Source organism: Mobula birostris, chromosome 25, assembly GCF_030028105.1.
Source record: "Mobula birostris isolate sMobBir1 chromosome 25, sMobBir1.hap1, whole genome shotgun sequence".
Classification (NCBI taxonomy): Eukaryota; Metazoa; Chordata; class Chondrichthyes; order Myliobatiformes; family Myliobatidae; genus Mobula; species Mobula birostris.
In genome coordinates, this window is record NC_092394.1 from 2,227,084 (window position 1) to 2,293,967 (window position 66,884).

Consider the following 66,884-nt stretch of genomic DNA (forward strand, 5'->3'; position numbering starts at 1 on the left):
CCCCATCTCTTTTGGCTTCACACATGAATTCTTATTCTGATCTTCTAGTGGACAGTCAACATTTCCGGCCAAGACCCTTCACCACAACTGGAGAAAAAAGAATCCTAATGAAAGGCCTCTGCCCGAAACGTTGACGTACTTTTTTCCATAGATGCCACCTGGCCTGCTGAGTTCCTCCAGCACGTTGTGTGTGTTGCTTCCTTCTTAAGTGTTCTCTTGCATTTCTTGTACTCCATAAGGACCTCACTTGTTCCCACCTGCCTTTACCTGCCATGCACCTCCTTATTTTCTTAACCAGGCTTCAGTATCTCTCGAAAACCAAGGTTCCCTAGACTTGTATTCTTGCCTTTTATTCTGACAGGCACGAAATTTACCCTTTTCAGAGTCTCCCACTTACCAAGTGCACCTTTGCCAGAAAACAGCCTGTCCCAATCCACACTTGCCAGATCTTTTCTGATACCATCAAAAATGGCCTTTCTCAAATTTAGAATCTCAACCCATGGACCAGACCGATCCTTTTCCATACTTACTTTGAAACTAATGGCATGGGATCACTGGATGCAAAGTGTTCCCTGTTACAAATTTCTGTCACTTGCCCTCATGAAGGAAACTTTCCTGAACATATTTCTGTCCCATCTAGTCATTTTACAGTTTGGAAGCCACAGTCCCAGCCAATATGTGGAAAGTTAAAATCACCTACTATCACAACCTTATGCTTCTTGCAACAATCTGTGAGCTCTTTACAAATCTGTTCCTCTTTGTCCCCAGTACTGTTGCGTGATCTGTAATACAGCCCCACTGATGTGGTCATACCTTTCTTGTTCCTCAGTTCCACCCATAATCCTCACTAGACGAGTTCTCCAGACTGTCCTGACGAAGCAATGCTGTGACATTTTCCCCAACCAGTAATGCCACCCCTCCCCCTTTAATCCCTCCCACTCTGTCATGTCTAAAACAACGGAATCCCGGAATACTGAGCTGCCAGTCCAGTCCCTCCTGCAACCAAGTCTCACTAATGGCTACAGTATCATGCTTCCATGCATTGGTCCATGCCCTGAGCTCAACTGCCTTCCCTACGATATTTCTTGCATTGAAATATATGCAACTCGGAACATTCGGCCCACCAGACTCAACCCTCTGATTCCTGACTTTGCCTGAGGTCTTACCGACATCTGTCTCCACAGCCTCTCCGCTAACTCTTTTGGCACTCTGGTTCCCATCCCACTGCGACTCTATTTTAAACCCCACTGTGCAGCACTAGCAAACCTTCCCACGAGGATATTAAGCCCCTCCAGTTCAGGTGCAAACCTTCCCTTCTGTACAGGTCCCAACTTCCCTGGAAGAGAGCCCAATGATCCAAAATCTTGTGCCCTCCCTCCCTCCTACGCCAACTCCTCAGCCACATGTTAAACTGTATAATCGTCCTAGTTCTGAACGCACTAGCATGTGGCACAGGTAGCAATGCTGAGATCAAATCCCTGAAGGTCCAGTCCTCTAACTTAGCACCCAACTCCCTGAACCCCCTATGCAGAACCTCATCACTCATCCTACCCATGGCATTGGTACCTCTATGGACCACGACCTTTGGCTATTCACTCTTCCACTTCAGAATGCTGAGGACTCGATCTGACACGTCCCAGATCCTGGCACCTGGGAGGCAACCTACCTTCCAGGAATCTCATTCTCCTTATGTTTCCCTAACTAATAAATCCCCTCTCACTACAGCTCGCGTCTGTCTCCCCCCTCCCCTCCTGAGCCACAGAGCTGAAGCAATGTAACCATGGTTGAGGATGATGGCCACAGGGGTTCTGATAGAGGTCTTCTGATAGAGGTCTGCGTGATGGGCTGCCTCGGAAGATTAGATTGCATATCATGAGGAGAGCTAGCAAACAAGGCACAGAATTGACCAGGAGGTGGAATACTGAGGGTGAAGATATAAGGTTATTTCTCAGTCTGAAGGCTTGCGACTGGTAGTGCCCCTGGGATCAGTGCTGGGCTCGTTGTTAACTGTTCAGTAAACCCATGAGAAATGTCCAGCCCAGGTGGGGCACCTGGCCAAGTACCAAAGGCCTGTGCTGATCAACTGGCTGGAGTGTTCACTGAGATCTTTAACCTCGCACTTCGGCAGTCTGAGGTACCCACCTGCTTCAACCAGGATTCAGTTATATTGGTGTCTAAGAGGAATGCGGTAACCTGCCTCGATGACTATCGTTCAGTAGCACCTACGTACACAGTGAGGAAGTGTTCTGAGAGGTTAGTGATGAAACATATCAACTCCTGCCTGAGAAGCAACTTGGATCTGCTCCAATTTTCCTACCGGAATAACAGGTCGACAGCAGATTACCATCTCATTGACTCTTCACTGACACATCTGGACAGCAAAGGTGCATAAATCAGGATGCTCTTTATCGACAACATTCAATACCATCATCCCTTAAAAACTAATCAATAAGTTCCAATACCCGGGGCTCAATGCCTCCTTGTGCAATTGGATCCTTGATTTCCTCACATACAGATGCCAGTCAGTTTGGATTGGCAACAACACCTCCTCCACAATCTCCATCAGCACAGGTGCTCCACAAGGCTGTGCTTAGTCCCCACTCCACTCGCTTTACACCTATGACTAAGCACAGCTTCAATGCCGTGTTCAAGTTTGCTGACGACACCACTGTTGTAGACTGAATCAAAGGTGGTGAATCAGCACATTGGAGGGAGATTGGAAATCTGCCCAAGTGGTGCCACAACAACCTCTCACCCCGTGTCAGCAAGACCAAGCAGCTGGTTATTGACCTTGGTAGAGAAACTGGAGTCCTGACCAGGTGATCAGAGGTGGAGAGGGTCAGTACTTTAAATTCTTGGGTGTTACTATTTCAGAGGATCTGTCCTAGCCCGGCATGTAAGCATAATTATGAAAGCAGCATGGTAGTTCCTCTACTGTCTTAAGAGTTTACATAGATTTAACATCTAAAACTTTGACAAACTTCTATAGATGTGGGAACATTTCATTGGAGGGGCAAGTGAAGTTGAGTGAAATTATCCCCTCTGGTTCAGAGCCTGATTGTTGAGGGATTAAAACCCCTGAACCTGTGGGTCCTGAGGCTCCTGTACTTTCTTCCTGATGGCAGCAGCAAGAAGAGAGCGTGTCCTGGGTGGTGGGGGTCCCTGACAATGAATACCGCTTTCTTGCGACAACGTGTAGATATGCTCAAAGATGGGCTTTACCTGTGGTGAACTGAGGCATATCCACTACTTTTTGTAGGATTTTCCATTCAAGGGCATTGGTGTTTCCATACCAGGCTGTGATGCAGCCAGTCAATATCTGCTTTATCACACATCTATAGATGTGTGAAGCAGGTAGGTACTTCAGACTGCCAAAACAAGAGATAAAAGATATCGGTGAACACTCCAGCCAGTTGATCAGTAGATATCTTTCATACTTGGCCAAATGGCATCTGGGCCTGATGCTTTTTTGTGGGTTCACCTTCCTGAAGGCAGCTCATACGTCAGCCTCAGAGAATGAAGTCACAGGATTATCATGGGCTGCAGAAGTTGCTGATGGTTTCCCAATGTTTTGATGGTCAAAGTGAGCAGAGAAGGCTTTGCACTCATCTGGAGGTGAAGCCCCATTGTTGCCAATGTTGCTTAATTTTACTTTATAACAGGTGATAACATTCAGGCCCTGCCAGAGCTATCAAGCATTCTTTGTTGATTCAAGTTTGGTCCAGAATTGCCACTTCACCCATGAGATGGCTTTCTGGAGATCAAGCCTGGACTGCTTGTAACTTTCTTGGTCACCAGACCTGAATGCCTCTGACCAGGCCCTCAGCAGATTGCCGATCTCATGGTTCATCCTGGGCTGCTGGGTGGATGATTTTGTGGGGACACACCCATTGACAAACTGTTTTATAAAGTCAGTGACAACTATGGTGTATTCATCCAGATCCACATGTGAGTCCTTGAACACAGCCCAGTCCACCGGCTCAAAACCGCTCCTCTGCCTCCCACAACCACCTCCTTGACTCTATGACCCTATGGCACCAAAATCTGCTAGGTCACAGATAGTGAAGAGGACAGATACGGAATTGATGACTGCTTGCTGGATGTCCAGAACCAAAGAGACGGCTAGGTCAAGGACAGAATTGAGAAAAATGTCCCACCCAGTGAATCTCAGGAATTTTCCACCAAAAGGAACCTGGAGGCTCAGTCTCTGTATATAGAACAGTACAGGCCCTTCGGCCCACAATATTGTGCCAACCTTTTAACCTGCTCCAAGATGAATCTAGCCCTTCCCTCCCACAGTGGGAGAGCTCTTCAGATTGGGTTGGACTGACATTTCATTTGATGTCAAACAGATATTATTTATTTTTCTTTTTATTTCAAGATACATTGCACAACAGACCCTTTTGGCCAAATGAGCTGCACTGCCCAACAACCCGCCTATTTAGCCCTTGCCAAGTCACAGGACAATTTATGATTTAACTGGCTAACTGGTACATCTTTCGACAGTGAGAGGAAACTCACACAGTTCATGGGGAGAACGTACAAACTCATTACAGACGACGCTGGAATTGAACACCTAACTCCAGAACGCCTTGAACTAGCATCGCACTAACAGTTATGCTGCCACAGCAGCCAAACAAAGCTGTGTCGTCCCTGCCAGGCAGCCAGGGGTCCTGTTATATTTTTCTGACACAGGGAGAGGCTGGTGCAGGGAATTGCAAGTTCTCGGCCAGACCAACTACATCACCATGTCTCAAGCATCCTGAATCTTCTCCTCCACGGATTACCTACAGGTAACCAGCATCCGTGGTGAAACCTGCTGTAACCCTACGCTGGACTGGGTAGGGTTACAAGGTAGCTAACGTTCCAAGGACACTCGGACACCACAGTACATCTGATACGAGGAAACAGCTGGTGGTCACATTTGTTTGACAGTCCATGATGCTGAGGGAACCCTACAGGGAGATCAGGCTGCAAAGCTGAGTCAAAGTTGGGTAATTGGGAGAATTCTACGCTTGTTTCTGCACGAATTTCTGACACATCACCGTATTGCCTTTCGAACTTTAATTCACTCGTGGCCTCTTAACACCATCTGGATTGAACGGCAATGCTCTGGTGAAACACTTTAAGCAGGAATGACTGCACTGGGAGTGATCAGCTGACGTGACTCTGCCCAGGTCTGTCCCTCCCTGGCCTAACACCTCAGTAACTGTTCCGGTGAAGGTGTCACTGCGCTGTGGTTTCTATCGAGTTCATAGCTCAGACCGTTGGTTTTTTAGGTTTGTAGGGATGGTTTGGAGACTGCGCGGGAAGTTGGGGGGCAGGTTAGGGTGAGGGAGAGTTAGAGGTCAGGGCAGAAGCCGATGTTGAAGACAAAGTGCTCCATGCTCGAAGGCCAGCAGTCTGGGAAGTCAAATCAGCAGGCGCTGAGGACAGAGGCCAGCGACCCCCGGGTCGGCAAATCCCCAGGTCGCAGGTCCACATAAGCCTGAGGTACGAGGGCCAGTGACTCCACAGGTCAGCCAGTCTGGAGGTCAAGGGCCAAGGACTGGAAGTCTGGAGGTGAGCCGTGCTGGAGTTGGAGGCTTGTCTGTGTGCGAGTGTGAAAAGAGTTTCTTCTGTCGTCTTGCTGTTGTTGTTTTAGTTTGGTGTTTGTTGTGTTCTCACTGCTTGTGTTATTCCTTACCCCAAATGGAGGCATGTTTGATCACCTTCCCCTGACCCCGTGGTAGGATAACACCTCATCTTGTGTGGCCACAATTCCCAAGAAGTCATTAGATTGCGTAGAAGGAGAAACAGTTTAAAAGAAGTGAGTGGGGGAAGTTGTCACATTTCTACCACTGCCTGTAAAGAATTTGTACGTTCTCCCCGTGATTGCGTAGGTTTCTTCCAAATACTTACTGGTTGGTAGGTTCATTGGTTGTTGTAAATTGTCCTATGATTCAACAAGGGTTAATCGGGGGTTGCTGGATGGTATGACTCGAAGGCCCAGAAGAGATTATTCTATGTTGCATTCCAATAAATAAATAAATAAACAAACAAATTCTACTTGTCACAGTTCCTGTGGAGACATTGAATTGTGCATGATTAGGCTCTTGGCAGAGCCAACAAAAAGAAGTTAAGTTTAAACAGAGCGGCCATTGTATGAGTGGGCCAGTGTTGGAGTGGGGAGTTGAGGACTTGACTCATCAAGGCTTTGATAAGGAGAGGTGTCGGCTGTACATAGATTCTTTTAAAAAAATTATTCTTTATTTCTTTCTTATTGCACATTTCGAGCAGTGGGAATGCCAGTCAGAATACTGGAGTGCTCCTCTTGTGGGATGTGGGAAAGGCAGGAAGACTTCTAGTGTCCCTGACCACTACACCTGAAAGAAGCGCATCCAGTTGCAGCTTCTAACACTCCATGTTAAGGAGTTAGAGCTGAAACTCTAATGATGGAGATGTCAGGGGTAAGTTTTTTACGCAGAGAGTGGTGAGTGCGTGGAATGGGCTGCCAGCGGCAGTGGTGGAGGCGGAAACAATAGGGTCTTTTGAGAGACTCCTGGACAGGTACATGGAGCTCAAAAAAATAGAGGGCTATGGGTAACCCTAGGTAATTTCTTAGGTAAGGGCATGTTTGGCACAGCTTTGTGGGCTGAAGGGCCTGTATGTGCTGTAGGTTTTCTATGTTTCTAATTCCGGATTATTTGGGAGGCTGAGGGGTTGAGAAACAGGATATACTATTGTGGGGTATGACCGAGTATAGGAAATCACAGCAGTCAGGTCCCTAGGACAGAGTCTGGCTCTGTGACTCAGAAGCCAAGGGGTGGGGAAAAAGGGCAAGCTGTGGTGATAGGGGATTCGTTAGTTAGGGGAACAGAAAGAAGGTTCTGTGGACGAGAATGAGATTCCCTGATGGTATGTTGCTTCTAGGGTGTCAGGGTCTGGGACATCTCCGATTGAGTCCATAACTTTCTTAAGTAGGAGGGTGAGCAGCCAGAGGTCACGGTCTGTGTAGGTACCAATGACACACAGAAAGTGACGAGGTTCTGCAAAGTGAGTTCAGGGAGTTAGGTGCAAAGTTAAAGGGCAGGACAACCAAGGTTGTCATCTCAGGATTGCTACCTATGCCACATTCCAGTGAGGCCAAAAATATTAAAAAGAAATAAAAAGCTAGGAAGATCATACAGTTTAACATGTGGCTAATGAGATGGTGCAGGAGGGAGGGCTTCAGACTTTTGGATCATTGGGCTCTCTTCCAGGGAAGGTGGGACCTGTACAGAAGGGATGGTTTGTACTGGGACAGGAGGGGGACTAATTCCTAATGGGAAGGTTTGCCAATCCTGCACTGGGGGGTGGGGGAGTTAAGCTAAAGGTACTGGGGGATGGGAGAACTAAGAGCACCAGGACAGATAGTGGAGAGGTTGTAAAGACAGATATTAAGCCTACATACAAGGTCAGGAATCAAAAAGGTGAGCATGGTGGTACTAATGTCCTGAGATGCATATATTTCAATGCAAGAAGTTTTGTTAGAAAGGCAATTGAGCTTTGGGCATGGATCAGCATGTGGAACTATGACATTGTAGCCATTATTTAGACTTGGTTGCAGGAGGGGCAGAACTGGCAGCTCCATGCTCTGGGGTTGCGTTGTTTTAAAAGTGACAGAGCGGGAGGGATTAAAGCGTGGCGTTACCAGTCAGGGAAAATGTCACAGCAGTGCTCAGTCAGGACAGACTGGAGAGCTCATCTACTAAGGCTTTATGAGTGGAACTGAGGAATAAGAAAGGTATGATCACATTCATGGGATTATCTCATGGGCCACCCAACAGTTCTTGGGATTTAGAGGAACAAATTTGTAGGGAGATCGCAGACCTTTGCAAGAAACATAAGGTTGTGATCATAGCTGTTTTCAACTTTCCACACATTGACTGGGACTGCCATACTGTAACAGGGCTGGATAGGAAAGAGTTTGTCAAATGTGTTCAGGAAAGTTTCTTTCAACAGGACATAGAAGTCCCAACTAGAGAGATGGCAATACTAGATCTCCTATTAGGAAATGAAACAGGGCAGCTTATAGAAGTTTCTGTAAGGGACACTTTGCATCTAGTGATCATAATGCCTGTAGCTTCAAGGTAATTATGGAACAGGATTGGTCTGGCCTTCGGTTTGAGATTCTCAATTGGAGAAAGTCTAATTTTGATGGTATCAGAAAGAATCTGGCAACTGCGAATTGGGACAGGTTGTTTTCTGGCAAAGGTGTGCTTGGTAAGTGCTAGGCCTTCAAAAGTTAACATTTGAGAATACACAGTTTGTATGTTCCTATCAGAATGAAGGGCAAGGATGGCAGGTTTTCGAGATATTGAGGCCCTGGTTAAGAAGAAGGAGGTGCATATTAAGTGTAGGCAGGCAGGGAGAAACAAAGCACTTGAAGAGCATAAGAAATGCACAAGAACACTTATGAAGGAAATCAAGAGGGCTAAAAGAAGGCATGAGGTTGCTCTAGCAGACAAGGTGAAGGGGAATCCTAACGAGCTCTGCAGATACTATATTAAGAGCAAAAGGATTACAAGGAACAAAACTGATCCTCTGAAAAATCAGAGTGGTATTGTATGCATGGGGCCAAAAGAGACAGGGGAGATCTTAGAAGGATTTTTTTGCTTCTGTATTTACTCAAGAGACGGACCCAGAGTCTGCAGATGTGAGGCAATGCAGTAGCAAGATCATGGACCATATACAGGTTACAAAGGAGATGATGTTTGCTACCTTGAGGCAAATTAGGGTGGATAATTCCCCAGGGCCTGACCATGTGTTCCTTCCGACCCCACTGGAGGCAAATGCAGAAATTGCAGGAGCCCTAGCAGATATTTAAAACATCCTTTGCCATGGCTGAGGTGCCCGAGGATTGAAGCATAGTTAACGGTGTTCAGTTGTTTAAGAAAGGCTCTAAGAATAAGCCAGGAAAATTTAAGCCGGTAAGCTTGACATCAGTAGTGGGAAAGTTATTGGGAAGGTATTGGTTATATAAGTATTTGGATAGACAGGGACTGATTAGCAGTAATCAACATAGCTTTGTGCCTGGTAAGTCATGTCTTAGCAATCTTTTCAAGCAAGGTTGATGAAGGCAAGGCAGTGAATGTTGTTTACATGGACTTTAGCAAGGCCTTTGACGAGGTACTGTATGGGAGGTTGGTAAAGAAGGTCCAGGCCCTCAGCATTCGAGATGAGCTGGTAAATTGGATTAGATATTGACCTTAAGGAAGAAGCCAGAGAGTGATAGCATAGAACCAAGTAACCAGTGCTGATCAGCAAGCTTTGCCTCCAGTCCTGACACCCTGGCCTGGCACTTAAATCATCCAAACATCACATTCTTTCTCACTTTTGGATCACTCTGTAGCCTGGAACCTGCCGCCACTTAAATCGACTGGTCATTGGGATTCTCCTTGCTCTCGGGGACGTAACAACTCTGCTTTGACCCCAACTCCGCCTCCGCTTGCCTGCGCTTCTGCCACCACTCACCCTGACCACCCTTTGGTTGCTTCTCCATTGATCGTTATCAATAAGGTACAGAGTAGGTTCCTTTGATTTGTTTTTTGACACCCGTAAGTAGTCACTTGGCATCACCAGTGCCATCTTAGACCAGAAATCTTGAACTATCAGATCGTGCAGCAGGATCTGGACCGGCTGGAAAAACGGCAGGGAAATGTAATGCAGACAAGTGTGAGGTACGTAGGGCCCATCAGGGTAGGTCTTACACAGTGAGTGGTCGGGCACTGAGGAGTGTGGTAGAACAAAGAGATCTGAGAGTACAGATCCGTAATATGTTGAAAGTGGAGTCACGGGTAGATAGGTTCATAAAGAAAGCTTTTGGCACATTGGCCTTCATAAATCAATGCATTGGTGAGGCCCAATTTGGAGTATTTTGTGCAGTTTTGGTCACCTGCCTACAGGAACGATGTAAATAAGGTTGAAAGAGTACAGAGAAAATTTACAGGGATGTTGATGGGACTTGTGGACCTGAGTTACAGGGAAAGGTTGAATTGGTTAGAACGTAGAAGATCGAGGGGAGATTTGATAGAGGTATGCAGAATTATGAGAGGTATAGATGGGGTAAATGAGACTAAACCTAGAGGTCATGGGTTATATGTGAAAGGTGAAAGGTTTAAGAGGAACATGAGGAGGGATGAGAGGGTGATGAGTGTGGAACGAGCTGCCAGTGCAAGTGGGACTAAACCTAGAGGTCATGGGTTATAGGTGAAAGGTTTAAGGGGAACACAAGGGAGGATGAGAGGGTGGTGAGTGTGGAACGAGCTGCCAGTGCAAATGGTTGGTGTGGAGTCAATTTCAACTTTTAAGAGAAATTTGGACAAGTACATGGGAGCAGTATGGAGGGCTATGGTCCAGGTGCGGGTCAATAGGACTAGGAAGATTAATGGTTCAGCATAGACTAGATGGGATGAAGGGCTTGCTTCTGTGTTGTAGTGTTCTATAACTCTAAGATCTTTGTTGTGCTCTCTGGATTGGCAATACCCAGCTGCTCACAGATCTCACAGCAGTGTGGCAAGTTGGGCATGTGACAACTGGGTCACGCGCAGATGCCTCCAGCCATGGTCATTCACTGCAAGGAGACAAAACACACTCCAACAGCACCGTCAATCATGGTCCAATTCACACTGAGGATACACATTCTCCCTCCCTCCCAATATCTATGCCCCTCCATTTGCCTCATAATATAGGAAGGATGTGGAAGCTTTAGAGAGGGTGCAGAGGAGATTTACCAGAATACTGCCCGGACTAGAGAGCGTGTCCTATGAGGAAAGGTGGAGTGAGCTCGGGCTTTCCTCTTTGGAGTGAAGGAGGATGAGAGATGACTTGATAGAGGTGTGCAAGATGATAAGATGGTAGAATGGACAGCCAGAGAAATTTCTCAAGGTGGAAATGGCAAATACAAGGGTGATTGGAGACGAGTATGGAGGGGGTGTGAGAGGGTTTTTTTTTAAACAGGGAGTGGTGGATATGTGGAACACACTGCCAAGGGTGGTGGTAGAGAAGATACATTAGGGGCATTTAAGAGACAGTTAGATAGGGATATAGAGATAGAAAAATGCAAGGTTAGATTGATCTTGGAGTATTGTAAAATTTTATTTAGAGATACAGCATGGAACGGGCCCTTTGAATCACAGCACCCAGCAACCCGTCGATTTAACTCTAGCCTAATCGCAGGACAATTTCCAACGACCAATTCACCTGCTAACTGGTTACCAACACCGTTGGACTGTGGGAGGACAGAGATTCCATACAGATGACATCATGATTGAAGTCTGAACAGTTCCCTGACCTGTGATAGTGTTGCACAAACTGCTACTCTACCGCTGGCACCCAGAGTAAACGGTCAGCACAGCATTGTGGGCCGAAGGGCTTGTACTGTTCTATGAATCACATGTTATGGTGCAAGGTTCCTGTTTGATGGAATTTCCTGGGTAATGAAAGTGTTAAACTTTGGTGGTAAGCTTCAGTTCTTCTGCTGCCAGGGCTGGAGAGCTCTAAAGCGACTCGGTGCGTGAAGCATGAAGTGTGATATAGACAGTCAGCTCACACCACCGTCACTGCACCTCCCGCAACCTCACAAGCAGCTAGATGGACAACTTGTTAGTTTTATTCCGATGGTGTGAGTTGAGGGATAACTGTTGGCTGAAACACTACAAGAACTCCCCTGGCTGACTTCAAGTCGTGATATCTTAAACATCTAACCCCTAACAAACTGACAAACAGAATTAAAACAATGGTTCTGACGTCCCAGGAGTGAAGTCCACGAATGTGGTGGCTGGCGTCCAACAGGAGGTATCTGGCTTTGTTATACTTGTCACAGAAATCTAATCACACTTCTTTCCAATGCTCGTAAATGCATGCCAGTGCGTAGAACTGGTCTAGGCAAACTGTTTTAGCAGAAACTCCTGCTGAAATCAGAGTAATATTTGGGGAGGGATTATCAGCCCTAAGAAGCAATTCAATCTTTTCCACTTGCAACAAGTCCTGTTCCTCCCAGAACATTCACCATCGTCAAATGTTGTCATTCCTAATAGCATGGCCTCAGAGAGTAAATCAGGGCAGACACGGTCTGAGCTGACAGACCAGCGGCGAAACAAGCCTTAGGCATAGGAAAAGTTTTTATAGGAAGAACATTGAAGCATTAGAGGGTACAGATGAGATTTACCAGGATGGTGTCTGGATTAGAAAGCACGTCTTATGAGTATAGGTCGAGTGAGCTTTTCTTTATGGAAACAAGTAGGATGAGAGGTGACTTGTAGCGTGTACAATATAATGAGGCTGAGTGGACAGGAAGCGCCTTTTACCTGTGGCAGAAATAGCTAATACAGGGGGCATAACTGTAAAATGATTGGAGGAAAGTATGGGGAGGGGCGGCAATATCATAAACAACAGGAATTCTGCAGATGCTGGAAATTCAAGCAACACACATCAAAGTTGCTGGTGAATGCAGCAGGCCAGGCAGCATCTGTAGGAAGAGGTGCAGTCGACATTTCAGGCTGAGACCCTTCGTCAGGACTAACTGAAGGAAGAGTGAGTAAGAGATTTGAAAGTGGGAGGGGGAGGGGGAGATCCAAAATGATAGGAGAAGACAGGAGGGGGAGGGATAGAGCCAAGAGCTGGACAGGTGATTGGCAAAAGGGGATACGAGAGGATCATGGGACAGGAGGTCCGGGAAGAAAGACAAGGGGGGAGGGGACCCAGAGGATGGGCAAGAGGTATATTCAGAGGGACAGAGGGAGAAAAAGGAGAGTGAGAGAAAGAATGTGTGCATAAAAATAAGTAACAGATAGGGTACGAGGGGGAGGTGGGCCCTTAGTGGAAGTTAGAGAAGTCGATGTTCATGCCATCAGGTTGGCATCCTGTCTCTTGCAAAAACGCCATCCCCTTCTCGCAATTCCTCCGTCTCCGCCGCATCTGCTCTCAGGATGAGGCTTTTCATTCTAGGACGAGGGAGATGTCTTCCTTTTTTAAAGAAAGGGGTTTCCCTTCCTCCACTATCAACTCTGCTCTTAAACGCATCTCCCCCATTTCACGTACATCTGCTCTCACCCCATCCTCCCGCCACCCCACTAGGAATAGGGTTCCCCTGGTCCTCACCTACCACCCCACCAGCCTCCGGGTCCAACATATTATTCTCCGTAACTTCCGCCACCTCCAACGGGATCCCACCACTAAGCACATCTTTCCCTCCCCCCCTCTCTCTGCATTCCGCAGGGATCGCTCCCTACGCAACTCCCTTGTCCATTCGTCCCCCCCATCCCTCCCCACTGATCTCCCTCCTGGCACTTATCCGTGTAAGCGGAACAAGTGCTACACATGCCCTTACACTTCCTCCCTTACCACCATTCAGGGCCCCAGACAGTCCTTCCAGGTGAGGCAACACTTCACCTGTGAGTCGGCTGGGGTGATATACTGCGTCCGGTGCTCCCGATGTGGCCTTTTATATATTGGCGAGACCCGACGCAGACTGGGAAACCGCTTTGCTGAACATCTACGCTCTGTCCGCCAGAGGAAGCAGGATCTCCCAGTGGCCACACATTTTAATTCCACATCCCATTCCCATTCTGACATGTCTATCCACGGCCTCCTCTACTGTAAAGATGAAGCCACGCTCAGGTTGGAGGAACAACACCTTATATTCCGTCTGGGTAGCCTCCAACCTGATGGCATGAACATTGACTTCTCTAACTTCCGCTAGGCTCCACCTCCCCCTCGTACCCCATCTGTTACTTATTTTTATGCACACATTCTTTCTCTCACCCTCCTTTTTCTCCCTCTGTCCCTCTGAATATACCTCTTGCCCATCCTCTGGGTCCCCTCCCCCCTTGTCTTTCTTCCCGGACCTCCTGTCCCATGATCCTCTTGTATCCCCTTTTGCCAATCACCTGTCCAGCTCTTGACTCCATCCCTCCCCCTCCTGTCTTCTCCTATCATTCTGGATCTCCCCCTCCCCCTCCAACTTTCAAATCCCTTACTCACTCTTCCTTCAGTTAGTCCTGACGAAGGGTCTCGGCCTGAAACGTCGACTGTACCTCTTCCTAGAGATGCTGCCTGGCCTGCTGCGTTCACCAGCAACTTTGAGGCGATATCATAGGTAGGTTTCTCTTTCCACTGAGCGTGGTGGGTGTGTGGAATGCTCTGCCACGGCGGTGGTAAAGCCAGATGCACAAGGAACGTTTAAAAAACTCTCCAATAGGCACATGAAAGGTAGAAAAATGGAGTGCTATATAGGAGGGAAGGGCTAAATTGGGTGCCACAGTAATGTAGTGGTTAGTACGATACTGATATAGCTTGGGACATTGCAGTTTGGAATTCAAGTCCAGTGCCGGCTGTAAGGAGCTTGCATGCTCTTGCCAAGGGTGTGTGGTTTTTCCCTGGATTCCTTCCACAGTCCAAAGATGTTCTGGTTAGTAGGTTAATAAGATGTACTGGTTAGTTGGTTAAGAAGACCATAAGGCATAGGAGCAGAATTAGGCCATTCAGTCCATCGAGTTTGCCCCATCATGGCTGATCCCAGATCCCATTCAACCCCATACACCTGCCCTCATACCATATCCCTTGATGCTCTAACCAATCAGGAAACTATCATCTTCCACCTTAAATATACCCACGGACTTGGCCTCCACCGCAGTCTGTGGCAGAGCATTCCACCAATTCATTACCCTCTGGCTAAAAAAAATTCTTCCTTACTTCTTTTCTAAAGGATCACTCCTCAATTTTGAGACTGTGCCCTCTAATTCTGGATACCCCCAGCGTAGGAACATCCTCTCCACATCCACCTTATCTAGTCCTTTCAACATTTGGTAGGTTTCATTGAGATACCCCCTGCATTCTTCTGAATTCCAGTGAGTTCAGGCCCAAAGCTGCCAAGTGCTCCTCAAATGTTAACCCCTTCATTCCTGGAATCATCATGGCGAACCTCCTCTGGACCCTCGCCAATGACAACACATCTTTTCTAAGATATGGGGCCTAAAGCTGTTGACAATACTCCGTGTGGCCTGACTAGTCTTTTATAAAGGTTCAGCATTATCTCCTTGTTTTTATATTCTATTGCCCTTGAAATAAAAGCCAACATTGCATTTGCCTTCTTTACCATAGACTGAACCTGCAAGTTAACCTTCTGGGAGTCTTGCACGAGGTCTCCTAAATCTCTCTGCACCTCTAATGTTTGAATCTTCTCCCCATTTAGATAACAGTCCACATTGTTGTCCTTTTTACCAAAATGCATTATCATACATTTCCCAACACTGTGTTCCATCTGTCACTTTTTTTGCCCATTCTTCCAATTTGCCCAAGTCCTGCTGCAATCACATTACTTCTTCAGTACTACCTACCCCTCCACCTATCTTTGTATTATCTGCAAACTTTACCACAGAGCCATCAATTCCATTATCCAAATAATTGACAAATAATGTGAAAAGTAGCCATTCCAGTACTGACCCTGAGGAACACCACTAGTCACTGGCAGCCAGCCAAAGGCCCCTTTTATTCCCACTCACTGCCTCCTGCCTGTCAGCCATTCCTCTATTCACGTCAGTATCTTTTCTGTAACACCATGGGATTTTATCTTACTAAGCAGCCTCCATGAGTGGCACCTTATCAGACGCCTTCTGAAAATTCAAGTAAATGACATCCACTGCCTCTCCTTTGTCCACCCCGCTTGTTACTTCCTCGAGGAACTCTAACAGATTTATCAGGCAAGATTTCCCTTGACAGAAACCATGCTGACTTTGACTTATTTTATCATTAGTCTCCAAGTACCCTGAACCCTCATCCTTAATAATAGACTCCAACACTTTCCCAGCCACTGAGGTTCGGCTCATCCTCTCTTTTGCCTTCCTCCCTTCTTAAAGAGTGGAGCAACATTTGCAATTTTCCAGTCCTCCGGGACCATGCCAGAATCAAGTGATTCTTGAAAGATCATGTCCAATGCATCCATTATCTTTTTTTAAAATATTTTTTTATTTGGGAAAGATATTACACAAACTTTTTTACATATAAAAACCTCTTCCATTTTTTTATACATGTATAAGTCTGTATATATTTATACATTCACAAGTACATGTTCATATTTGTTCCTACCCACAGATACACCTATCCAATCCCTGTGTACTTATTTACTTCATTTTATAATTTTTTCCCAAATTTTTACCTTTACTTGTATTAATTCCATGTTTTCCATAAATAAAACAGTGAACATTCTAACCAAGGGAGTTTACACTAACACTATAACTATATTGATGAGGAAATCAGTAGGAACCTTAAGCAGAGTCATCTAAAGTCTGCTCGCATTGGGGTTATAAATTCAATCCATTTATTCCAAATTTGATAAAGTTCTTCTTTTTGAATTGTCAGAAAGTAAGTCATCTTTTCCATTTTAAATATTTCCAAAATAATTTCATGCCAATCTTCTAATGTAGGTGATGTTGGATTTAACCACTTCCTGGTGACAGATTTCTTACTTGCCGCTAAAAGGGCCTGCAGCAGCTTTATATCTTTCTTCTGCTCCAAAAACAATACATGCCCCAAATAGAGAGTCTCTAAGTTCAGAGGTATCTGAGTCTTAAATACCTTAACTAATGTTCTGTGTATATCTTTCCAATATAAACTTAATTTAAGGCAATCCCAAAAAATATGAAAGTGAAAGTGATCCTTGGAGCCACACCTTCTCCAACACGCCACGTTTGTGTCTTGATATTTTGCATCCATTATCTCTTCAGCAACCTCTCCCAGGACTCTGGGATGTCGTCCATCTGGCCCAGGTGACTTATCCACCTTAAGACCTTTGAGCTCGCTTAACACTTTTTCCTTTGCAACAGTAATGGCACTCACTCCTGCTCCCTGGCACTCACAGACCTCTGGCACACTGTCAATGTCTTCCACAGTGAAGACAAATGCAAATACTCCTCAAGTTCATTTGCATTTCTTTGTTCCCATTACTACCTCTCCAGCATCATTTTCCAGTGGTTCAATATCAACTCTCTCTTCCCTTTAACTCTTGATATAACTGAAAAGACTTTTGGTATCCTGCTTTATATTATTGGCTAGTTTGCCATCATATTTCATCTTTTCACTTCTTATAGGTTCTTTAGTAGCCTTTTGTTGTATTTTAAAAGCTTCCCAATCATCCAACCTCCCATTCACTTTTGCTGCCTCATATGCCCTTTCCTTGGCTTTTACACAGTCCTTAACTTCCCTTGTTAGCCACGGTTGCCTACCCCTGCCATTTGAGAACTTGTTCTGTGGGACTTGTCTATCCTGAGTCTTGTGAACTATTCCCAGAAACTTCAGCCACTTCTGCTCTGCTGTCATCCTCACCAGTATCCTCCTCCAATCCACCTGGGCAAGCTCCTCTCTTATGCCTCTGTAATTCCCTTTATTCCATTGTGAAACTGATACATGTGAGTTATGCTTCTCCCTCTCAAACTGCAGTATGAATTCAATCTGATTATGATCACTGCCTCCTAAGGGTTCTTTTACATTAAGCTCCCAAGTAAGATCTGGGTAATCACACAATACCCAATCTTAGATAGCCTTTCCCTGAATAGACTCAAGCACAAGCTGCTCTAAAAAGCCATCTCGTAGGCATTCAACAAATTCCCTCTCTTGTGACCTGACACTAATCTGCTTTTCCCAAAGCTCTTGCATATTGAGGTCCTCCATCACAATTGTGACATTACCCTTATTACATGCCCTTTCTAGCTCCCTTTGCATTCTCAGCCCCACATCTTGGCTACTATTTGGAGGTCAATATATGATTCCCATAATGGTTTTTTTACCCTTGCAATTTCTTAACTCCACCCACAAAGATTCAACGTTCTCTGACCCTATGTCACCTCTTCCTAAATATGTAATTCCATCTCTTACTAAGAGTCATACCACCGCCTATACCTTCCTACCTGTCCTTTCGATACAAAGTATATCCTTTGATGTTAATCTCCCATTTACAGCCTTCTTTCAGCTACGACTCAGTGATGCCCACAACATCATACCGACCAATCTCAAATTGCACATGAGTTCATCCACCTTATTCCGAATGCTACGCGCATTTAAATACAGCATCTTTAGTCCTGCATTCTTCACCCTTTTGGATTTTGTCACTGTGGTACAATTTAACTCTTTGCTCTGTCTGAATTTGTAGCCAATCATTGGCTTGTTCTTCCTTATATTCATATTACATCCATCATCTATGTGTAAACCTGCTGGCTCATCCTCAGCTCTATCATACTAGTTGTCATCTCCCTACCAAATGGCCATGGAAAAATGTCCTGTGATTAGGCTAGTGTTAAACTGGTGGGCTGTTCTGTGATTAGTCTAGTATTAAACCAGTGAGTTGTTCTGTGATTTGACTAGTGTTAAACTGGTGGATTGTCCTGTGATTAGGCTAGTGTTAAACCAGTGGGCTGCTGGGCAGTGCAGCTCGTTGGCCTGGAAGTGCCTGTTCCAGGCTTTATTTGTAAATAAAAATAAAATCTCTTGGCAATACACATGAAACACTGGAGGAACTCAGCAAGCCAGACAACACCTATGGAAAAGAGTTTTAGGCTGAGACCCTTCATCAGGACTGGAGAAAAAACGGACGAAGAGTCAGAGTTAGAAGGTGGGAGGGAAGGTGTTAGGTGAAGCCAGGAGGGAGAGGTGAAGTAAAGAGCTTGAAGTTGATTGATGAAAGAGATACAGGGCTGGAGAAGGGGGAATCTGAAAGGAAGGGTAATGGCCCTCTGTATCTTTTTCCCAGGGTTGAAATGTCTAATACCTGAGGTCGTGCATTGAAGGTGAGAGGGGCTAACTTCAAAGGAGATGCAAGGGGCAAATTCTGTTTTTCATACACAGACTGGTGGGTGCCTGGAATATGCTTCCTGGAGTGGTGGTAGAGGCAGATACATTAAAGACTTTTAAAAGAGACATTTAGATAGGCACATGAACGTGAGGAAAATGGAAAGATATAGACATTGTGTCAGTAGAAGGGATTCGTTTAGTTATCCATTTTAATTTATTTGGTTCAGCACAAGATTGTGGGCTGAAGGACCCATTCCTGTGTTGTACTGTTCTAAAACTAAGAATGCCTCAATATGAGGGAAGCTACTGGTGCTTTTAGGAAGGGTGGTGGGGACGTGGTATCCCGGAGCACTGTTCCTCTGATTTATGTTCCCTCACCACTCTGCTTCTCCCAATCTTTTCTCATGGTTTTTTTATTTCACATTTCCAATGCAGCTTATTTTCTGCATTCCCATTTTCCAACCCTTTTCCCAGTTTGATTTTTTTTGTTTCTTTGGTTACTGGGGATATTTTTGAAGCTGCACTTAAGTGAGAGTCTGTGTTTGAATCGATGTCAGCTGGCACACACATTGGAAACACTGGCTCCCAAAATAATTACTGATTGCTTGCATGTTTTCCTGCCTTTGCTGACAGCAAGAAAGGTGATCAAGGCCAGTTTACTTGGCATCACACAGACAGGTCAGGCAGAGTTTAATTGTTTTTGCCAGTTCCAGGCCATGGTTCTGGGTCGCCAGGCTTTTTTTAAGGGCTTTGATTTTACAACATATATGTCAAAACTCCGCCGCCAGTCCAAAACACTGAATTGCATCACATGTGCTGCCCTAAGGGCGGTTGTTAAGTGTCCTCCCTCACCAGATCTTACCCCAGCGGCTGCCTCTCGGTTGCAGGAACCCCGGCAGATGCGGTGTTTGGGGACTGCCTGTGTTATTCTGTCATACATTGTGCAACCGGGTCCTTCAGCCCCAGTGAGATTCCCATCCAACTAAGCCCCATATCCCTCTAAATGGTAGCATAGTGGTTATCATGACAAATTACAGCTCAGGGTGGAGTTCAGAGTTCAATTCCGATGCCATCTTCCCTGTGAAACATGGTTTCCTCTGGGTGCTCTGGTTTTCTCCCACAGTTCAAAGGCATACCGGTTTGTCGACTAATTGATTATTGTAAATTGTCCCATGACTAGGCTAGGATTAAATAGATGGGCCGTTGGGCAGCGCAGCTCTTCGGGCAGGAAGAGCCTGTTCTGCACCCTATCTCGAAATAAATATTTTTTTTCACCACATACCCATCCAAGTGTCTGTTAAATGTTAATGTACCCACCTCAAAGATTTCCTCTGGCAACTCATTCCACACACTCACCACTCTTTGGGTGAGGGAAAACAAAAAAACACTCTCAGTAAATGTCTCCCCTTGCACCTTAAACCTATGCCATCATGCTCTTGATTCTCCAGGTTGGGGAGAAAGACTGCACACTCACCCTATCTGCACCTCCCTCAACGGTGGAGCTGGCGGAAGATGATGACACATCACAATGGCGGTGAAGGTGGAGGCAGGCTGCAGCAGCGAAGGGTCCCCAGTCATCTTGAACTCTGTTCCACTGAACCCTGACTCCGATCTGTCAAGCATCAGCTTCTCCACCAAAATCAGGCATAGGGATTCCCCGTTGAATCCATGCTAACATCTTGGATCAAGTCCTGTGGTGATCCTGGACTGGCCTCTACAGCTACCTGAAAACGCACCAACAGACAACCCCTGCCTTAGGACATCATATGCAAGTGATCAGACAATAACTACTCTGCCCCCATAACATCATGGAACCATATATAACATCACTCATCATTCTCCCAAGTCCAATGAAAAACCATGCGCAACCTATTCAACCTCTCGGTAACTCAGTCCCTCACGTCCTGGCAACATCAGAAATCTCCTCTGCATTCTTTCTGGCTTGGTGGGAACTGAAACTGAACACAACATGCCGAATGCGACCTCAAAGCCTGGTACAATTCGTGTGTGTGTGTGTGTGTGTGTGTGTGTGTGTGTGTGTGTGTGTGTGTGTGTGTGTGTGTGTGTGTGTGTGTGTGTGTGTATACACACTCCTCCAGTTTCCTCCCACAGAGCTGCTGCTGCCAATTGTCTCTAGCTGATGGGCATATGTGACAATACACTCCAAATCCATAAGACCACCAGACCATCAGACATTGGAGCAGAATTAGATCATTGACTTAGCTCCGCCATTCCATCATGGCTGATTTTTATTCCTCTCAGCCCCATTCTCCTGCCTACTCCTCATATCCTTTCCCACCCTGACTAGTCAAGAACCTATCAACCTCCGCTTTAAATATCCCAAAAACTTGGTCTCCACAGCTGCCTGTGGCAATGAATTCCGCAGAATCACCATCTGCCTGAATCATCACATTCTTTCTTATCTTTGCTCTAAATGGGCGTCCTTCTATTCTGAAGCTGATAAGATCACTGCCCTAAGGCTGAATGATAAGACCATAAGACACAGGAGCAGAATTAGGCCATTCAGCCGCTTGAGTCTGCCACGCCATTCCATCATGGCAGATCCCAGATCCCATTCATAGAAACAGAAAACCTACAGCACAATACAGGCCCTTCAGCCCACAAAGCAGTGCCAAACATGTCCTTACCTTAGAAATTACCTAGGGTTTCCCATGGCCCTCTATTTTTCTAAGCTCTGTGTACCTATCCAGGAACCTCTTAAAAGACCCTATCGTTTCCACCATCACCACCGCCACCGGCAGCCCATTCCACACACTCACCACTCTCTGTGTAAAAAAACTTACCCCTGACATCTCCTCTGTACCTACTTCCAAGCACCTTAAAACTGTGCCCTCTTGTGCTAGCCATTTCAGCCCTGGGAAAAAACCTCTGACTATCCACACGATCAATGCCTCTCATTATCTCGTACACCACTATCAGGTCACCTCTCATCCTCCATTGCTCCAAGGAGAAAAGGCCGAGTTCACTCAACCTATTCTCATAAGGCATGCTCCCCAATTCAGACAACATCCTTGTAAATCTCCTCTGCACCCTTTATATGGCTTCCACATCCTTCCTGTAGTGAGGCCACCAGAACTGAGCACAGTACTCCAAGTGGGGTCTGATAGGGTCCTATATAGCTGCAACATTACCTCTTGGCTCTTAAACTCAATCCCACGGTCAATGAAGGTTAATGCACCATATGCCTTCTTAACCACAGAGTCAACCTGCGCAGCTGCTTTGAGTGTCCTCTGGACTCGGACCCCAAGATCTTTCTGATCCTCCACACTGCCAAGCGTCTTACCATTAATGCTGTATTCTGCCATCATATTTGACCTACCAAAATGAACCACCTCACACTTACCTGGGTTGAACTCCATCTGCCACTTCTCAGCCCAGTTTTGCATCCTATCAATGTCCTGCTGTAACCTGACAACCCTCCAGACTATCCACAACACTCCCAACCTTTGTTTCATCAGCAAATTTACTAACCCATCCCTCCACTTCCTCATCCAGGTCATTTATCAAAATCACGAAGAGACGGGGTCCCAGAACAGATCCCTGAGGCACACCACTGGTCACCGGCCTCCATGCAGAATATGACCCGTCTACAACAACTCTTTGCCTACTGTGGGCAAGCCAGTTCTGGATCCACAAAGCAAAGTCCCCTTGGATCCCATGCCTCCTTACTTTCTCAATAAGCCTTGCATGGGGTACCTTCTCAAATGCCTTGCATATCACCTGCCTTCTCGCCATATCCTTTGATACCCTGAGCAATCAGGAAACTATCAACTTATGCCTTAAATATATGTGCAGACTTGGGTTCCACTACAGTCTGTGGCAGATCATTCCACAGATTTAACAGCTAAAAAAAAAAATCCTCCTGACCTCTGTTCTAAAGGGTCACCGTGCAGTTTTGAGGATCTAGTTCTGGATGCTCCCATCACAGGAAACATCCTCTCCACAACCACCCTATCTAGTCCTTTCAACATTCGGTAGGTTTCAATTAGATTCCCTTGAATTTTTCTAAATTCCAGTGAGTACAGGGCCAAAGCTCCCAACTGCTCATGTTAACCCCTTCATTGCTGAAATCATCCTTGTGAACCTCCTCTGCACTCTCTCCAATAACAACAGATCCTCTCTTAGATATGGGGCCCAAAGCTGTTGACAATACTCCAAGTGTGGCCTGACTAGTGTCTTATAGAGCTTCAGCATTATCTCGTTGCTTTTATACTCTTATTTCCCTTGAAATAAATGGCAACATTGCATTTGCCTTTACCACAGACTCAACCTGTAATTTAACCTTCTGGGAGTCTTGCATGAGGACTCCCGAGTCCCTCTGCATCTCTGATGTTTGAACCTTCTCCCCATTTAGATAATAGTCCACATTATTGTTCCTTTCACCAAAATGCGTTATCATACATTTCCCAACACTGTATTCCAGTAAGTAGCTGCACACCACACCTGTCACAGGTCACCCTGTGCATTTCCTTACTGTTTCATTGGACTGATGGAGACATATGAAGGAAAGTACAAGGGGGATATCGGAGGTGTTCTTAAAATATAGTGAGTGGTGGGTGTGTGGGATGCGCAGATACATTAGGGACATTTAAGAGACTCTTAGATAAGCACATGGATGATAGAAAATGGAGGGTTATGTGGAAGAGTATTTGATGGTCCGAAGGGCCTGTAATGCTTTATGAAAGCCCAAACCCTCTCCACCATTTCCTCTGGAGAAACAGTGGTGTGAATGGTGCTGGTGAATTGCTGGCTCAGGAGGCTCCACAACAGCACTCATCGACTCCACAGGTCTGCATGTAGACTCAGTCGAGGTCAATCCTCGGCTTGGATTCTGACCCAAGATCGAGGTCACAACTCCATGGAGACCAGCCCAATTCCCCAGTGGGGTCTGCACATGGTCCCTGTGACGGCATGAAATTCCCTGGTCTCCTCCCACACATCCCAGAGATGTAGACAGCAAATCGCCCCCCACCCACCACTATGTGTGGGAGAGAGGTGGGGTTGATGGGAGTGTAGAGGGAATGAGTACAAATCCCAGATCAGTGGAAATGGGTGATCAGTATGGAGTGGGTGTGCTGTATCATCCTCTGCTTCAGCTCGTTTTTAATCTCCACTGGCTTTTATGATCAGGTCATTACAGGCATTGTTCTCTGCACCCAAGAATGGTGAGGGTGGGAGCAAGATATTGTCCGTGGCAGATGCAAAAATAGCAGTTAACCCACTCTGACAACATTCCGTGCAGCTTATTGGATATATTGACAGCTTGCTATTGGGAATATTGACAGCTCGTTATTGGAAATATTGAAAACTTGTTATTGGGAATATTGAAAGCCGAGGTTGGGGGCTTTTGATTAGTCAGGGTGCCAAAGGTTACAGGGAAATGGCAGAATAGTGTTGAGAGGGATAATGTCAGCCACGATGGAATGGTGGAACAGACTCGATGGGCCAAATTACATAATTCTGGTCCTGACGAGGGGAGGCTGCACAGCCAATGTGTTCCTGTCAAACCAGCATACTCAGCTCAGGCTACCTGTGGTCCTGCACCATCATCCAGTGTGCAAGGAAGGGTGGCAAGCACACCACCGCCCCTCCAAGGGGCATTTCTTCCCTGGCAGGCTATGGACACACCACACAGGGCAAAATTGAGCAATAGCAATCGCTGCCCTCCCCCCCACCGAGAAATCTACAGTGAATCACCAGAAACCTGAGTGGAGGACAATGGGCCTAGAAGGCAAATGTCAGATAAGTATCTAACTGAAAGACACTGCTCTATAGTCATCCACCACTTGTAATTTCCCCTTGGGGGCTGTGTTTTTGAACAATCTCCATGGCTGTGGCCTGCAACCATCAGTACTGACCTCAGAACTGGCTCCATGGCCTGTATCCATCTTCACGCACCTCAGCACCGAACTGGCTGTGTGTGGCCCTGGATGCACTTTCAGGGACTCTGCGGTTCTATGTATTAATTATTTACTTTTTTATTGTTTGCATGATTTTTTCCACACACTGGGTGCTTCCAATCTATTGTATGTGTTTTTTTTTTGTGAATTCTAATGTGATTCTTTGTTTTGTGTGCAAGAAGACGAATTTCAAGGTTGTATATGGTAAACATGTGTTGGTAATAAATGAACAGAAACATCCTTTAGCCCCCGCAGTCCGTGCAGAACTGTTATTTTGCCTAATCTCACCGACATGCACCTTGACCAGAGTGCTCCGTGCCCCTCCCATCCATGTACTGAACCGACCCAAACTTCCCCCTCAGAACCACAGGGGGCTTGTGGCGGTGGGAAGCACAGAGATAGTGTGAATGGGGGGAGGGGGGTCAGAGGTTGGGAACAGGGGCGTGTGGGCCAGAGACTGGGCACGTTTTCCATCCTTGAACAAGTCTTCACCTCGGTTGGAGCGACTTCAGGCCAACCACACAGCACTCTGCTGAGGGTGAGGTGCAGTTTGTCCTCCCACCCCCTTCCCAGATGCCGCCACAGGAAACCTCGTAAGGGAGCGACAGACTTCACTGAGGAGAGAGAGGTGGGGGGGAGGGGAAACCATCTCCGATCTCCGACCCAACAAACCCATTGAACAGATGACGCTGTTCTGTTCGCTTGACGCAGAGGAAGTCTCCTTGCAAGCTCGGTGTCACCCGATACACTCCCCACTGATACTCCAACCCCCACACCAGTGTCACCACGGTTCCCAGCTCACAGGCATCTTGATAGAGGTGTACAAGACAATAAGGGGCACAGACTGAGTGGATAGGATTAGGCCCCCTCATTATAGGAAAGATGTGGAAGTTTTGGAGAGGGTGCAGAGATTTACCAAGATGTTGACTGGACTAGAGAGCGTGCCTTATGAGGATAGGTAGAGCGAGCTAGGGCTTATCTCTTTGGAGTGAAGGAGGATGACTTGTTAGAATTCTACAAGATGATAAGAGGCATCGATCAAGTGCACAGCCATTTCCCTAGAGCAGAAATGGTGAATACAAAGGAGGCATAATTTTGAAGATGATTTGAGGAAAGTCTAGGCAGGGTGAATGTCAAAGGTAGTTTTTTTACCTTTTAATTTTTTTTTTTATTAACACAGAGACTGGTGGGTGCATGGAACACCCAGCCAGGGATGGTAGCTGAGAAACATACTTTAGGGACATTTAAGAGACTCTAAGGCACATGGGTGATAGAAAAATACAGGACAATGTGGGAGGGCAACGTTAGATAGATCTTAGAGTAGGTTAAAAGGTCAGTACAACATCATAGAACGAAGGGCCTGTACTCTGCTGTATTGTTCTATGATCTATGATAGCCACTAGCCACAAACAGCAGCAGGCGAGGGAGATGTTCCCAACATCGCATGCTCCTCCTGCCCAGAATGATGGCAGGTGAAGCACGGACTTCGGGGCAGTAAAAGCCAGGGAGTGTACGGGATGGAAACAGTGGAGAGTATCCAATACTGTTTGTTCCCAATATTATGTGGCAACTTTCTGACAGCACTCTGGTGTCTCCCTGTGGCGGTCCACAGTACTGTAGTGCTCTCAGATGCGGGCACTGACACACTTCACAATTCAAAGGATGTTGAACGGAAACATTTTAATAAGAAGGCAGCAACTCCAAACTCCTGCTGCTTACTCTAGTCCATTGGCACCTCCTGCACACTGACGCCATCCTCAGACTTTTCCCACGGCACGGGATCGGGAACGTGGGGGTCATATGCCCAACGTGGGAAAACCCTCTTGTACAAGTTCATCAGCACAGTGTCCTGGGATTTGAGCTGGCCATCAAACAAGCATTTCATGTGTCCATGAGTCCCTGCAGACAAGAGAGAGGCGCCATGTCAGACTGGAGCATAGATCAGAACAACTTCTCAGACAGACACAGACAGAAGTAGCAAGAGACTCGTTAAAACTTCAGTTCTGTTCCACCATTTAACACCACTACTTCTGTACCCTGATCCAACCTTTCCCCACATTCCTTCACCCTTTTTACAATAATACATCTTCTTCCTATTCCTGACGTTGTACCACTGTCTGGTATAGAGGGGCGACTGCACAGGATAGGAAGAAGGGGTAGAAAGTTCTGAACTCAGCCAGCACCATCATGGCTGCTTGTCTCAACATCCAGGGCACTTCAAAAGGAGACGCCTCAAAGAAGTGGCACCTGTCATGAAGAACCCCCATCACCAGGACAGGCCTCTTCTTATTGCTATCCAGGATGAGGTACAGGACCCTAGAGGCACACACTCAACAACTCAGGAACACCTTCACATTTCTGAATGGACAATGAACCTATGAAGATGACCTCACTATTTATTTTATTTTTCATATTTTTTGTTTTTAAAATTATGCTCTGCAATGTACAGCTGCTGCATAACAAAAATTTCATGACATATGCTAGTGTTGTTAAACCTGATTCTGACTGTGGGGTAAAACTGTTGAGGAAGGGAAAGGTAGAACATTGGGAAGGCCATAGTGTCAACAGCACATTTAAGTTATGACCCAGTTAAATGGTAAATGCTAACAGTAACTGTTAAAGGTTCATCAGCAATCATAAGGTGTACCTAGGATCAGATAAAGTCCAGACTTATCAAATCAAGAAAAAAAAGTTAAAAGCAGTTAATGTTGTATAACAAAAGAGATTATGCAGACTAACACACACAAAATGCAGGAGGAACTCTGCAGGTGTCTGGCAGCATCTATGGAGAAGGGTCTCGGCCCAATGCTGACTGTTTATTTCCATAGAGGTTGTCTGACCTGCTGAGCTCCTCCAGTATTTTGTGTTTTAGTGAATACAGTAAATGTGAGGTGCAAAACTGAGTATTGTTGCTTCTAGATTACAACAGACCCTCCGAGATTGACTCGTTCTACCCTCCAGTCCTGCCATCCCAGAAATCAGTCCATTGAACTCTGTGGTGAGAGCATCCAAGCTCAGGTGAGGAGATCACAGCTGTCCACACAACTCCAGATGTGGTCTCTGCAGGGTCCTTAAATCCCCAAATCACTATCCAAAAACCCTAACCTGTCCCCTAACTCTACTCACCTGCCCCCTAACCTGTTGCCTCAACCATCTGTACGAACTTCGAAGTGACAAATAAACTCAACCTTTCTTTCTTCATCTCCACCGAGCTTCTGATGGACGGAAGATCACTGCTGAAGCACCTGAAGGAGGTTGACCTCAGGACCCTGCCCCAAGGGACTCCTGTGTGATGTCCTGGGGCTAGGTGAGTGACCTCCAACACCCACCCCCATCTTCCTCTGGGTGAGGTCTGATCCCCATTTCCCCTCAATGCCCAGCTTTGCCTGGGCTCTTTGATGCTCCACTCGTGAAAAGCTGCAGGGGAAAAGTCACCTTGGTGCTGTAGTAATGAGACTCCATAGAGCATCATGCCACAGCACTGTCCTACCACGTCTCACTGAGCTCTGCTTACCTAAAGGCTCCTTGATGTGGCCTTTGCGACCCCACTTTGTACGGAGCTCCACTGGTTTGAACCACAGAACATCATCTGAAAGAAAAACAGCAGAATTGTGTCCTTACCCAGGGCATCAATGCCTCTATCAAACCCTCCGTTATCAAGGATCCCCACCACCCAACCAATGCTCTCCTCCTACAGATGTGCAGTGCAGAGCATCCTACTACGCTGCGTCACTGCCTGGCATGGAAGCTGCAGTGCAGCACGCAGGAAGGCTGTCCAGCGAGGAGTCAGAACTATGCAATGCAGCCTATCCACCGTGAAGGATGTGAAGAGAGAAAGGTGCCAGAAAAGGGTCAGTAACATCATGAAGGATTCCACCCATCCTGCTCAGGGATTTTTTTGTCCCACTCGCATCTTTGAGGTGGCTACGTAGCATCCACCAGACTCAAAACAGTTACTTTCTCCAAGCAGCAAGGCTGATCAATACCTCCACCCATGAACCCACCTCTCCACACCCCCAACCACCACTACTTTTTCATTTCCTGTCAGAGGCACCTTGTGTACAGACACTCCTGTGCCTGGTATCACTTTATGGACGTATAAACAGTGTATATAACCTATATTTATTGTGATTTTATTATTATTAGGTTCTTTATCTTGTTGTATGGTAACAACTATTCCGTTCTCCTTTACACTTGTGTACTGGAAATGACATTAAACAATCCTGAATCGTCTTAGTACTAGTATTGGGCAGGAGGTACAGGAGCCTCGGGTCCAGAAACAGTCATTACCCTACAACCATCAGGCTCGGAAATCAGTGTGGACAACTTCACTCACAACACTGAACTGATTCCACAACATACAGACTCACTTTCAAGGAATCTACAACTTGTGTTCTCATTATTTTTATTAATTGCATTGTGTCTGCTTTTGCACATTGCTTGTCAGTCTACGTTTATGTACAGCTTCGCACAGATTCTATTGTACTCCTTTATTTTACTGTACTTCCTGTATCTTAGGGTGACACACATGTACTATGATAATAAATTTACTTTCAACTTTGGGTAGCAGAAAGGAAATCTCCCTCCACACTCACCTTACCTAGTCACAGCCTCCAACAGCAGTGGCAACACCAGTTGGACAAAATCACTGGGCTGTCGGTTTTGAACAGCTCCTTGGGAACACATTGAGCTAAAGGGGAAACCTGGGTAACTACTGAGAACAACAGAGGGATCACCACAGCTTCCGAGCTCCTGAGATACCCGAGGCACCTCAGGAACATCTTCAGAGGAACAATATGCAACACTCAGCTCATGAAAAGTGAACTGCAAACTCGGTTACCTTCACCTCAATCACAATGAAGAGGTGATGGATGGTCAGGACTCCTGCACAAACTACATTCAATAAAATTGACCAAGAAAAAAAAGAGGGTCAGACAGAGTGAAACTCCCTCCACACCGTCCCATCACACACTCCCGGGGTCAGACACAGAGTGAAGCTCCCTCCACACCGTCCCATCACACACTCCCGGGGTCAGACACAGAGTGAAACTCCCTCCACACCGTCCCATCACACACTCCCGGGGTCAGACAGAGTGAAACTCCCTCCACACCGTCCCATCACACACTCCCGGGGTCAGACACAGAGTGAAACTCCCTCCACACCGTCCCATCACACACTCCCGGGGTCAGATACAGAGTGAAGCTCCCTCCACACCGTCCCATCACACACTCCCGGGGTCAGACACAGAGTGAAACTCCCTCCACACCGTCCCATCACACACTCCCGGGGTCAGACAGAGTGAAACTCCCTCCACACCGTCCCATCACACACTCCCGGGGTCAGACACAGAGTGAAGCTCCCTCCACACCGTCCCATCACACACTCCCGGGGTCAGACACAGAGTGAAGCTCCCTCCACACCGTCCCATCACACACTCCCGGGGTCAGACACAGAGTGAAGCTCCCTCCACACCGTCCCATCACACACTCCCGGGGTCAGACACAGAGTGAAACTCCCTCCACACCGTCCCATCACACACTCCCGGGGTCAGACACAGAGTGAAACTCCCTCCACACCGTCCCATCACACACTCCCGGGGTCAGACACAGAGTGAAGCTCCCTCCACACCGTCCCATCACACACTCCCGGGGTCTGACACAGAGTGAAGATCCCTCCTCACTGTCCCATCACACACTCCCGGGGTCAGACACAGAGAGGAGCTGTGCTGACTGAGCTGGGAGAAATCGAGGCAAAACTACTGGATAAAGTTCGTGGAATACTTTGGAGGTGGCACTAAAAGTCTCTTGGACAACTGAGTGAGTGACGGCGCTGGTTGGAAGCTCGGTGTGGAGTTTTACTGCCGGTTTGGGCTGGGTTTGTTGGCGGCTGCTAACTGCGTAGCTCCCAGCTGCGGCCGCTGGCAACTCGCCAGGAAGCCGGTTCGCTCCAAAACCCGAGGCAAACGCCGTCGTTCCCCCCATTGACATCGGGGCAACGTTCCTCCTCCTTTATCTCCCTGATTTTCGTCCGGTGTCAGAGCCGGAGCATCTGAAAGGACGTTTCGACCTCTCCCGGCCTGGGTTTCTGCAAGTCCGACGGAGCCTTTCCTGGCGCCGAGCCAGTGAGGAACTGTCGACTGCAAACTTTCCCGGCTAGTTACTCCATTCGCTCCAGGACTTCTAATCGACACCGCTGTAAAATTCGCGGACTGGAAACAGCGCCAGCATGCCGGACCGGTCTCCAGGGAGTCGCGGGCCTTCGGGGAGTTACACAAGGTCGGCTGCCTCCCCGGCCTCGGACAACGCCCTGTTTCGGTCCGTGAAGGTGGAACGCGGGGTGCAATGTATTTTGCGCCCGGGAATGACACTAGAAAAGTGTGTGGAGGCCATGGAGGGCCTTGTGGGGAAAGGCGGCATTTTGGCCACCGAAAAGGAGTTCGGAAAGGCGGTGTTCTATCTGGCGAATGAAGAGCTAGTGCACCGGGCCCTAAGCAGGGGAGTCACGGTAGACAACATCTTTTTACCGATGCAGCTGGTGACGGCCCCCACGCAACGTATCGTGCTTGGGCATGTTAAGCCTTTCATTCCGAATGAGGACCTGCTTCTCCCACTGGCCCGTTTAGGGCAAGTAAGGTCGGAGATCACTGCCATCCGACACAAATTTAAGAGACGCACCCTCCGCACCGTAATCTCTTTCCGGCGTCAGGTATTCGTGCAGCTGGAAAAGGAGGACGATGTTGAGGGCCGGTTTACTGTCCGGCACGAGGGAGTAGATTATCAGCTGTACTGGAGCTCCGAGCGCCCACGGTGCCATGCGTGCAGGGAGGTGGGGCACTTTCGGAGGGACTGTCCTGCCGGCCGGAACCCGAGGGAGCCCACTTCAGGCACCAGTGCCCCAGCTACCTCTGCCCCTGATCCTACTCCTGCGCGTGCACCTGCGCCTGCAACTGACCCTGCCCCCGCCCCGGCTCCTCACCCTGCCCCTACCCCTGTCCCTACTCCTACGGTTGGGTTGGTCCCTGCTCCTCTCCCTGTGGTTCAGGTGGGGGATGGGGTGGAGTCTGTGCGGAGTAAGAAGGCAAAGAAGAAATCCAAACACCCTAAGAAGTCGGCCTCTGAGGCCGCAGAGCTCATGCCCATTTGCCCTGAAGTGGAGCGTGGGGCTCAGGGAGGTGCGCAAGCAGACGGGGTGATGGAAACAGAGAGCACCGCCCCATCGGTGAAGCCTGCACCTGTGTGCTCCTCCGGCGTGAAGAGGAGAAGGGAACGTTCCCGCAAGAGGGCAGGGGATGTAGATGCGGGGGAGTCCCAGGAAGGGGTAGGAATCCGGGCGGATGTTAGTTCCAAACCTGAGTCCCCAGATGTAGCCACCAGTCCTGGGGTAGCTGGTGTGGTTGTGCAAAAAGCTTGTGATAGCCCTGTTTGCACATATGAGACAGCCCTGGAGGCCTCCACCCAGGACTTACTAGCCAGCGCCTCCCTGGAGGCAAGTGAACCGAATAGTGTAAGAGGAGATGAGACAAAGCTCTCTCATTCTCAGCACCAGGCTGCTCGTGAATCCCTTGGACCAAAGGTGCCAGGTTCCCCTTTATACCTGCCCCCGGGGAGGACGATATTCTATGCACGTCGACCCCAGCAATAAATGGCTCGCAGGGAGTCCCTGGGGATTGCCCCTCCACTGTCGCAAATGTGGATGAGACTGATGCGACGGTGGAGCGGGCAGGTAAGAGCGAGGTGCCCACTGCGCGGTGTGGGTCACAAGCGCAGCCATCTATTGGAATATGCGGGGAGGACGATGGGGATTCTGTCTACAGTGACGGGTTGGAGGGGGACTCCTTCGATAGTGAAACAATGGATATCCTCACCCCTCCTGAGAAATCCCCATTGATACCTGTAGAGGAAATTAAGCATTTCATTCTCACCTCTGAGGGTGCCAAGCACCGGCCTCAACTAGCCTCGCTTCGCTGGCCCAGCATGCTGAGGTTGGTGAAGTCCCTGCGAGTCATCCTCAGATGTAAGGGAAAGGGAAAGAGGAATGTGGTGTTGGGGAACGACAGATGGCAACTAAAATCTTTCCTAGATGACCTAGTAAGGGACATCAGAGGGAGAAGCAGCCTCGCTCCAACGGGGGATGGTGGGTCACAGGGTGGCGTTGGTACCGCTCAAGCCCGGAAGGCAAAAAGTATCCTTGCTTTCTTTCGGGACAGTGTGGTGGAGGGCGCCTCCGCTCTCACCGGAATGGGCACAACTGCTGAGGCCTAGTGTACTCCCGACATGAAGCTTACTATAGCTAGTCTCAATGTAAGCGGCAGCAGGGGTCCTCTTCGCAGGCATAACAATTTCTCAGTCCTCAGGGATGGGCGGTATACGGTGAGTTTCCTGCAGGAAACTCATACCATCCCTGGGGACGAGTCTGCTTGGCTCCTGGAGTGGCGGGGCGGGGTCTACATGAGCCACCTCAGCTCCATTTCTAGAGGGGTGGCGATCCTGTTGGCCCCGACCTTCCAGCCAGTAATTGAAAGGGTACAAGACGTTGTGCCCGGCCGTCTGCTCCACCTGGTTGTGTGCCTGGATGGCGTACCATTGCATTTTATCAATGTGTATGCTCCCAGGCGCGGTGTGATGCAGACGCGCCTATTCTGTCAGCTGTCTGTCCACCTTGCTGAGCTCCATCGATCCTGGGGATTGCGTCATCCTTGGAGGAGATTTCAATTGTACCCTCGAGGCGGAGGACCGCTCGGGCCTCCAACGCGACCCAGCATCAGCAAAAAAGTTAAAGGAGCTAGTTGGCTCCTTTGACTTGGTGGACAGCTGGCGGAATCTTCACCCCAACTCTAGCGCCTTCTTGAGAAGGAGATTCCAGGATAGACCGCATGTACATCTCTCGGGCCTACGTCTCCCGCGTGTCGGCGTCCTCCATGTGGCCATTGTCGTGCTTGGACCACCACCTTGTGTGGATGGAATTTATTCCACTACACCCTCGGGTGGGATCCGGGTATTGGCATTTTAACAACCGGCTGCTGGATGACAGCCGATTCCGGGTTCGTTCCGAGCGTTCTGGGTCTCCTGGAAGGAGAGGCGGAGAGAGTTCTGCTCCCTACGGCTATGGTGGGATGTGGGCAGAGCCCACATCCGGTTTTTATGTCGGGAGTACACTAGGGGGTCGACAAAGAGGCGGGGCTCTGAGGTTGAGCGGCTTGAGAGAGCGTTGCTTGACCTGGAGGCCCACCTCAGTCCGACCGCTGGAGACCAGCAGCTGCGGCAGGAATACCAGGAGAAGAAGGACGCACTAAGGAACCTGCAGCTTCAGCAGTCCCGAGGTGCGTATGTGAGGTCACGGATCCAAATGCTGCAGGATTTGGACCGTGGCTCACCCTTCTCCTACTCGTTGGAGAGGTGGCGCGGAGTTCAAAAGCAGCTAGTGGAGCTGCTGGCTGCCGATGGCTCCTCCATCACGGACCCTGATGGAATTAACAACGAAGTCCGTTTATTCTATCGGTCCTTATTCTCGCCTGAACCGTCAAATGCAGAGGCGTGTAATGAAGTCTGGAAGGATTTGCCTAAGGTCAGCCCAGAGGACGCAGTGCATCTGGACGTCCCCCTGACTCAGGAGGAGCTGTCCACTGCCCTTCGGCAACTCCGGAGGGGCAAGTCCCCTGGCTTGGATGGACTGAGTGTTGAGTTTTATGAGGCTTTTTGGGATGTCCTGGGGGATGATTACAGCCTTGTCCTAGGGGAGAGCCTAGCCACCGGAGAAATGCCCCTCTCATGGCGAAGAGCTGTTGTGGTCCTACTGCCCAAGAAGGGAGACCTCCGCCTGCTAAAGAACTGGCGGCCGGTCTCCCTCTTGTGCGCGGACTACAAGATCTTCGCCCGGGCAATGGCCAACCGTCTGGGTTCGGTATCTTACAGTCCCGAGCCGCTCCATCCAGGACAATGTCCACCTAGTACGGGACCTGATCCACCTACTCCAGGAGACTGGGACCCCGGCAGCGTTTCTTTCTCTTGACCAGAAGGCGTTTGACCGGGTGGACCACAGTTTCCTGGTGGGCACCCTGCAGGCTTTTGGGCTCGGACCACACTTTGTGGCCCGAGTTCGGCTCCTGTACTCTGCCGCAGAGCGCCTATTTAAGATTAACGGATCATTGACATGACCTATTCCCTTCCGAAGAGGAGTGCGTCAAGGGTGCCTCATGTCCGGTCAACTGTATGCGATCTGTGTTGAGCCATTCCTCAGCCTTCTTCGGCGAAGGCTGACAGGTCTGGTTCTGCGCGAACCGGACATGGAGGTCGTCCTCTCGGCCTACGCCGATGACGTACCCCTCATGATGACAGACCCCTGTGACCTGCGGAGGATGCGCGAGTGCCAAGATGTTTTCTCAGCGGCATCCTCTGCGAGGATCAACTGGGCGAAATGTTCCGGATTCTTAGTAGGCCAGTGGCAGGTGGACTCCCTGCCGGAGGAGATGAGAGCTTTTGAGTGGAGCACCAGACGCCTTCTCTATCTGGGAGACATACCTGAGTCCTTCTGGGGAGACCTGGCTGGCGAACTGGCAGGACCTGGAGACAAAGGTCATGGCCCGGCTAGGGCGCTGGTCAGGCCTTCTCAGGGTGCTTTCCTATCGAGGCAGGGTGGTGGTCATAAACCAGCTGGTGGCCTCCATGTTGTGGTACCGGATGGTCACCTTGGCCCCCCCTGCCCCTTTTGTCGCGAGAATGCAGAGGAAGCTAGTGGACTTCTGGGGAAACAGGAAACACTGGGTCTCTGCAGCGGTTCTGAGTCTCCCAGTAGGAGAGGGCGGACAGTCACTGGTGTGCATACGCACACGACTGGCGGCTCTCCGCCTCAGGACTCTGCAGAGATTCCTGTACGCCAAGCACCCTCCCAGGTGGCACGTGTTGGCGACTTCCTTCCTCCAGAGGGGCTGCTGCCTTCACGAAGATATGCAGCTACCACCGGCGGGCGTCAGCCCTGCCGCCTTGCAGAGGCTGTCCGGCTTTTATCAGGACCTACTGAGAGTGTGAAACATGGTTGCCTGAGGCCGGGAATCCCCTCCTCTGGCAGAGGGCGGGGTCCTGGCCGACCCTTGCACTGTCTCAACGGCTGTCGGTGCGGCTCGGGTGTGTGGATCGACTCAGGCTGAGCTGCTTGTCAGGCCCAGGCACCGCAGCCTTACCCGAGAGACGAATCCACACAACTTGAACCGTCTTTCATCGACACCCACAATCCCATTCAGGGATGCAGGCAGGAGGTACCTTTATGGGCTGCTGCTCCACACCCTCTACTTCCTAGCCTTTGTCCACCGTCCCGACACGCCATGGCGGTCGGTCTTTCCACCTGGAGGTGAGGGGGGTCCCCAATAGAAGTCCCTTTACAAGGGAGTCCTTCCCATGCACCTGGGGGATCTCGGCATGAGGGTGCTGCATAAAGCAGTGCCCTGCAATAAGTTCTTTAGTCTGTACACGGATCTCCCAGCCACGTGTCACTTCTGCGGGCTGGAGGAGACCGTGTACCATATGTACGTAGAGAGTGTGAGGCTGCAGCCCCTTTTGGCGTAGTTGGTGGGCTGCTTCTCGCCTTCTGGTTGCATTTCAGTCCCACCCTATTCATATATGGTCATCCAGTAAGGAGGGGGGCACAGAGGGATGAGGATGTCCTTGTCAACTTGCTCCTAGGGCTGGCGAAAATTGCCATCCGTGGCTCCTGGAAAAGGGTGGCAGGAGGTTCTCCCCGGGCGGACTGCCTGGCTATGTTTAGGGGGTATGTTCGTGCCCGGGTGAACATTGAAAAGGAATACGCACAGTCCACGGCGACCGTAGAGGTGTTCTGGGACTGTTGGGCTCCGCGGGGTGTAAATGCCATCATTGATGAGGATGGTAATATATTGGTTTAACATGTATTGGGTCTGTTTGTAGTGTAGTAAATGTGTTAGTCACTGGTTTTTTACATATTGTATAGCACCGACATTTATAATAAAGAATTTGTTTAAAAAAAAAGGGTCAGACACAGAGTGAAACTCCCTCTGCAGTGACACATCACACACTCAAATGAAGGGCCCTTGACATGTAATATTCAGACACTTGTCATGAAATGTCAGCTGTTAACTCACATTCTAATATGATTACTGCCACCCCACTCTCATCCCCTTTCCCCACCACCTCCAAAGTCAAGTCCCTCCCTCCACTCACCACGGTTGAAGAACATGTATCGAACCACCGAGGTCTTGCTCATGATCTTGAAAGGGTGTCCACTCAGGGTGATTCGCTTCACAATCACTCGGTCAGGGTCAACTTTTAGCACAGAGCCCGTGGCTATCAGGTCCTGCATACCTGGGCAAGTGCAAGGTGTAACAGGCTGTAAGTGATGGGAACAGGTCACTGTGAAACCCACCTTCCCTGCACTGAACCACTCACACCTATCGCAACGCCTCTACTTCACATTCACTCATGGGTAGCAGCTCCAGAGCACGGGGCATCGCAGACAACTGCCGTCATCCACTGGGGAGTCACAGAATTAGGTTTCCATAAACTCACAAGTCAGCTGTTAACATCCTGGGACCTGGTCACACCAGCAGTGAGCCATCAGCCATGATAATTTGAGGCATGGCTGCATAATGGTTAGTGTAACATTTTCCAATGCCAATGACCCAGTTCTCCCCGTGACCGTGTGGGTTTCCTCTGGGTGCTCTGGTTTCCTCCCACATTCCAAAGATGTACTGGTTAGTAGGTTAATTGGTGATACGGGTGTAAAAGGGCAGCATGGGCTTACTGTGCCAGAAGGACCCATTAACCATCCTATATCTTTAAATTAAAAAAATTACTCAGCAAGCAGCAGGCCTGGGCACCCCTGCAGCGCAACTTCACTGCAGTATCACCGAGTCTGGACCCACTGAAGTCCCAGGCACAGGCAGAGCACGTGTACTGACAGGCAACGCCAGCCACAGTGACACATGGACACCAGATGCTTTATACACACGTGCTCGTCCCCAACACTGTTCATGCACACGCACACAACTATCTTTACCAGTATACACACACACACCTTACCTAAATTCTTATGGACACATTTCTACTGTACAGACACCAGCCCCTAGCTCCCTACTCACACATAAGCACTTCATGTCCACCTACACCCACATGCCCCACCCCAAGTCCAGACCTGCTGAAAATCAGCAGGACGTACCGTTGGCTCTTTGCCGGAACATCAAGACCGTCGCTGGAGGAAACGTTATTGGGCAGTACACCGTGCCCACCACTGTGGTATTAGGACGCAGAAACCTCTCACACTTGAACTTGTTGGCTGCGGAGGAGAAGTAGTTGGTGAGTGAAGAGACCTGCCTCACGTCCTCGGAGACCCTCATTCCACGAGTATCAGCTGTGCTGACTGACATACCCAGTGAAATACTCACATAGTTAATGAACATGGAGCAAGGCCTTTGGCCCACAATGTCGTGTGAAGTAATTATGTTAGTAAATCAAATGCTGAACTGATCTCTTCTGCCCACACAATATCCCTATTCCTCCATTTCCTCATATTCAGCTGTCTCTCTCTGAGCCTCTTGAACACCCCTGTTGTATTTGCCCCCAACGCACCAGGCAGCACTTCACTGTGTGTAAAAAAAAAACTTGCCCCACACATCTCCTTTGATCTTACCTCTTTTCACCTTAAATGCTTGCCCCCTGGTATGAGCCCAAAATGTCCACTGTCTATTCCCCTTCATAGGTGCTGCCTATTACTCTATCAGGTCTTCCCGCAGCCTCTGCTGCTTCAGAGAAAACACCCCAAGTTGGTCCAAACACTCTGGCCACCCGTCAGGTATCCCACAGGGCAGGGTGGCGCAGCACAGCCACTCCTACACCATTCCTTCCTTTAACCAGCACCGCACGAGCTTCACCAGGACACTACCTGGATTAGGCAGCAGGTGTTACAAGCAGAGTTGGACAAACTTAGGTTGATTTCTCTAAATACTGACATTGCCAGAGGTACCCTCATCTCATCAAACGTGCCCTGACAATCCCCGCATGGAAGTGTCCCCCCTCGACCCACTCAGGATCGCCAGCCATAGAGGTGTTGGGATGCAGAGAAGAACCATCTTCTTTGCCGCTCAGCTTTCCTTTGCTTGTTTAGAATTTTATATAATCATCTACGTAAATGCAATTGTTCAGTGAATTTTACAGTAATTATGACAGTTACTTCTGTATTCTTCTAGAAGCTTCTTAGTTTTCACTCTACATATCAAGCCACTTAAATCTGGCTACGTTAGAGGTTAATTGTTAACACTGGATCGTTAGCCAGCTGAGTATGTGACATCCTCAACTATTTTCTCCTTTGTTCTCTCAGCTCCTCTTTCATTTTCCATTCTCGTAGCATTTTAAAAAATGGTCGTAAGCAACAGGTCTTGTGTCTCATCCTTGCGAATAACCTTTGGATTACAAACGTATCCGGTGGCAACAGAGGGTGGTACCCACCTGCTGTGTGCTGGGAGAAGAGTGGAGGAGCCCGGAATCGCCTGCAGCCACAGTGGAAAACCATCATCTCCTTCGACTTAACAGGCTCACTGTTGCTCGCATGTCTCCTCAGCAAAAAATGGACAACGGACATCTAGAAAAGACAGCATCATTCCTGAGGCAGTCCTCATCACGAGATTACCCTCAAACACACAAAGCCCATGCTACAGAAACCCCAACTCAAGTCTATCTGGCTGTGACACGGGACGACACACTCATGCTGCAAATGACCCACATATGGGTACCCAGGTCAATACAGACTTTGGTACTGTTGGTGTTCTTCCTGCGAGGGTCTGGTGCTGCACAACACCAGGGTGCGGTACCAGTGGGGACGGGTCCGTCACCGCGTGCGTAACACTGGGGTATGGTACCGGTGTGGACAGGTCCGTCACCGCGTAACACCGGGGTACGGTACCGGTGCGGACGGGTCCGTCACCGCGTAACACTGGGGTACGGTACCGGTGGGGACAGGTCCGTCACCGCGTAACACCGGGGTACGGTACCGGTGGGGACGGGTCTGTCACTGTGTAACACCAGCAAACTGTACGAAGTCCAGTCCTGCTGACCATCTCCAACTCATTCCCTTATCCCCTCTACCCCCCACACCCTTTCCTGCCCCCTCCCCAGTGGCCAGCGTACCTTCTGCTCATGGGGCAGCAGGGTGAATAGGACAAGAGGTGCCTGAGGCTTGAAACTCTCCATCATGGTCAGCGGCACATTGCGGATGTGGACTGTGACATACCACCCAGCCTGGGAAAGAAGCCAAGAGAGAGGGCATGACTGCAGTGCAGAGTGGAGCAGGAATCCAGTTACAACTTATTGGCAATTAAATTGGTACATTTGCACTTAATGAAATGAGGCTGAAACACACAAGTAATAAAATGCTGGGGAAACGCAGTAAGTCGAGCAACATCTATGAAGAGCAATAAATGGCCAATGTTTTGTGCTGAGACCCTTCATCAGGGCAAAAATTTGGAGTTCAACAAGTCAGGCAGCATCCCTGAAGGGGAATAAACAGCTAATATCTATTAACTTGTACTCCTTCCCCATTCCCCCACCACCTTTTTATCCTGCTCAGCCTGCTTCCTTACCCATCCTGATGAAAGAGTTGACTGTTTTCCCCCTCCACAGATGCTGCCTGACCTACTGAGTTCCTCCACGTGTGTGCGCGCGCACGCACGCGTGCGTGGTGTGTCTGTATGTGCGTGCAGTGTGTCTGTGTGCGTGCGCAGAGTGTGTGGGCAAGTCTGTGTGTGTGTGTGTGTGCGCGTGCATGTGTGTGTGCGTGCAGTGTGTCTGTGTGTGTGCAGTGTGTGTGTGGGCGAGTCTCTGTGTCTGTGTGTGTGCATGCGTGCGTGCAGTATGTCTGTGTGTGCACTGTGTGTGTGGGCAAGTCTGTGTGTGTGTGTGTGTGTGTGCGCACGTGCATGTGTGTGTGTGCGAGCGTGTGCGTGCAGTATGTCTGTGTGTGCGCGCAGTGTGTCTGTGTGTGTGCAGTGTGTGTGTGTGTGTGTGTGTGTAGTGTGTCTGTCTGCGCGTGTGGTGTGTCTGTGTGCACGTGCGTGTGTCTGTGTGTGCACGTGTGAAGATTACCAGCAGTTGCAGAATCTCTTGTGTTTAGATGGAGAAAGTCTTGTTGCAATGCACAGTGCTTCAGTCAAACCAGATCTGAAGTGCAGTTGCACTATGCTCTTCTCTGTAAGCAGGGAGAATCTCCCACACTGTGGAGTCACAGCACCCGCGACCTGGAATGAGGAGTCTTTCCGGGGACAGGGAATGACTCTCCCACTGCCAAAACCCACCATGATCTTCAGACCTGACCAATGCTATCCTTTAGGGTGGCATGGTAGTGCAGTAAATTAGCAGTTAGCATAATGCTATTACAGTGCCAGTGACTTGGCTTCAATTCCCACCAAAGGAGACTGTACATTCTCCCCAAACCCACATGGGTTCTCTGGTTCCCTCGCACATCACAAAGGCGTATGGGTTAGCAGGCTAATCAGCCGTGCGGGTGTAATTGGGTAATGAGTGCTTGTTGGGCCAGAAGGGCCTGTTACTGTGGTGTGCCTGTTTATTTATTTGGAGATGCAGTGCAGAACAGGCCTTTCCGGATCAACGAGCCGGCCGCCCAGCAGCCCACCGATTTAACCTTGGCCTAATCACAGCACAATCTACAATGACCAATTAACCTGCTACCCAGTACATCTTTTGACTGTGAGCAGAAACCAGAGCACCTGGACGAAAGCTACTAGCACACAGGAAGGAACATTCAAACTTCCTTAGGGAGGATGCCGGAATTGAACTCTGAACCGATACCCCAAGTTGTAATAGTGTTGTGCTAACTGCTACACTACCGTGATCCTCTCTAAATAAAATAAAATTTACTGCTAGAAAATTGATTAGACTAGGAAGTTTATGCTTCAGTTCATGGAGAACATAACTGAGATAAGACTGGCCAGTGTTGGCCTCCATATTCTGTATTCCCACAGCAGGGGACAGGTACATCTGAAACTCCTTCGAGTCGGTATTAACACACCTCACCCAATCAGTACACAGTATGCCCCATTCCCCGAATGTTTTTAGTGGAGATCAGGGTGCTGAAGCAGTAAACTGCGAAGGATATTTGTGCCATTCAGCACTGCTCTGCACAGACACGTTACCATTGCACCTTCCTGCTCCTCTGTCTGCTCACTGAAGATTCGCTTCCTCGTTCGGGCAAAGTTCTGGAACTGGAATATCCTGGCATAATCCCGGGGTAAGTTCTCTTTGGGATCCCACGGTGATGCCCGGAAGCTCTTCAGGCCTCTGTATTTCTGAAACCTGTGAAGTTTGCAGGAAATCATCAGGATACACAAAAAATAGCTACACCAGAGTAAGGGAAGTGCAGAAACCAAGGAAAAGTTGACTGCTATGTTCCACCTTCCAACTGGAGACACACACCTTCCCTTCCAAAATGTGCAGAGGGACATTTTAGATCCAGCTGGTCAAGCAAGGCCTTGGCATTATCTCATGGCTGAGACTCCAGTCTGAAACTGCACTGGGACTATCGGTATGAATGCACACTCAAAGTGGCCACTTTATTAGGCACACCTGCTCATTATCTAATCAGCAACAATAATGCATGAAAGCATGCAGACATGTTCAAACGGTTCTGTCGCTGTTCAGACCAAACATCAGAAAAGGGAAGTCATGTAATCTAAGTGACTTTGACCATGGAGCGATTGTTGGTGCCAGACGGGGTGGATTGAGTATTTCAGAAACTGCTGATCTCTTGCAACAAAGCCATCAATTCCATTATCCAAATCTTTGAAACATACAACACATGTCATATTATCAGCTGATGTGTGCTTGGATTTTCAGAGGCCTTTGAGAAGGTGCCACCCATGAGGCTGATAACAAGCTACAAGCCCATGGTATTACACGAAAGATTCCAGCATGGATAAAGCAGTGGCTAACTGCAGAAGGCAAAGAGTGGGAATGAAAAGATTCTAAATGGAGAGAAAATACAAAAAACTGAGACAAAAGGGACTTGGGAGTCCTTGTGCAGGGTTCCCTAAAGATGAATTTGCAAATTGAGTCTGTGGTGAGGAAGACAAATGCAATGTTAGCATTCATTTCAAGAGGACAAGAATATAAAAGCAAGGATGTAATGCTGAAACTTTATAAAGCACTGGTGAGGCCTCACTTGGGGTATGTGAGTAGGTTTGTCCCCCTTATCTTAGAAAGGATGTGCTGACACTGGAGAGGGTTCAAATGAGGTCAACAAAAATGATTCCAGGGTTGCACGTCTTGTCATATGAAGAGTGTCTGATGGCTCTCGGCCTGTATTCACTGGAATTCAGAAGAATGAGAGCTGACCTCATTTGTAACTATTGAATGGCGAAAGGCTTGATAGAGCGAGTATGGAGAGGACGTGCCTATGGTGGGAGAGTCTACGACCAGAGGACACAGCCTCAGAATAGGGGGGCGTCCTTTTAGAATGGAGATGAGGAGGAATTTCTTTAGCTAAAGGGTGCTGAATCAATGGAATTCTTTACTACAGGCAGCTATGGAGGCCAAGTCTTTCCGTATATTTAAGGCAGAGGTTGATAGATTTTTGATCGGTCAGGACATGAAGGGATACGGGGAAAAGGCAGGAGATTGGGCTGAGAGGAAAATTAGATCAGCCATGATGAAATGGTGGAGCAAAGTCAATGGGCCAAATGGCTTAATTCTGCTCCTCTATCTGATAGTAAAAAGAATCAGTCCCAACACAGAACCCTGTGGAACACCACTAGTCACTAGCAGCCAACCAGAAAAGGCTCCCTTTATTTCCACTCTTTGCCTCCTGCCAATCAGCCACTGCTTTATCTATGCAGGAGTCTCTAGAGTTTACAGAGAATGGTGCGTAAAAAAAATAACCCAGTGAGTGGCATTTCTGTGGGTGAAAATGCCTTGTTAATGAGAGGTCAGAGACGAGTTCAAGCTGATAGGAAGGCAACAGTAACTCAAATAACCACACATTACAACAGTAGCATGGGGATGAGCATCTCTAAGTGCACAACACATCAAACCTTGAAGTAGATGGGCTACAGCAGCAGAAGACTACACAGTAGCCGATTTACTAGGTACAAGTGGTAGCTAATGAAGTGGCCTTTGAGTGCATACACTAGAACCTCTTAAGGGGGTTACCCTTCCTGCAGTAAACAGTCAGATCAGCAGAAAAGGTCGTTAGCTGCAGTCTACCATCACTATTCAACAAAGGGACAGGAAAAAATCATTGCGGACACCACCTACCCAACAAACCAGATTTTCCCTTGTGGAAAGCGACATAGGGCTAGTGAAATAAAGGCTCCATCCCCAGGCAGTTAATCTAATCAACCATTCTAGATACCCCCCCACCCCACCCTTATCTATTACCCCCATCACTGCACTACACTGTAAACAATTTAAACCACTATTTATCATGCTGCTTACTTTGTAAATGATAGTATTTGCGTATGTATTGAATGAGTGAAGGTTTTTTGTTGCACGTCACATGGTGACCCACACACCACAGCAAACTCCGTATACCTGTGGCAAATGATCAACCAGGCAATGTAAAAGGTGACATTGCCAACTGAAAGAGGGTGGCAAGAGCTTCTTAGATGCAGCTCATGAAAAAATGGAGGAGCAAGGGAAATCAGTGGTGATTCTGAGAGATATAAAACAGTGCAGTTGGTGGAACCTGGACAAGAGAGAATGCAGAAAGTACTCAGCAGGTTAGGTAGTACCTGTGGAGAAAGAATACCCAAAGCAACATTTGTCAGTATCTACACAAGCACGGTCTTGCTGTCTCCACAGATCTGAGGAAGGGTCTCAGCCAAAACACTATTTATTCCTCCCTGACCTGCTGGGTTCCTCCAGCATTTTGTGTGTTCCTCTGATTTTCCAGCATTGGCAGTATCTCATGTCTCTGATTTGTCTCGCCACAGATGCTGCCTGACTTGTTGAGTTCCCCCAGCATTCCCTTTCACTGGATTTCCAGCAATATTTTGTGACCGTATGCACTCGATTGCAATTATATGTGCTGTGTGCAACTATACTAACTGTGTTTTGACCTTGGCCCTAGTTTTGTTTAGCTCCATACCTGTGTATGGTTGAGTGACAATGAACTTGAATAAAATGTTCCTGTTACACACGGTTGCGTAGAGAGCCTGGCCTGAGACAAAGTGGAATTGGTCTTTTCTCACTAGGGTTTAGATGAATGAAAGTCAGTCTAAAGGGGATATAGAGAGGCTTCTTTCTCAATCTGAACAGTCACAGGATTTTTAAAGGAGACGAACAATTTCTTTATCTAAAGGTTTATAACTTATATCCAGAGGGTGGCGTGGCAGCATAGCATGACTGCAGCACCGGTGACCCAGGTATTCCTGCCACTGTCCGTAAGGAGTTGGTATATTCTCTCTGCGACTGGGGCTTCCTCCGGGTGCTCTGCTTTCCTCCCACATTCCAAACTTGTAAGGGTCAGTAGGTTAAGTGGTTCCATCGGCATAATTGGGCAGTGTGGACTCATTGGGTGAGAAGGGCCGGTTACCAGCTCTAAAGAAACAAACAAGTTCCACCACCACTCTGTTTAAAAGCAGGATTGTGTGCACCAGGGTGTCACTTGTCCATGGTAAGCAGACACTAAACGATTGAGACAACTGCCCCCAGCAGCCAGTACCTGATTCTTGCAGCTACATCCTTTGGAGTGTCCACTTCATCAGGGAACATTTCATCCATCCGTTCTTGTTTGTACTTTTCTAGCATCTCCTCCTCCTCAGCTTCGTCAATCTTCTCATCGTAATTGTCATCACGGACACTCTCAGGCAAAGTCATGGTTTCACATTCATCCACAGCCTCTCCTTCATCGTCACTCTCATCGCTGGCCTGAAGAGAGAGAACATTGGCAGTACTCACGAAGGCCAGGTTGGAGCCAGTCAATGAGACCCAGACACAAAGCCCTCACTCCAGAAGTTTCAGACTGAGCCCTCCAATGCAGGAGGGGCTGTCTGTCCTGAAACTGTTCTGCCCAGTCTTCCCTAATTCCAGATGATGGATGTAATGCACCCACAAGTTACCTACCTGTGACACAGCGTCTCCCATCAGCTCTTCCTCTTCCATCTCGTCACCACTTTCTTCCTCCTTGTCCACACCTTCCTCATCGTCCAGAATCCAGGCAGCCTGGTAGTCTGATGTGCCTTTTGGGACCCTTCGAACGATCTTCCTGCTTTCCCTCAGTGCATCTAAATCAGCCAAATTGGCAGAGCTATGAATGGGCATTGAAGGCTTTGAGTCAAAGAGAGCACGGCTCACCTGCAACCCACAATTCAGGACCAGCGCGTTAATGCTGGTGTAACCCAGCCACGAGACCAGCCTGAGGCAAAGACTGTTTGCCTGGATCACTGCTGACAGTTTAGGGGCAGGGGGTTGGGGGGTAATGAGAGGTGGGTGGGTTGGAGTTAATTATACAGGCTAGAAAGACAAACAAGAACATGTTAATCCTTAATAAAACTCTGCCATTGGTATCACAGACACAAGAGATTCTTCAGATGCTGGAAATCCAGAGTAACACACAAAATGCTGGAGGAACTCAGCAGGCCAGGCAGCATCTATGGGAAAACACAGTTAACGTTTCGTGCCAAGACCCTTTCAGATGACAGGTCTCCTGATGAAGGATCTAAGCCCGAAAGTCCTTTCCACAGATACTGACTGACCTGCTGGCTTCCTCCAACATTTGGCAGGTGTCAACGGCATCCTGATTGGAGGCCTCCATAAATCTGTTAAATAAAGAAGAGGTTAGTGAGAAGCACACAGTTTGTACAAGGGCCCATGAGACAACTCTGTCACTCCACACTCCATAAATATGCAACGGGTTTAATAACTGCTGGTATCAAACATGATTGTCAACTCCAGTGAAAGGTTGTTGACCTGAAATGTTAACTTGGTCTCTGTCTCTCTCCCCATGGATGTTATCTGACCAGCTGAGCATTTTCAACCATTTCAGATTTCAGTAGCACAAATTACTGATTTTCATTGATTCTATCAACATTCGAATTCAACATTTCCTCTTCGCTCTCAACTCTACCTTAATCCCGTCACCCGGGTTTAATTATTTGTTAAAACTTTCATCACTTTTCCAGAGAAATATCTGGAAAATTACCATATTTACAAGTTTGTGGTGAGGTTCAAGCCAAGGGAATTCACTGTAAGTCCATAAATAAACAATAGTTATTAAATGATCTCTAATGAACTTGAGTCATGGTAAAGGGTCTCGGCCTGAAACATTGACTGTTTATTCCTGTTCACAGATACTGGCTGACCTGCATTTGGTGTCTTGTCCAAGATTTCCAGCACCTGCAGGATCTTTTGTGTCTAATGAAGTTGTGATGAGCAGGCTTCTGATGAACATTCTCTGGCTGCCTGGGACACATGACATCACACAACAAAGCAGCCCACTATCCTCCATCCAAAACACTCCTGCATATATCTACATCTGTAAAATGCTGACAATACCTCCCAAACCGACAGACCCCACCATCAAGATGGGAAAGGACTCGGAGACGCAAGGGAATATTACCACGTAGAGTCACCCACTATCCTGATTAGGAAACATATAACTGGTCAATAACCACTAATGTCTCTAACTCCTTCCCCAACGTCACCATAGAAGCACATTCACAAGAAGGGTGGCAGCAGTCACGAGGAGATTCGCCACTTTCTGCTGCAGCAGTTAGTGGTAGACAACTCAAAAAAGAAGAGTGAAACGTGTTTGCAGCATGCCCAGTACACACCGTCGGCCTCCCTCAGCTCCTCATCCGTCGGCCAGGTCTGCTCCCCTTCCATTGGGTCAGGGACCACCTCCAACTCCAATGATTCTTGCTTGCTGCAGTCTGCTTTCATCAGAACTTTCACATCTTCTTCCATCTCGCAGGAAGCATCCTAAGATCAGAACAAGAGCTTAATCGTTAGTAATCAATCAATCTCACCCCAAAACCAGGAGCATTTCTTATTAATAACAACATTATTCAGAGAATCAGCAACAGCCTGAATCCATAAGACCATGAACAACTAGGAGCAGAATTAGACCATTCAGCTCATCGTGTCCGCTCCGACATTCCATCATTATCCCTCTCAACCCCACTCCCCTGCCTTTGATACCTTGACTGATCACCTCCAGTAACCTGGCCTCCACATCAGTCTATAGCAATGAATTCCACAGATTCACCACGCTTTAGCCTAAGAAATTCTTCTTCATCTCTGTTCTAAAGGGATGTCCTTTTTGAGGCTGTGCCACGTGGTCCTAGACTCCCCCACTATAGGAAACATCCTCTCCACATCCACTCTATCTAGGCCTTTCAATATTTGATAGGTTTCAATGAGATCCTCCCTCATTCTTCTATCCGCTCTCACTCCCTGTAGGAGGTTAACCCTCACCCATCCCATCCGCTCCCACTCCCTGCAGGACGTTAACCCTCACCCATCCCATCCGCTCTCACTCCCTGCAGGACGTTAACCCTCACCCATCCCATCCGCTCTCACTCCCTGCAGGATGTTAACCCTCACCCATCCCATCCGCTCTCACTCCCTGCAGGACGTTAACCCTCACCCATCCCATCTCACTCCCTGCAGGACGTTAACCCTCACCCATCCCATCCGCTCTCACTCCCTGCAGGACGTTAACCCTCACCCATCCCATCTCACTCCCTGCAGGACGTTAACCCTCACCCATCCCATCCGCTCTCACTCCCTGCAGGACGTTAACCCTCACCCATCCCATCTCACTCCCTGCAGGACGTTAACCCTCACCCATCCCATCCGCTCTCACTCCCTGCAGGACGTTAACCCTCACCCATCCCATCTCACTCCCTGCAGGACGTTAACCCTCACCCATCCCATCCGCTCTCACTCCCTGCAGGACGTTAACCCTCACCCATCCCATCTCACTCCCTGCAGGACGTTAACCCTCACCCATCCCATCCGCTCTCACTCCCTGCAGGACGTTAACCCTCACCCATCCCATCCGCTCTCACTCCCTGCAGGACGTTAACCCTCACCCATCCCATCCGCTCTCACTCCCTGCAGGACGTTAACCCTCACCCATCCCATCCGCTCTCACTCCCTGCAGGACGTTAACCCTCACCCATCCCATCCGCTCTCACTCCCTGCAGGACGTTAACCCTCACCCATCCCATCCGCTCTCACTCCCTGTAGGACGTTAACCCTCACCCATCCCATCCGCTCTCACCTCAGCACCTGCTGTTTTCTTTGTGACTCTGGGGTTCAGGGGCATGGGATCAGGTGGCCCATCAACCTGGCTCATCTGAAAGTCACCGTGTCCAACAATGTGCACCAGCTTATTGACATCGAGAGGTTTCCCTCGGACGTAGCCTGTCACCTTCAGCGTTCCCACGAGGCCACTCTCCTCACTGGCTTCAAATGCCATGTGCTGAGCCAGTAAATAGGAACGGTGGTGTCGATAGGACAGCTGCCTCTGCTTCTGGTCGCCCATGTGTCTGATGAGCTGAATGGCCTCCTGCTCAGTGTCCAGGTGAAAGGGCTTGGCGTCGAGAAACCGCCGCTCCAAAATCCTGCTCAGATTCCTCTTGGCATCAGCTCTCTTCTTGGCGGGAAGGTCATTAACTCCCTGAACCACAAACACTGTGGAGGAACAGTTAGTTAGAGGTGTGGGACCAGCCTTACCCTCCCACCCCCTCCTGACAGAAACTCATGTTACCAGTTTTGTTCACACCCCCTGAAGTCAGTCCTGCTCTAACAACCTACAACATGGTGCTCCTCGAAGCCAATTTTAATCCAAACACAGCCGGTTTCCTTTCCCACAAGGGGGCAGCATACAGGTTTGTATCTACAGAGAGGAATAAACAGTTGGCAGTCCCAGACAAGTTCAGGATCAAGTCTCATCCTGAATTTCCAAGTGTTTATTATTCTTCATAAATGCTGCCTGATCTGCTGAGTTTTTCCAGCATATTGTGCATGTTACTCTGGATTTCCAGCATCTTCAGAATTTTCTGTGTTTATTTTTCCAAATTTTAACTGTAATTACATGTTACATTGCGCCAGACATATTAGGGACTTTGAAGAGACTCTTAAGTATGCACACGGATGAAAGAAAAATGGAGGCTACACAGGAAGGAAGGGCGAGGTTGATCTTAGGGTCATCACAACGTTGTGGGCCAAAGAACCTGTACTGTACTGTAATGTTCTATTCATTGTCATTTCTTACGATACTCTTTGTGGCTTAAAACATCGAAGAATTGAATGCCTAAACCCATCATTATACACTGGATTTAGATCGAACTACTGCACTCTCCATTTGTTTGAGAAACTCAATCATGCTGTGATCACTCTTTCCAAGTGTAATTTGCCTAAACAAAGGAGACTACAGCAGGATGAGGGAGGAGTTGGATAGGGTACACTGGGAGCACAGGCTACGTGGTGAGACACTTGAGGAACAGTGGAAGACTTTCAAAGAGATTTTTCACGGTGCTCAACAAAAGCGTATATCAGTTAAAAGCAAGGACTGTAAGGATGGGGAGAGCCCACCTTGGATAACTGAGGAAATAAAGCATTGAACGGAAAGATTGTGCATACAAAGTTGCCAAGAGTAGTTGGAAACTAGAAGAATGGGAAAACTTTGAAAAGGAACAAAGACCACGAAGCGAGCAATAAAGAAAGGGAAGATAGATTATGAAAACAAAACAAGCACAAAATATAAAAACCGATTGTAGAAATTTTTATAATTATATAAAGCGGAAAAGGGTGACCATAGTGAATGTGGAGGATGAGAAGGGGGAATTGATATTGGGTAATAAGGAAATGGCCAAGGCTTTGAATGACTATTTTGTGTCAGTTTTCACAGTGGAGGACACGTCTAACATGCCAAAGAGAGATGATATGGATGTGATGGGAGGTGAGGACCTCAATACAATAGTTATCACTAAAGAGGTAGTGCTGAGCAAACTTGTGGGCCTAAAGAGAGACAAGTCTCTGGTCCTGATGGAATGCATCCCAGGGTACTGAAAGAAATGGCAGAGGTTATAGTTGAGGCTTTGGTGATAATTTACCAAACTTCTCCGGACTCTGGGCAGGTCCTGGTGGATTGGAAGACTGTCAATTTCACACCACTGTTCAAAAAAGGACGTAGGCAAAAGGTAGGTAGCTATGGGCCAGTTAGTTTAACATCTGTAGTTAGGAAAATGCTTGAAGCTGCCATTGAAGAAGAAATAGTGAGGTATCTGGAAAGAAATGGATCCACCAGGCAGACATAGCACGGATTCAGCAAAGGCAGGTCCTGTTTGATAAACTTCCTGGAGTTCTTTGAGGATATAACGAGTGGATAGAGGGGAACAGATGGACGTTATTTACTTAGATTTCCAGAAGGCATTCAATAAGGTACCACATAAAAAACTTATCCTTAAGATAACAAAGCATAGAGTTGGGGGTGATGTATGGATAGAAAGCAGGGAGTTGGGACACACGGGTGTTTCTCTGGTTGGCAATCAGTGGTGAATGGTGTGCCACAGGGGTCAGTGCTGGGCCTGCAAATGTTAACAATATACATTAACGATCTGGAAGAGGGGACCGAGTGTAGTGTATCCAAGTTTGCTGATCATACTAAATTGCGTAGAAAAGCAAATTGTGCAGAGGATACAGAGAGTCTGCAGAGAGATATAGATAGGTTAAGTGACCTGATAGAGGTGTGTAAAATGATGAGAGGCACTGATTGTGTGGGTAGCCAGAGGCTTTTTCCCTAGGGCTGAAATAACTAAGATGAGGGGATACAGTTTTAAGGTACTTGTAAGTAGGTACAGAGGGGATGTCAGGGGCAAGTTTGTTTTTTTTATACACAGAGTGGTGGGTGCGTGGAATGCACTGCTAGCGACGGTGGTAGAGGTGGATACAATAGGGTCTTTTAAGATAGGTACATGGAGATTAGGAAACTAGAGGGCCATGCGGTAGGGCAATTCTAGGCAGTTTCTTGACTAGGTTACATGACTGACACAACATCGTGGGCTGAAGGGCCTGTAATGTGCTGTAGATTTCTATGCTCTATTATGTGAGTTAACTCCAGATCTCCAGCAAGTGCAGTCTACTGTGTTGATATAATGACTGACCCTCCCAGTCCTCAGCACAACCAAAATGAATCCACATACCATGGCTGGGGAAGCCCTGGGCAAGCAGACAGGAGAGACAGAAGTCCCCGTAACTGTCCCATCCCTCATACGGATCCAGTACAAACATCAGCGTGTCAGCTACCTTGGCCAGGTCAAGAACCGCATGAATGTCACCTAAAATAGAACAGGAAAGCAGAGCAGTAAGTTCAGCTCGGAACACAACTGCCCTGATCCACAATTCTCAAAGCCCAAACTGAACCCATCACACAAATCTTTCATGGGCATTCCTCACATTTACACCTCTCCAATTTCTTACAGCCAGAATCAAGTTTATTATTGCTGATGTATCATGGGAAAGTTGTTGTTTTGCGGCCGCAGCACAATGCACTACATAGAATACAGTACAAATTACAGAGAAAATAAACAGTGTAAAACAGGGACAGAACACTGAGGGAGTGATCACAAACCATTCAGAAATCTGATGGCAGAGGGAAAGAAGCTGTTCCTGAAACATTGAATGCGCGCCTTCAGGCATTACAATTACCATTTGGGTAGCCTCCAACCTGATGGCACGAACATCAATTTCTCAAACTTCCAATAATGCTACCTCCTCCCCCCACTTCACCATTTCCCATCCCCTTGTCCCTCTCTCATGTTATCTCCTTGCCTGCCCATCGCCTCCCTCTGGTGTTCCTCCCCTCACCCCCTTCCTCTTTCTTCCATGGCCTTCTGTCTCTTTCACCAATCAACTTCCTAGCTCTTTGCTTCATCCCTCCCCCTCCAAGTTTCAACTATCACCTGGTGTTTCTCTCCCCCCCCACCACCTTTCAAATCTACTCCTCAGCTTTTCTTCTCCACACCCACCAAAGGGTTTCTGCCCGAAACGTCGACTGCACTTTTTCCCCTATAGGTGCCGCCTGGCGCTCCAGCATTTTGTGAGGTGCCCATGATGGAGCTGGCTGAGTTTACAACTTTCTGCAGCTTTTTCCAATCCTGTGCAGTGAGCTCTCTATAGCAGACGGGGATGTAACCAGTTACAATGCTCTCCGTAGTACATCTGTAGAAATTCCTGGGTGTCTTCGGTGACATACCAAATCTCCTCAAACTCCGAATGAAATCGAGCCGCTGTGTGCCTTCTTGGTGACTGCATCAACATGTTGGACCCAGGACAGAGCTTCAGACATGCTGACACCCAGGAACTTGAACCTACTCAACCTTTCCACTGATGACTCCTCACGAGGACTGCTTTCTCCACCTCCCACCTTTTCTGTCGGCCCCCATCCCCATGACTACAGTTATAGCTTTATCCCCTCTATTCGTAACTTCTGCATGCCACCTAGACAGACACACTGATCGGTAAAGACAGTCGCTCACCTGCGTTTCCTCGTACAAAGTAAAACCTCCGCTTGAGCCTGGCAGACACCAACCCAAAACACTGGCCACTTCCATCATCGTCAAACACAGTCGCCTTCTCGTCGCTGCAAATCAGCCTCAAGACATCCTGGACACCGATGCCACCATGCAGGGGGATCACAGCCACCAGGTGCGGGGGGCCGTCTCGACTGCCCAGACCCCGCTTCTCCGTCAGCACCTGGAGAAGGAACGTGTGCCAAACACTTCAACTTCTGCTATGGCCATCTCCGTGCACAGGGCAGCACGGTAGCCTTAACACTTCACAGTGTCAGCGATCTGAGTTCAATTCCCGCCACTGTCTGTAAGGAGTTTGTATGCTCTCCCTCCTCATACAAAGACAAAAACAGTTCCTTTCCCCATACGGTAAGGCCGATCATCGCCTCCACCCACTAACTCCACCACTACTTTATTATTTCCCGTCAGTCACATTATGAACAGCCTAGTGTCACTTAATGGATGTACAATGCAGACAGATTATCTCATGTATATTTATTGCGTGTTTATTATTATTATGGTGCTCATTAGCTTCTGTGTTTTATTTGTGCTGCATCAGGCAAGGAGCAACAATGATCTTGTTCTCCTTACATTTGTGTACATTAAACAATCTAAACAACATATGGGTTGGGTTAATGAGCTGTGGGAATGCTATGTTAGTGCTGAAAGCTTGGCAGCACTTGCAGGCAGGGCGGCACGGCAGCAGCGGCCTTTCGGATCTGGTGTTACTTTAATTTAATTTTTTAATTTAATTTTAAGGCACAATTTTTGATTAGGGTACATGGATAACAGAGCGACTATCTACCATCGCCAGATACTGCTACAATACAGAGACCACCCAAAAACAAACCTTCACAAAGATCTGCTGGTTAAATTGCGCGACCTCGGCTTGCTGAGGGGATCGGGCCTACAGACCTCGGAGTCGCCTGATGCCGGTGGCCGGAGGTGGAGATGTCGTAAGCAGTGTGTGAGGAAATGGAAGCAAGGCATAAAGCAAACCCTAGCCGGCCAGCTCTCCCGTCCATTCTGCTCTCCAATGTCCGCTCCCTGGACAATAAATTGGACTACGTCCAACTCCAACGAAATACTCGGCGGGAGTACAGAGGCTGCTGTGCGTATGTTTTCGCAGAAACGTGGCTGTCCGATGGAATCCCGGACGCCACCATTCAGCTGGACGGGCTCGTCTTGTTTTGAGCGGACAGAGATGCAGCTCTTTCCGGTAAGACTCGCGGTGGCGGCTTGTGTGTTTACATCAATACGGAATGGTGCAAGAGCTCTGTGCTGGTTTCCAGATACTGCTTATCGCTAGTGGAGTTTGTGACTGTTAGATGCAGACCATTTTATTTACCATGGGAATTCACCACTGTCCTTATAGTCGGCGTATACATTCCCCCCAGCGCTAATGCTAAGGAGGCGCTCTGTGAACTGTACGGGGCTATTAGCGAACTGCAGAACGCACACCCTGATGGACTGTTTATTGTTGCCGGAGATTTTAACCAAATTCCATCAGTATGTGGACTTTGCAACAAGAGGGGAGAACGCGTTGGACCTTGTTTACACAAACATTCCCGATGCGTACCGGGCGGAGCCCCGCCCCCACCTCAGTTACTCTGACCACATCTCTGTTATGCTCATCCCAGCATACAGACCGCTCGTCAGGCGCTCCAGACCAGTTCAGAAGCAGGTAGAAACCTGACCAGCAGGAGCCATCTCTGCTCTTCAAGACTGCTTTGAGCACACTGACTAGCACATGTTCAGGGAGGCTGCAACCGATGGCGACTACCAATTTAGAGGAGTACACAGCATCAGTGACTAGCTACGTCAGCAAGTGCATTGATGACGTCACTGTGGCCAAGACCATCACTACACACGCTAACCAGAAGCCATGGATGACCGTGGAGGTGCGTGCGCTGCTGAAGACCCGTAACTCCGCCTTCAGAGCAGGTGACAAGGCAGCCCTAACAACAGCGAGGGCCAAACTGTCCCAGGCCATCAGAGAGGCAAAGCGTGCACATGCCCAGCGAATCCACAGCCACTTCCAGGACAGCGGCACATGTGGAAGGGCATTCAGGACATCACCAACTACAGGACAACATCACTTGCCTGTGCTGGTGATGCCTCCCTCCCAGATGTGACGAAGACAACTCCTCCTCCCAATGACCAGGTACTGTGTCTTACCGTGGCCAATGTGAGGAGAACCCTGTGCAGGGTCAACCCACGGAAGGCTGCTGGACCAGACAATATTCCTGGCAGTGTGCTTAGAGGATGTGCAGACCAGCTAGCAGAGGTTCTCACTGACATCTTCAATGTCTCCCTGAGCAGCGCCGTCATTCCTACATGCTTCAAGGCCGCCACCATCATCCCCGTGCCGAAGAAGTCTTCAGTGTCCTGCCTCAACGACTACCGTCCCGTTGCACTCACATCCATCATCATGAAGTGTTTCGAGAAGCTCGTCGTGAGGCACATCAAGACCCTGCTACTCCCCTCACTGGAGCCCCTGCAGTTCGCGTACCGTCCCAACCGTTCACCAGACGATGCCATTGCCATCACCCTCCACCTGGACAAAAAAGACACATACGTTCGAATGCTGCTCATAGACTTCAGTTCAGCATTCAACAGAATCATTCCTCAGAAACTGATTGGAAAGCTGAGCCTACTGGGCCTGAACACCTCCCTCTGCAACTGGATTCTAGACTTCCTGACTGGGAGACCTCGGTCAGTCTGGATTGGAAGCAGCATCTCCAACACCATCACACTGAGCATGGGGCTCCCCCCAGGGCTGTGTGCTCAGTCCACTGCTGTTCACTCTGCTGACCCACGACTGTGCTGCAACACACAGCTCGAACCACATCATCAAGTTCGCCGACGACACGATCGTGGTGGGTCTCATCAGCAAGAAAGATGAGTCAGCATACAGAGAGGAGGTGCAGCGGCTAACGGACTGGTGCAGAGCCAACAACCTGTCTCTGAATGTGAACAAAACAAAAGAGATGGTTGTTGATTTCAGGAGGACACGGAGCGACCACTCTCCGCTGAACATCGACGACTCCTCCGTAGAGATCGTTAAGAGCACCAAACTTCTTGGTGTTCACCTGGCGGAGAATCTCACCCAGTCCCTCAACACCAGCTTCATTGCCAAGAAAGCACAGCAGTGTCTCTACTTTCTGTGAAGGCTGAGGAAAGTCCATCTCCCACCCCCCAACCTCTCCACATTCTACAGAGGTTGTATTGAGAGCATCCTGAGCAGCTGCATCACTGCCTGGTTCGGAAATTGTACCATCTCGGATCGCAAGACCCTGCAGCGGATAGTGAGGTCAGCTGAGATCATCGGGGTCTCTCTTTCTGCCATTACAGACATTTACACCACACGCTGCATCCGTAAAGTAAACAGCATTATGAAGGACCCCATGCACCCCTCATACAAACTCTTCTCCCTCCTGCCATCTGGCAAAGGGCACGAAGCATTCAGGCTCTCACGACCAGACTATGTAACAGTTTCTTCCCCCAAGCCATCAGACTCCTCAATACCCAGAGCCTGGACTGACACCAACCTACTGCCCTCTACTGTGCCTATTGTCTTGTTTATTATTTATTGTAATGCCTGCACTGTTTTGTGCACTTTATGCAGTCCTGGGTAGGTCTGTAGTCTAGTGTAGTTTTTGTGTTGTTTTACGTAGTTCAGTGTAGTTTTTGTATTGTTTCATGTAGCACCATGGTCCTGAAAAACATCGTCTCATTTTTACTGTGTATTGTACCAGCAGTTATGGTCGAAATGACAATAAAAAGTGACTTGACTTGACTATTGCTGTCCCCAGCACATCCTCAGACTGTGTTGGTCATTGAGACAGACGACACATTTCACTCTGTGTTTCAATATACATATAACAAATAAATCCGACCTTCTCTTACTCGAGTCCTGGGCAGACTCAAACCTGGACTCTTGTTGGAGAATCTTAAGGGTTGTAACGGCGGCTGAGCTGGTGCGATAACGGGGCTGACTCACCGCCTCTCTACACTGCCGCCGCCGCTGGCTGGCATGATGCCTCCTGTCGTGTTTCCGCTGGTCCTTCTTCGCTTTCCTACTAACGACCTTCACATCAACTCTGCCTGTGGACACAGCACAGTATCAGCACAGGACAGGGGCTGGCTGGAAGTAGCAAGGCTGGGACTGGGGCGTGGAGGTCGATCCAGAAGTTAGAGTGTTGTGGTAAAAGGAAAGCAGGAGTCAGGCTTCAAGGGTAGCTGGGGAGGTGGAGTGGGGCTTTTAGTGAGAAAGGAGCAGGGAGGGGCTAGTGGGTAAGGAGTACCTGGCTGGAGGAGAAGGATCTGAGAGTTGGGTGCTGTGGTGCAAGACTGGTAAGAAATGGAGAAGAGACTGATGGGGAGGGGGGCTAGCTGAGGGCAGCTGCAGGTGGAAATTGAGAACCAGTAGTGTTTCAGTCAGGAGACGGTGATGAGAAAGAGTGGGAAGGGATGACAAGAGGCTGTTGGGGGTGAGGGCAAGGACATTGAGGGTTGAGAAGGACGTGTGCTGGCTGTGGTTAGATTTGGGAGAGGCCAGGGTAAGACGAGAGAGGAAAGAAGGATGAAGGGCAGGGCCACGGAGGACAGAGAGGGACAGGGGACCGAGGATCAGGGGGGAGAGGGACGGGGACCGAGGGAAGAGGGTCGGGGGATTGAGGGGGACCGAGGATCAGGGGGGAGAGGGACGGGGACCGAGGGGAGAGGGTCGGGGGATTGAGGGGGACCGAGGATCAGGGGGGAGAGGGACGGGGACCGAGGGGAGAGGGTCGGGGGGGGAGAGGGACGGGGGACCGGGACCGAGGATCAGGGGGCTCCAGAGTCCCGGGACCAGGCCTTCCCCTCTACCTCTGTTCGCCCGCTCCACGGCGCCCTTGGTACGGTGCCGCCCCGCCTTGTGCGCCTTCTTGGGCCGATTGAGGGAACCGGGCCGATGCGTCTCCTGCTGCACCATGCCGCCCGCCATCGCCAGCGACGGCAAGAAGGGACCTGGCGCACTGCACCCTGGGATGCCGGAGGACTGACGGGCGCCTCCAGCCTTTCCTTCGTTCGAGTGTCACGTCCCCCGTGACGAAAATAAAGAACCAGCGGAGATGGAAAACACTTTGGAGTCCAGTATTGCTATAAACTACTAATATTTATTAGTAACTACGCAATACAGTAATATAAATGAAGATAAATCAAACAGGTTAGCAATGATTATATATAAGTAGGTAAATCAGTAAGTGTGGAAATAGATGTATGAAAAAACCAAGCTTCTTCAAGTCTAGGGGTAAAAGGACAGTCTTACGATGTTGAGTTCAGTTCAGTTCAGTTCGTGGTATTTAGTTGAATAGCGATGGAGAGAGAGAGTGTGAGTTGAGTCTTCAGGTCTTCTTCGGCAAGGACTCTTCCACCCCCACCGATGACCCCTTCTCCCATCTTCAACCCTCCTGTTCTTCATGGACACCCCGCTCTGGTCTTCTGCCTGCTCTGGATCTCTTTATCGCTAATTGCCGACGGGACATCAACCGTCTCGACTTCACCGCACCTTGTCCCCATTCTAACCTCACTCCTTCCGAACACTCTGCTCTCCACTCCCTCCGCACTAATCCTAACCTTATTATTAAACCCGCCGATAAGGGGGGTGCTGTTGTAGTCTGGCGTACTGACCTCTACCTTGCCAAGGCACAGTGACAACTCACGGATACCTCTTCTTATCTACCCCTCGTTCATGACCCCACTAAGGAGCACCAGGCCATTGTCTCCCATACCATCTCCGACTTTACCCGCTCAGGGGATCTCCCATCCACTGCTACCAACCTTATAGTTCACACACCTCGCACTTCCCGTTTCTACCTCCTACCCAAGATCCACAAACCTGCCTGTCCTGGCCGACCTATTGTCTCAGCTTGCTCCTGCCCCACCGAACTCGTTTCTGCATACCTCGACACGGTTTTATCCCCCCTCGTTCAATCCCTTCCTACCTATGTTCGTGACACTTCTCACGCTCTGAAACTTTTCGATGATTTTATGTTCCCTGGCCCCCACCGCTTTATTTTCACCATGGATGTCCAGTCCCTATATACTTCCATACCCCACCAGGAAGGTCTCAAAGCTCTCCGCTACTTTTTGGCTTCCAGACCTAATCAGTTCCCCTCTACCACCACTCTGCTCCGTCGAGCAGAATGAGTCCTTACTCTTAATAATTTCTCCTTTGGCTCCTCCCACTTCCTCCAAACTAAAGGTGTAGCTATGGGCACCCGTATGGGTCCTAGCTATGCCTGCCTTTTTGTTGGCTTTGTGGAACAATCCTATGTTCCAAACCTATTCTGGTATCTGTCAACACACATCAAAGTTGCTGGTGAACGCAGAAGGCCAGGCAGCATCTCTAGGAAGAGGTACAGTCGACGTTTCACGCCGAGACCCTTCGTCAGGACTAACTGAAGGAAGAGTTAGTAAGAGATTTGAAAGTGGGAGGGGGAGGAGGAGATCCAAAATGATAGGAGAAGACAGGAGGGGGAGGGATGGAGCCAAGAGCTGGACAGGTGATTGGCAAAAGGGATATGAGAGGATCATGGGACAGGAGGCCTAGGGAGAAAGACAAGGGAGGGGGGGAAATCCAGAGGATGGGCAAGGGGTATAGTCAGAGGGACAGAGGGAGAAAAAGGAGAGAGAGAGAAAGAAACACACATCAAATTTGCTGGTGAACGCAGCAGGCCAGGCAGCATCTGTAGGAAGAGGTGCAGTCGACGTTTCAGGCCGAGACCCTTCATCAGGACTAACTGAAAGAAGAGTGAGTAAGGGATTTGAAAGTTGGAGGGGGAGGGGGAGATCCAAAGTGATAGGAGAAGACAGGAGGGGGAGGGATAGAGCCAAGAGCTGGACAGGTGATAGGCAAAAGGGGATACGAGAGGATCATGGGACAGGAGGTCCAGGAAGAAAGACAGGGAGGGGGACCCAGAGGATGGGCAGGAGGTATATTCAGAGGGACAGAGGGAGAAAAAGGAGAGTGAGAGAAAGAATGTGTGCATAAAAATGAGTAACAGATGGGGTACGACAGGGAGGTGGGGCATTAGCGGAAGTTAGAGAAGTCAATGTTCATGCCATCAGGTTGGAGGCTACCCAGACGGAATATAAGGTGTTGTTCCTCCAACCTGAGTGTGGCTTCATCTTTACAGTAGAGGAGGCCATGGATAGACATATCAGAATGGGAATGGGACGTGGAATTAAAATGTGTGGCCACTGGGAGATCCTGCTTTCTCTGGCGGACAGAGCGTAGGTGTTCAGCAAAGCAGTCTCCCAGTCTGCGTCGGGTCTCGCCAATATATAGAAGGCCACATTGGGAGCACCGGATGCAGTATATCACCCCAGCCGACTCACAGGTGAAGTGTTGCCTCACCTGGAAGGACTGTCTGGGGCCCTGAATGGTGGTAAGGGAGGAAGTGTAAGGGCATGTGTAGCACTTGTTCCGCTTACACGGATAAGTGCCAGGAGGGAGATCAGTGGGGAGGGATGGGGGGGATGAATGGACAAGGGAGTCGCGTAGGGAGCGATCCCTGCGGAAAGAGGGAGGGGTAGGGAAAGATGTGCTTAGCAGTGGGATCCCATTGGAGGTGGCGGAAGTTACGGAGAATAATATGTTGGACCAGGAGGCTGGTGGGGTGGTAGGTGAGGACCAGGGGAACCCTATTCCTAGTGGGGTGGCGGGAGGATGGAGTGAGAGCAGATGTGTGTGAAATGGAGGAGATGCGTTTGAGAGCAGAGTTGATAGTGGAGGAAGGGAAGCCCCTTTCTTTAAAAAAGGAAGACATCTCCCTTGTCCTAGAATGAAAAGCCTCATCTTGGCTCCATCCCTCCCCCTCCTCTCTTCTCCTATCATTTTGGATCTCCCCCTCCCCCTCCCACTTTCAAATCTCTTACTAACTCTTCCTTCAGTTAGTCCTGACGAAGGGTCTCGGCCTGAAACGTCGACTGTACCTCTTCCAAGAGATGCTGCCTGGCCTGCTGCTTTCACCAGCAACTTTGATGTGTGTTGCTTGAAATTCCAGCATCTGCAGAATTCCTGTTGTCTGGTATCTGTCCCCCACTTTTCCTTCGCTACATCGATGACTGCATTGGCGCTGCTTCCTTCACGCATGCTGAGCTCATTGACTTTATTAACTTTGCCTCCAACTTCCACCCTGCCCTCAAGTTTACCTGGTCCATTTCCGACACGGCCGTTCCCTTTCCAGATCTTTCTGTCTCTATCTCTAGAGATAGCTTATCTACTGATGTCTACTATAAGCCTACTGATTCTCACAGCTATCTGGACTATTCCCCTTCTCACCCTGTCTCTTGCAAAAACGCCATCCCCTTCTCGCAATTCCTCCGTTTCCGCTGCATCTGCTCTCAGGATGAGGCTTTTCACTCTAGGACGAGGGAGATGTCTTCCTTTTTTAAAGAAAGGGGCTTCCCTTCCTCCACCATCAACTCTGCTCTCAAACGCATCTCCCCCATTTCACGTACATCTGCTCTCACTCCATCCTCCCGCCACCCCACTAGGAATAGGGTTCCCCTGGTCCTCACCTACCACCCCACCAGCCTCCGGGTCCAACATATTATTCTCCGTAACTTCTGCCACCTCCAACGGGATCCCACCACTAAGCACATCTTTCCTCCCCCCCCCACTCTGCTTTCCCCAGGGATCGTTCCCTACACGACTCCCTTGTCCATTCGTCCCCCCCATCCCTCCCCACTGATCTCCCTCCTGGCACTTATCCTTGTAAGCGGAACAAGTGCTAGACATGCCCATACACTTCCTCCCTTACCACTATTCAGGGCCCCGAACAGTCCTTCCAGGTGAGGCGACAATTCACCTGTGAGTCGGCTGGGGTGATATACTGCGTCCGGTGCTCCCGATGTGGCCTTTTATATATTAGCGAGACCCGACGCAGACTGGGAGACCGCTTTGCTGAACACCTACGCTCTGTCCGCCAGAGAAAGCAGCATCTCCCAGTGGCCACACATTTTAATTCCACATCCCATTCCCATTCTGACATGTCTATCCATGGCCTCCTCTATTGTAAAGATGAAGCCACACTCAGGTTGGAGGAACAACACCTTATATTCCGTCTGGGTAGCCTCCAACCTGATGGCATGAACATCGACTTCTCGAACTTCCGCTAATGTCCCACCTCCCCCTCGTACCCCATCTGTTATTTATTTTTATACACACATTCTTTCTTTCTCTCTCCTTTTCCTCCCTCTGTCCCTCTGACTATACCCCTTGCCCATCCTCTGGGTCTCCCCCCCCCCCCCGTCTTTCTCCCCGGACCTCCTGTCCCATGATCCTCTCATATCCCTTTTGCCAATCACCTGTCCAGCTCTTGGCTCCATCCCTCCCCCTCCTGTCTTCTCCTATCATTTTGGATCTCCCCCTCCCCCTCCCACTTTCAAATCTCTTAGTAGCTCTTCCTTCAGTTAGTCCTGACGAAGGGTCTCGGCCCGAAACGTCGACTGTACCTCTTCCTAGAGATGCTGCCTGGCCTGCTGCGTTCACCAGCAACTTTGATGTGTGTTCCTTTCATTCCTGGAATCACTCTCCTGAGCGCCCTCTGAACCCTCTCTAACACAACCACATCCGTTCTTAGACAAGGGGCCCAAAACTGCTCTCAGTACTCTGTGTGGTTCGATAGTGCCTCAGCATTACGTCCTTGCTTGTATATTCTAGTCTTCTCGAACTGAGTTTGCATTTGCCTTCCTTGCCAGCTGACGTAGCTCTCTCAGTTCTGATGAAGGGGTTTTAACCTGAAACATTGGCTCTTTCACCAGACACAATCTGACTTGCTGAAAGTCTCCAGCATTTTCTCAAGATTCATGTTTACTTACTGAAGCACCTTCAATTCTCCAAAAGACTGAAGCTGGGTGAAATACTGAAAGGCTTTTATTCGCTGTACAATATGACCTCCGTGCTGATTGTCTGCCCCTGGACTGAGGGGAAGGGGCAAGGCGAAATCACCTTTATTCAGGATCTGTGGGAGGAGCCACAGGGGCAGTCAGCAGAGGGGCGTGTCCAGACAGTTAACCCAGTTACAACATATATATGAGGTTTACCACATTCATCCCTCCTTTTTTTAAAAAGAGTCCCGCGGGGTGAAGTGACTGGCAATATTTAAACAAGTATATTTACAGGTTAAGTCTATCAGGCAGTCGAGTCTGTCGCTGTGATCTACATAGCATCGGCGACGGTGGTTGTGCTGGCTCCAGCCTGACCTGAGGTGTTAGCACGTTAGGCGTCGGTAATACCTCGTGCGTGTGCGTCACGCCAGGTATGGGAGTGTCATGTAGGGTCTGTATAGGGTTTGGGGTGCACAGTGTCTCGTAGGTACATACATTGATGGGTACGAGGTCAATAGTCACCACAGAGCGTTCAGGGTAGGGGCCCGGTGCTCCTGCGGGTGCCAGGTCGTGGATGGAGACTGTGTCCTCCCGCCCATCAGGTAAAACCACATAGGCATAGTGGGGGTTCACATGAAGTAAGTGAACCCTCTCGACCATCGGTGAGTATTTATTGCTCCTCACATGTTTCCGGAACAGCACTGGCCCCGGGGACGTCAGCCAAGTTGGCAGGGTGGTCCCAGTGGTCAACTTTCTGGGAAAAGAAAAGAGCCGCTAATGAGGGGTGGCATTGGTGGCCGTGCATAACAGGGAGCGGATGGAGTGGAGTGCCTCGGGAAGGACCTCCTGCCAGCGGGAGACCGGCAGTCCCTTTGACCTGAGGGCTAAGAGTGTGGCTTTCCACACTGTGCCATTCTCCTTCTCTACCTGTCCATTCCCCCGGAGATTATAGCTCGTGGTCCTACTAGTTGCAATTCCCCTAGCCAGTAGGTATTGGCGCAGCTCGTCACTCATAAATGAGGACCCTCTGTCACTGTGGATATAGCATGGGTATCCGAACGGAGTGAAGAGCTTGCGCAGGACTTTTATAGCTGACGTGGTAGTGGTGTCGGGGCAGGGGATGGCAAAGGGGAACCGCGAGTACTCGTCGATTATGTTAAGAAAGTACACATTGCAGTCGGTGGAGGGAAGGGGGCCCTTAAAGTCAACACTCAGTTGCTCAAAGGGGCGGGTGGCCTTGATGAGTTGTGCCTTTTCAGGTCTGTAGAAGTGTAGTTTGCACTTCTTGGCAGTCCCTGGTCATCATCCTGATCTCCTCAAGGGAGTAAGGCAGGTTCCGGGCTTTCAAGAAGTGGAAAAGCCGGGTGACTCCCGGGTGGCAAAGGTCTACATGTAGGGCGTATAGCCGGTCGATCTGCGCGCTGGCGCATGTTCCCCGGGATAGGGCATCGGAGGGCTCGTTGAGCTTCCCAGGCCTGTACATGATGTCATAGTTGTAGGTGGAGAGTTCGATTCCCCACCTCAGAATTTTATCATTTTTGATTTTGCTCCACTGCTGATTATTAAATATGAATGCGACTGAGCGCTGGTCAGTTAGCAGGGTGAACCTTTTGCTGGCAAGATAGTGCCTCCAGTGCCTTACAGCTTCCACTATGGCCTGGGCCTCTTTCTCTACCGCAGAGTGCCGAATTTCAGGGCCTTGAAGGGTACGGGAGAAGAACGCCACTGGTCTTCCTGCCTGGTTGAGGGTAGCAGCCAGCGCAAAGTCGGAGGCATCACTCTCTACTTGGAAGGGAATGGCCTCATCCACCGCATGCATTGCTGCTTTGGCAATATCCCCTTTTATGCAGTTGAAGGCCGCGTGGGCCTCGGCAGAGAGGGGAAATGTGGTGGACTTGTGGTGGACTTTGACCGGGGGGGCGGGCCTTGTCTGCATAGTTAGAGACCCATTGGGCGTAATATGAAAAGAAGCCCAGGCACCTTTTGAGGGCTCTGAGGGTATTGGGAAGAGGGAGTTCCAACAAGGGGCGCATACGGTCGGGGTCAGGGCCAATGACTCCATTCTCCACTACACACCCAAGGATAGCAAGTCAGGTGGTCCCAAGTACACACTTGTCCTTGTTATAGGCGAGGTTGAAAGATTTGGCCGCTTGGAGAAATTTTTGGAGGTTGTTGTCGTGATCCTGCTGGTCGTGACTGCAGATGGTGATGTTATCCAGATATGGGACCGTGGGCTTCAGTTGGCACTGGTCCACCATCTGATCCATTGCCCTCTGGAAGACAGATACACCATTCGTGACACTGAAAGGGACGCGCAGGAATTGATAAAGCCTGCCGTCCGCCTTGAAGGCGGTGTAAGGGCGGTCCTCCCGGCGGATGGGGAGCTGATGGTAAGCGGATTTTAGGTCTATGGTCGAGTACACCTTGTACTGTGCTATCTGATTGACCATATCCGCGATGCGGGGTAGAGGGTACGCGTCGAGCTGCGTGAACCTATTGATGGTCTGGCTATAGTCCACGAGCATCCTATTCTTCTCCCCGTTCCCAACAACCACCACCTGCGCCCTCCAAGGACTTGTGCTTGCCTCAATGACCCCCTCCCTGAGCAGCCGCTGCACCTCCGACTTAATGAAAGCTCTGTCCCCCGCGCTGTACCTCCTGCTTTTAGTTGCCACAGGTTTACAGTCGGGGGTCAGGTCGGCGAACAGCGGTGGGGGAGGGATCCTGAGGGTGGAGAGGCCGCAAATGGTGTCGGTAGTGTGGCAGTTGGCATGGTGTTGGGTGGGATGTGCGAGTCGGTGTGTGTGTGGTCAGTAGCGGGGTATGTGACGTATCTCTACAAAACTGGGGATTTACGACAGTAATTGGCGGGAGGGGCCCATCATACTTCATTGTCACGCTTTTCATGTGGCTCTGGAAGTCCAACCCCAACAGCACAGGGGCGCACAGTTGAGGCAAGACCAGTAACGTAAAGTCTCGATATTCTGTGCCCTGCACCACTAGCGTCGCTACACAACCCCCCCGGATGTCTGTTGTATGCGACCAGGAAGCCATGGTGACCCTCTGACTTACCGGCTATATCATGAGTCCACAAGGCTGCACCGTGTCCGGGTGGATAAAACTCTCCGTGCTGCCTGTGTCAAACAGGCAGCTTGTCTTGCGCCCCTGCACCAGGATGTCCATCATTGACCTCGCGAGCTGGTGGGGAGCGCTTTGTTCGAGGGTCACGGAGGCCAGGGTTGAGTCACTGTCTTGGTCCGGCGCAGTGGGGTGCCCCGTGAGCACCCGTTGGTCGTAGGTGATGGGAGGGGGCACCGACCAAGATGGCTACCCCCATGTCTCGCACGTGGTGGCGGCATGCAGAGAAGATGGCAGCAGGCAAGATGGTGACCCCCATGTCTCGCACGTGGTGGCGGCGTGCAGAGAAGATGGCAGCAGGCAAGATGGTGACCCCCATGTCTCGCACGTGGTGCTGCTTGATCCCACTCGTTGTTTGGACTTACAGACCTTGGCGAAGTGGCCCTTCTTTCCGCAGCTGGAGCAGGTAGCTTGTTGAGCCAGGCAGTGTTTCCGGGGGTGCTTCTCCAGTCCGCAGAAGTAGCACTTTGCGGACTCACGACTGGCAGCAGCCAAGGTCGATTCGCTGGCGGGTTGTGGGGTCTGCGGCGCCCACGAGGCCATCGGGGTATCGCGTGCCTGGAGAGCCTCAGAGTTGTGCAGAACGGCCTCC

General features: G+C 49.1%; 1 protein-coding gene across 1 annotated transcript; it reads right to left on the reverse strand.

The window, feature by feature from the left end:
• Nucleotides 1-26,385: 26,385 nt before the first annotated feature.
• On the reverse strand, nt 26,386-58,287 carry tsr1 (TSR1 ribosome maturation factor). Its single transcript, XM_072243569.1, has 15 exons — nt 58,145-58,287; nt 57,279-57,382; nt 53,243-53,459; nt 51,908-52,042; nt 48,982-49,394; nt 47,528-47,675; nt 45,819-45,979; nt 45,418-45,623; nt 41,894-42,053; nt 39,873-39,983; nt 39,195-39,327; nt 37,909-38,025; nt 36,915-37,055; nt 28,240-28,314; nt 26,386-26,624 (listed from the first exon to the last, which is right to left on the reverse strand). The coding sequence occupies exons 1-15, from the start codon at nt 58,260-58,262 to the stop codon at nt 26,446-26,448; spliced, it is 2,418 nt and encodes an 805-aa protein (XP_072099670.1). The 5' UTR covers nt 58,263-58,287; the 3' UTR covers nt 26,386-26,445.
• Nucleotides 58,288-66,884: the final 8,597 nt, after the last annotated feature.

Bases quoted from the DNA above. Each gene is read 5' to 3' on its own strand.
- tsr1 (XM_072243569.1), bottom strand. From the start codon at position 58,262: ATGGCGGGCGGCATGGTGCAGCAGGAGACGCATCGGCCCGGTTCCCTC. The intron at 57,383-58,144 runs GTAGAGGGGAAG...CTGTGTCCACAG, and splicing joins CGTGGAGCGGGCGAACAGAG to GCAGAGTTGATGTGAAGGTC. The intron at 39,328-39,872 runs GTACGCTGGCCA...TGTCTTTTCTAG, and splicing joins TGCTGCCCCATGAGCAGAAG to ATGTCCGTTGTCCATTTTTT.